The following is a 69,948-nucleotide window of genomic DNA, read 5'->3' as shown; positions in this document are numbered from 1 at the left end:
AACATACAACCTAGAAAAGCCTGGAAAACCAATTAAGACAAGAAATTCACATGAAATCATTTTGTCAAGCAGCAATCTGAACCTCAGGGTTCTGGTCAAGATCTGGTTCAACCGAGGTTCTGGTAAGGATCTAGTTCCACCAAGGTTCTGGCAAGGGTATAGTTCCACCAAGGTTCTGGCAAGGGTATAGTTCCACCAAGGTTCTGGCAAGGATATAGTTCCACCAAGGTTCTGGTAAGGATATAGTTCCACCAAGGTTCTGGTAAGGGTATAGTTCCACCAAGGTTCTGGCAAGGGTATAGTTCCACCAAGGTTCTGGCAAGGATATAGTTCCACCAAGGTTCTGGTAAGGATCTAGTTCCACCAAGGTTCTGGTAAGGATCTAGTTCCACCAAGGTTCTGGTAAGGATCTAGTTCCACCAAGGTTCTGGCAAGGGTATAGTTCCACCAAGGTTCTGGTAAGGATCTAGTTCCACCAAGGTTCTGGTAAGGATCTAGTTCCACCAAGGTTCTGGCAAGGGTATAGTTCCACCAAGGTTCTGGCAAGGGTATAGTTCCACCAAGGTTCTGGCAAGGGTATAGTTCCACCAAGGTTCTGGTAAGGATCTAGTTCCACCAAGGTTCTGGTAAGGATCTAGTTCCACCAAGGTTCTGGTAAGGATATAGTTCCACCAAGGTTCTGGTAAGGATCTAGTTCCACCAAGGTTCTGGTAAGGATCTAGTTCCACCAAGGTTCTGGTAAGGATCTAGTTCCACCAAGGTTCTGGCAAGGGTATAGTTCCACCAAGGTTCTGGCAAGGGTATAGTTCCACCAAGGTTCTGGCAAGGGTATAGTTCCACCAAGGTCCTGGCAAGGGTATAGTTCCACCAAGGTTCTGGCAAGGGTATAGTTCCACCAAGGTTCTGGCAAGGGTATAGTTCCACCAAGGTTCTGGCAAGGGTATAGTTCCATTGAGGTTCTGGTAAAGATCTGGTTCCACCGAGGTTCAGGTAAGAATCTGGTTCTACCAAAGTCCAAAAAATGCTCCCATTTACAGACAAAAACCGAAAAAAAATTGCTCAGAGATGTTGTCCTTATGAGTGTTGCTAGGAAACAGAGAAAGATTTGCATAAACATGACATCCACCCGTCTAAACACCACCCACCTAACAACGTCCACCCGTCTAAACACCACCCACCTAACAACGTCCACCCGTCTAAACACCACCCACCTAACAACGTCCACCCGTCTAAACACCACCCACCGAACAATGTCCACCCGTTTCTCACCAGCAGGGCTCGTCCTCGGGTTTCTATGGGCAACAGGAAGTTTCCTGCAGCACAGACTGCACAGGCCACAGCGAAAGGAGTTAGAGCCATAATGACCGACTGAGACATCAGCACCTGAAGGACACACGCGACATTGAGGGACCGCCGCAGTAAAAACATTCCTGCAAACACAGCAGGTCAGTGAACGCACCTGAGCGATGAAGGGAGCGATCATTCCTCCGATCCGACTGAAAGACGTACAGAAACCCATCCCCAGAGAGCGGGCCACCGTCGGGTACACCTGAGAGACAAACAGCTCATCTGACACCCCATCCAACCGGAACCAGCAGAACCCTAAAACCAGTCAGTCTGGAAACTGGACCTACTTCAGCTGTATAAATGTAAACCACGTTGAAGTTCATGGAGACCAGAGACCGGAGCAAGAACAGCAGGACGGTGAACCCAAACCTGGACACAGAAGACCTGGTGAACCTGGAGAACCTGCAGAACCTGGAGGACCTGGAGGACCTGGAAGACCCGGTTAACCTGGAAGACCTGTTAACCTGGAGAATCTGGTTAACCTGGAGAACCAGGAAGATCTGGAAGATCTGGGAGACCTGGAGGACCTGGAAGACCCGGTTAACCTGGAGGACTGGGAAGATCTGGAAGATCTGGAGGATCTGGTTAGCGTGGTCTCTGCGGTTCTTACATGGTGGTGCAGATGTTGACTAGCATGAAGAAAATGGCCGTCAGCAGCTGGAGGACCGTCAAACTTGTCTTCCGTCCAAACACGTTGAGCAGAGCAATGTTTACTGGGACCACTGGGAAGACAGGACAGAGGAGGTTAGACCAGAAGCAGAGCAATGTTTACTGGGACCACTGGGAAGACAGTGGATCTGGATCGGGTCAGATCTGGACTGGACAAAGACCACTTGGTTGTTGGTTTTTAATCGGTTCTGCTTGGGTTGGGATCGTGTCTGTTCATTTATTTTTTCAGTCCTGGGTCTGGACCGAGTTACGTACAACCCCAGATGGCAGAGGTACCAGAACTGGGTCTGACACTGAACCAGAACCGGGCCTGACTTACGTGCAACCTCCCCCAGACTGCAGAAGAACCAGAACCGGGCCTGACTTACGTGCGACCTCCCCCAGACAGCTGATGAGCAACGTGTGGTAGTCCCCGCTTGCGAAGGGAATGCAGTAACACCGCCCGTCCTGGTGGCGGTGCTGGACCTGGTGATCTCGGTCCGGGTTGGTCACACACAGCAGGTTCTTCTCCAACAGCTCCGAGCTGCTCAGCACCGACCCGTAGTAGGAGAAGGACGCCACAAACCTAAAAACCAAAACCCGGTTCTGAGTGAATCAGAAACCATTGTTTGTGGACAAGAGGACTAAAGAGGAGACACCAGTTTAAACTGGCTCAGACTGGTCCAGACCGGTTTAAACTGATTTAGACTGGTCCAGACTGGTTCAGATTTTTCCAGACCTGTTTAAACTGGTTCAGACTGGTTCAGACCAGTTTAAACTGGTTCAGACTGGTCAAGACTGGTTTAAACTGGTTCAGTGTGTCCAGACTGGTTCAGACTTGTCCAGACTGGTTTAAACTTGTTCAGACTGACCCAGACCAGTTTAAATTGGTTCAGACATGTCAACGTCAGTTTAAACTGGTTCAGACTGGTCTAGATTGGTTTAAACTGGTTCAGACTGGTCCAGATCGGTTTAAACTGGTTCAGACTGGTCCAGACCGGTTTAAACTGGTTTAGACTGGTCCAGATCGGTTTAAACTGGTTCAGACTGGTTCAGACCAGTTTAAACTGGTTCAGACTGGTCAAGACTGGTTTAAACTGGTTCAGTGTGTCCAGACTGGTTCAGACTTGTCCAGACTGGTTTAAACTTGTTCAGACTGACCCAGACCAGTTTAAATTGGTTCAGACATGTCAACTTCAGTTTAAACTGGTTCAGACTGGTCCAGACTGGTTTAAACTGGTTCAGACTGGTCCAGACTGGTTTAAACTGGTTCAGACTGGTCCAGACTGGTTTAAACTGGTTCAGACTGGTCCAGATCGGTTTAAACTGGTTCAGACTGGTCCAGACTGGTTTAAACTGGTTCAGACTGGTCCAGATCGGTTTAAACTGGTTCAGACTGGTCCAGATCGGTTTAAACTGGTTCAGACTGGTCCAGACTGGTTTAAACTGGTTCAGACTGGTCCAGATCGGTTTAAACTGGTTCAGACTGGTCCAGACCAGTTTAAATTGGTTCAGACATGCCAAGTTCAGTTTAAACTGGTTCAGACTGGTCCAGACTGGTTTAAACTGGTTCAGTGTGTCCAGACTGGTTCAGACTTGTCCAGACTGGTTTAAACTTGTTCAGACTGACCCAGACCAGTTTAAATTGGTTCAGACATGTCAACGTCAGTTTAAACTGGTTCAGACTGGTCTAGATTGGTTTAAACTGGTTCAGACTGGTCCAGATCGGTTTAAACTGGTTCAGACTGGTCCAGACTGGTTTAAACTGGTTTAGACTGGTCCAGATCGGTTTAAACTGGTTCAGACTGGTTCAGACCAGTTTAAACTGGTTCAGACTGGTCAAGACTGGTTTAAACTGGTTCAGTGTGTCCAGACTGGTTCAGACTTGTCCAGACTGGTTTAAACTTGTTCAGACTGACCCAGACCAGTTTAAATTGGTTCAGACATGTCAACTTCAGTTTAAACTGGTTCAGACTGGTCCAGACTGGTTTAAACTGGTTCAGACTGGTCCAGACTGGTTTAAACTGGTTCAGACTGGTCCAGACTGGTTTAAACTGGTTCAGACTGGTCCAGATCGGTTTAAACTGGTTCAGACTGGTCCAGACTGGTTTAAACTGGTTCAGACTGGTCCAGATCGGTTTAAACTGGTTCAGACTGGTCCAGATCGGTTTAAACTGGTTCAGACTGGTCCAGACTGGTTTAAACTGGTTCAGACTGGTCCAGATCGGTTTAAACTGGTTCAGACTGGTCCAGACCAGTTTAAATTGGTTCAGACATGCCAAGTTCAGTTTAAACTGGTTCAGACTGGTCCAGACTGGTTTAAACTGGTTCAGACTGGTCCAGATCGGTTTAAACTGGTTCAGACTGGTCCAGACCAGTTTAAATTGGTTCAGACATGCCAAGTTCAGTTTAAACTGGTTCAGACTGGTCCAGACTGGTTTAAACTGGTTCAGACTGGTCCACACCAGTTTATACTGTTTAATATTGGCCCAGAATGGTTAAACTAGTTAAGAACGTCTAGACCGGTTCAGACTGGTCCAGACTACTTTAAACTGGTTCAGACTGGTCCACACCAGTTTAAACTGTTTAAGATTGGCCAGGAATGGTTAAACTAGTTCAGAATGGTCTAGACCAGTTTTAACTGGTTTAGACTGGTCCAGACCGGTTTACACTTGTTCAGACTGGCCTAGACTGGTTTAAACTGGTTCAAACTGGTAGAGACTGATTCAGACTTGTCCAGACCAGTTTAAATTGGTTCAGACTGGTTTAAACTGGTTCAAAATGGTCCAGACCAGTATAAACTGGTTTAGACTGGTCCAGACCGGTTTACACTGGTTTAGACTGGTCCAAAGTGGTTCATATCTACTGTTTAGTAATAAAGCAGTCTTACCAGGAGTACCAGAGCAGTACTGACGTCCTCCTGAAGGAAGAACTGAGAAGAATTCTCCAGCTTCCTCGTTCTCTCTAACATTAAGGAACGTTTACAGAAACATTATTTATCATCGTCACAACTTCTTTATGATGCTTTCCCATTGTTCAGAACCAGAACTTTCCTTCAGTTCACTTAAACGCCAAAACAAAAACATCCTTTCTGCCCCACCTGCTAGTTTAGTTTAACTTATCTCCGTCAGCATCATGATGAAAACACTTTTTATAAAGAGTCAGTGAACACACCACCGGCGGCTCCACCAGCCGTCCTGGAGGAAGTGAAGCGCCATTCATGGTGGCAATCCACTGAAGTGTCTTCACCGCCGCCTCCACCTTTCCTGCTGACACCTGATAACGAGCCGATTCTGGGATAAACTAATCAACACACAGAGCAGAAACCACATCAGGACACATGCCGACCGCCCGGTCCACCTGCAAATATTGCTGCTGTGGGGAAGACCAGCCCAAAACCGGCAGGTAAGGTGGGGCAGGTGAGGTGGAAAGGGGAGGTGAACAGGTATTGACGGGTGGGGATGATGTGCACCTTGAATAGGAAGATGAGGATGACACTGGGGGTGACAGAAAATCGGATCATCCACCTCCATCCCAGACTGGGAACCACCAGCATTCCCAGAATGATGATCAGCATGGAGCCCACCATCCAAAAGATCTGAGGCAGACAGATAGCATGCTGGGAGGTGATGACATCATCGCACAGCGACAGCTGGGAGGCGATGACATCATCGCACAGAAACAGCTGGGAGGCGATGACATCATCGCACAGCGACAGCTGGGAGGCGATGACATCATCGCACAGCGACAGCTGGGAGGCGATGACATCATCGCACAGAGACAGCTGGGAGGCGATGACATCATCGCACAGAGACAGCTGGGAGGCGATGACATCATCGCACAGAGACAGCTGGGAGGCGATGACATCATCGCACAGAGACAGCTGGGAGGCGATGACATCATCGCACAGCGACAGCTGGGAGGCGATGACATCATCGCACAGAGACAGCTGGGAGGCGATGACATCATCGCACAGTGACAGCTGGGAGGCGATGACATCATCGCACAGCGACAGCTGGGAGGCGATGACATCATGCAGGTGACTTACTGTGGCCAGAGGCAGCAGGAAGGCTCGATGCTTCGCCGGGATGAACTCCGTCTTTAACACAAACCTGAACAGACACACACCTGAGTCACCTGAACAGTTATAAGCCAATCAGAATGCAATATTCAGAGTGATGTAACAACTGACCCCTGTGACACGCCTGCAACGCCGCAGCCCACCATGCTGCGCAGGAAGATGAACCAACCGTATGACGGTGCAAAGGACGTCAGCAGAGAGAAGTAAGAGCTCCACACAAAGCCTCCGAACACCACCTGGTAACAGCAACGACAGCCAATCAGGAGGGAGGACACGCAGACAGGATGACAGCCAATCAGGAGGGAGGACACGCAGACAGGATGACAGCCAATCAGGAGGGAGGACACGCAGACAGGATGACAGCCAATCAGGAGGGAGGACACGCAGACATGGTGACAGCCAATCAGGAGGGAGGACACGCAGACAGGATGACAGCCAATCAGGAGGGAGGACACGCAGACATGGTGACAGCCAATCAGGAGGGAGGACACGCAGACAGGATGACAGCCAATCAGGAGGGAGGACACGCAGACAGGACGACAGCCAATCAGGAGGGAGGACACGCAGACATGGTGACAGCCAATCAGGAGGGAGGACACGCAGACAGGACGACAGCCAATCAGGAGGGAGCTAACAGGTGCATCTTACCTTCCAGCGCCCGTATCGATCAGCGATGTATCCGCTCAGAACACCGCAGACCATGAAACCGAGAAACACCATCTGAATGAGACACACCGGTCAGTTCTACTGGACCCAGTTCTGATCTGGTTCGGTCCAAACAAGGTCCTCACCGTGGAGACAAGTGCCACCTGCCAGTCGTCCAGACGCCACTCACATCGAATCTCTGGAGAAACCACCGCCAGCAGCATGATCTCCATGGCCTCCACGATCTACACACAAAAACGACATGGGTCAGCTGATCTGTTGCCATGGCAACAGCATGCAGAAGGGAACGCGACTCACGTTAGTGCTGCCCATGATGAAGAACAGCAGGATGTGGAAGCGACCGAAGCCGATGGTTTCCACGGCGTCCTCCACTGTATACTTCTCCTCTGCTGCTGGAGACAGATCCATCGTCTTCATCATCACTGTCGTCATCATCATCATGATCATCTTCATCATAACTATCATCATCAACATTCCATCCATTTTCTGAGTCACAGCGCAGCTGGAATCTATTCTAGCAGTCATTGGGTGAGAGGCGGGTACACGTGGAAACGTTGCCAGTCCATCACAGGACCATCATCATCATCATTTTCAGAACACAACACCCTGGCAGGACAGAGGAGCAGCTGCAGGGAGAGACTGATCTCTTCCATGCAGGACTGAGAGGTTCAGAAGGTCCTTCATTCCAGCTCCAATTAGACTTTTAAAATTCATCTGGAATTTCATCTTTCTCTTGATGAAAGGAACCTGCAGTAGAACCTGTAGAGGAACCTGCAGTGAGTAGAACCTGAAGAGGAACCTGCAGTAGAACCTGTAGAGGAACCTGCAGTGAGTAGAACCTGTAGAGGAACCTGCAGCAGAACCTGTAGAGGAACCTGCAGTGAGTAGAACCTGAAGAGGAACCTGCAGTGAGTAGAACCTGTAGAGGAACCTGCAGTGACTAGAACCTGTAGAGGAACCTGCAGCAGAACCTGTAGAGGAACCTGCAGTGAGTAGAACCTGTAGAGGAACCTGCAGTAGAACCTGTAGAGGAACCTGCAGTGAGTAGAACCTGTAGAGGAACCTGCAGCAGAACCTGTAGAGGAACCTGCAGTGAGTAGAACCTGAAGAGGAACCTGCAGTGAGTAGAACCTGTAGAGGAACCTGCAGTAGAACCTGTAGAGGAACCTGCAGCAGAACCTGTAGAGGAACCTGCAGTGAGTAGAACCTGTAGAGGAACCTGCAGTGAGTAGAACCTGTAGAGGAACCTGCAGCAGAACCTGTAGAGGAACCTGCAGTGAGTAGAACCTGTAGAGGAACCTGCAGCAGAACCTGTAGAGGAACCTGCAGTGAGTAGAACCTGTAGAGGAACCTGCAGTAGAACCTGTAGAGGAACCTGCAGTGAGTAGAACCTGTAGAGGAACCTGCAGCAGAACCTGTAGAGGAACCTGCAGCAGAACCTGTAGAGGAACCTGCAGTGAGTAGAACCTGAAGAGGAACCTGCAGTGAGTAGAACCTGTAGAGGAACCTGCAGTAGAACCTGTAGAGGAACCTGCAGTGAGTAGAACCTGTAGAGGAACCTGCAGTGAGTAGAACCTGTAGAGGAACCTGCAGTGACTAGAACCTGTAGAGGAACCTGCAGTGACTAGAACCTGTAGAGGAACCTGCAGCAGAACCTGTAGAGGAACCTGCAGTGAGTAGAACCTGAAGAGGAACCTGCAGTGAGTAGAACCTGAAGAGGAACCTGCAGTGAGTAGAACCTGAAGAGGAACCTGCAGTGAGTAGAACCTGAAGAGGAACCTGCAGTAGAACCTGAAGAGGAACCTGCAGTAGAACCTGTAGAGGAACCTGCAGTGAGTAGAACCTGTAGAGGAACCTGCAGTGAGTAGAACCTCAAGAGGAACCTGCAGTGAGTAGAACCTGTAGAGGAACCTGCAGTAGAACCTGTAGAGGAACCTGCAGTGAGTAGAACCTGTAGAGGAACCTGCAGTGAGTAGAACCTGTAGAGGAACCTGCAGTGAGTAGAACCTGTAGAGGAACCTGCAGTAGAACCTGTAGAGGAACCTGCAGTGAGTAGAACCTGTAGAGGAACCTGCAGTAGAACCTGTAGAGGAACCTGCAGTGAGTAGAACCTGTAGAGGAACCTGCAGTGAGTAGAACCTGTAGAGGAACCTGCAGTGAGTAGAACCTGTAGAGGAACCTGCAGTGAGTAGAACCTGAAGAGGAACCTGCAGTGAGTAGAACCTGTAGAGGAACCTGCAGTGAGTAGAACCTGTAGAGGAACCTGCAGTGAGTAGAACCTGTAGAGGAACCTGCAGTGAGTAGAACCTGTAGAGGAACCTGCAGTGAGTAGAACCTGAAGAGGAACCTGCAGTGAGTAGAACCTGTAGAGGAACCTGCAGTGAGTAGAACCTGTAGAGGAACCTGCAGTGAGTAGAACCTGAAGAGGAACCTGCAGTGAGTAGAACCTGTAGAGGAACCTGCAGTGAGTAGAACCTGTAGAGGAACCTGCAGTGAGTAGAACCTGTAGAGGAACCTGCAGTGAGTAGAACCTGAAGAGGAACCTGCAGTGAGTAGAACCTGTAGAGGAACCTGCAGTGAGTAGAACCTGAAGAGGAACCTGCAGTGAGTAGAACCTGTAGAGGAACCTGCAGTGAGTAGAACCTGAAGAGGAACCTGCAGTGAGTAGAACCTGTAGAGGAACCTGCAGTGAGTAGAACCTGTAGAGGAACCTGCAGTAGAACCTGTAGAGGAACCTGCAGTGAGTAGAACCTGTAGAGGAACCTGCAGTGAGTAGAACCTGTAGAGGAACCTGCAGTGAGTAGAACCTGTAGAGGAACCTGCAGTGAGTAGAACCTGTAGAGGAACCTGCAGTAGAACCTGTAGAGGAACCTGCAGTGAGTAGAACCTGTAGAGGAACCTGCAGTGAGTAGAACCTGTAGAGGAACCTGCAGTGAGTAGAACCTGTAGAGGAACCTGCAGTGAGTAGAACCTGTAGAGGAACCTGCAGTGAGTAGAACCTGTAGAGGAACCTGCAGTGAGTAGAACCTGTAGAGGAACCTGCAGTGAGTAGAACCTGTAGAGGAACCTGCAGTGAGTAGAACCTGTAGAGGAACCTGCAGTGAGTAGAACCTGTAGAGGAACCTGCAGTGAGTAGAACCTGTAGAGGAACCTGCAGTGAGTAGAACCTGAAGAGGAACCTGCAGTGAGTAGAACCTGTAGAGGAACCTGCAGTGAGTAGAACCTGTAGAGGAACCTGCAGTAGAACCTGTAGAGGAACCTGCAGTGAGTAGAACCTGTAGAGGAACCTGCAGTGAGTAGAACCTGTAGAGGAACCTGCAGTGAGTAGAACCTGTAGAGGAACCTGCAGTGAGTAGAACCTGTAGAGGAACCTGCAGTGAGTAGAACCTGTAGAGGAACCTGCAGTGAGTAGAACCTGTAGAGGAACCTGCAGTGAGTAGAACCTGTAGAGGAACCTGCAGTGAGTAGAACCTGTAGAGGAACCTGCAGTGAGTAGAACCTAGAGAAAATCAACCGATACTCTGGAGCAGATAAACCATGAGAACCATACCAACATATTTCTTCGGTTCTCAAAGACCAAGCAGGAGAACCTGGAGCTCCGACAGTCTCCAGCTGACTCCACATCATCGACACGGTGATTGATCGCTGATCATTAAACTCACCGTTGTTGTTCTGGCTGCTCTGCTGGTTCTCTGCAGGTTTGTCTTGCAGTTCCACCTCCTGCAGATGGATGGCGCTCACCAGCTGAGTCCTCATGGAGTTTGCCATCCTGAAACCAGACCGGATCCTAAAACCAGGTCCAGTCCTGTGAGTTTAGGAGTCCGAATATCTGCAGGAACCTGAACATCAGGACAGATAGAAGCTTCAGCAGACTGGAGGTGGTGTTGTCATGTGACTTTGGGTCATGTGACCTCGGCGTCTCAACATTTGGTCCAGAAGAAGAAAAGATCAACATTAAACAAAAGCCCCGCTTCAGGTCCTGGTTTAGATCCACTTCAGGTCCTGGTTTAGACCCGCTTCAGGTCCTGGTTTAGATCCACTTCAGGTCCTGGTTTAGACCCGCTTCGCTTCAGGTCCTGGTTTAGATCCACTTCAGGTCCTGGTTTAGACCCGCTTCAGGTCCTGGTTTAGACCCGCTTCAGGTCCTGGTTTAGACCCGCTTCAGGTCCTGGTTTAGACCCGCTTCAGGTCCTGGTTTAGATCCACTTCAGGTCCTGGTTTAGACCCGCTTCAGGTCCTGGTTTAGACCCGCTTCAGGTCCTGGTTTAGACCCGCTTCAGGTCCTGGTTTTTAACCCACTTCGGGTCCTGGTTTAGGCCCACTTCGGGTCCTGGTTTAGGACCGATCCAGGTCCTGGTTTAGGCCCACTTCGGGTCCTGGTTTAGGACCGATCCAGGTCCTGGTTTAGATCCACTTCAGGTCCTGGTTTAGACCCGCTTCAGGTCCTGGTTTAGATCCACTTCAGGTCCTGGTTTAGATCCACTTCAGGTCCTGGTTTAGACCCGCTTCAGGTCCTGGTTTAGACCCGCTTCAGGTCCTGGTTTAGACCCGCTTCAGGTCCTGGTTTTTAACCCACTTCGGGTCCTGGTTTAGGCCCACTTCGGGTCCTGGTTTAGGACCGATCCAGGTCCTGGTTTAGGCCCACTTCGGGTCCTGGTTTAGGACCGATCCAGGTCCTGGTTTAGGCCCACTTCGGGTCCTGGTTTAGGCCCACTTCGGGTCCTGGTTTAGGACCGATCCAGGTGGTGGATCAGGCTCCTTGGCAGGTGAGCAGATCTTATCTCTGAAACACTTTAGGCTGAGGTCCGGACTCTGGACCGAACCGGGACCTGCAGGTTTCTGTAGCCCAGTGGCTTTGCTGTTGTCATGGAAACGGTGTCCCAGCTGTTCCAAACAAACCATCCGAACCTCCTCCAGAAACGGTTCCGGGTTCTGCAGGACTTCAGCTGGAACCAGAAACTGCGGTCCAGAACCCGGAAATGCGGTCCGGACCGAAACCAGAATCCGGCTACGGAAGCAGAACTGGACGAGCCGGTCCGTCTGGATCCGCTTCAGGTCCAACGGTTCCGACTCTGACCCAGACCAGTTCCATCCGGGACTCCGGACTGCGGTTCTGGTTTTAGAACAGCTGGACCGGATCGGATCGAAGTAGAAACTCACCTGGAAGCAGAATCCCGCGCCTCACCTGTACAGGTGTGTCAGGAAGTGGCGGTGGGAGGGTCCAAGCTGGAGCCCGGAGAAGGGGGGCCTCATAAGGCGGCCGCGCGCACCAAACCTTGCCGTAGACCAGTTCTAGTCCACTTCTGGGGTTTCTAAAAGCAGGACTTGGCGGTAAAACGTCCCGACCTCCACGCCAACTCTGACCCCGGCGTACAACAACATCTGGAGAAACGGGAAACGGCGACACCAACGGTAGAAATAAAAAGAAATCTGAGCCATTTGTTCCAACTGAAATGTAAACTTTCCCCCAGAATGTTGGACATTAACAGCATCTGCAGAAGAAGAGAAAAAGTTCCTCCAGCACGTAAAACGTCCAGCAGGAAAATGTTCTGAAACCAAGCAGTTCTACATGTTAGAAAAGCCACATCACACAGTTAATAAGTCGTACAGAAGCTGCCGTACTAATAAAGCTCTACATGAAGACCTGCAGGTAAAAGGAGGTGGTCGCCATGACAACAGCCCATCATCAGGCTGCTCAGGTGTTTCCTCCACCTGCAGATACAGAACATGAAGTGATGGTTGGATATAAAATGCTCCCCAATGTGGCTTATCTGTCCCTGCTGGTGGACATGGAACATGGAGACTCTGGACTCCAGTCCGGCACCTTCCAAAGGGAAGGGACTGACAGGTCGGGTCCGCTCCTTTTCCCAACCCAGAGCAGAGGAACAGAACGATGTTCTCCACAGCCAGACGTGGTGTAGCGGCCATCGGGCAGATGGAGGCAGGTGGAGGCAGATGGGGGCAGGTGGAGGCAGGTGGAGGCAGGCGGAGGCAGGCGGAGGCAGATGGGGGCAGGTGGAGGCAGATGGGGGCAGGTGGAGGCAGATGGAGGCAGATGGGGGCAGGTGGAGGCAGGTGGAGGCAGGCGGAGGCAGGCGGAGGCAGATGGAGGCAGGCGGAGGCAGATGGACGCAGGCGGAGGCAGATGGAGGCAGGTGGAGGCAGATGGGGGCAGGTGGAGGCAGGTGGAGGCAGGCGGAGGCAGATGGAGGCAGATGGGGGCAGGTGGAGGCAGGTGGAGGCAGATGGAGGCAGGTGGAGGCAGATGGGGGCAGGTGGAGGCAGGCGGAGGCAGATGGAGGCAGGCGGAGGCAGATGGACGCAGGCGGAGGCAGATGGGGGCAGGTGGAGGCAGGTGGACGCAGGTGGAGGCAGATGGGGCAGATGGAGGCAGGTGGAGGCAGGTGGAGGCAGATGGAGGCAGGTGGAGGCAGATGGAGGCAGGTGGAGGCAGATGGACGCAGGTGGAGGCAGATGGGGGCAGGTGGAGGCAGGTGGACGCAGATGGGGGCAGGTGGAGGCAGATGGAGGCAGGTGGAGGCAGATGGACGCAGGTGGAGGCAGATGGACGCAGGCGGAGGCAGATGGAGGCAGATGGGGGCAGGTGGAGGCAGGTGGAGGCAGATGGAGGCAGATGGGGGCAGGTGGAGGCAGGTGGACGCAGGTGGAGGCAGGTGGAGGCAGATGGAGGCAGGTGGACGCAGGTGGAGGCAGATGGGGCAGGTGGAGGCAGGTGGAGGCAGATGGGGGCAGGTGGAGGCAGGTGGAGGCAGATGGAGGCAGGTGGACGCAGGTGGAGGCAGATGGTGGCAGGTGGAGGCAGATGGAGGCAGATGGAGGCAGGTGGAGGCAGATGGAGGCAGGTGGAGGCAGATGGTGGCAGATGGAGGCAGGTGGAGGCAGATGGGGGCAGGTGGAGGCAGATGGGGCAGGTGGAGGCAGATGGGGGCAGGTGGAGGCAGGTGGAGGCAGATGGAGGCAGGTGGAGGCAGATGGACGCAGGTGGACGCAGATGGGGGCAGGTGGAGGCAGATGGAGGCAGGTGGAGGCAGATGGTGGCAGGTGGAGGCAGATGGAGGCAGGTGGAGGCAGGTGGAGGCAGATGGTGGCAGGTGGAGGCAGGTGGACGCAGGTGGAGGCAGATGGTGGCAGGTGGAGGCAGATGGGGGCAGGTGGAGGCAGGTGGACGCAGATGGAGGCAGATGGAGGCAGGTGGACGCAGATGGAGGCAGGTGGAGGCAGGTGGAGGCAGATGGAGGCAGGTGGACGCAGGTGGAGGCAGATGGTGGCAGGTGGAGGCAGATGGGGGCAGGTGGAGGCAGATGGAGGCAGGTGGAGGCAGATGGAGGCAGGTGGAGGCAGATGGACGCAGGTGGACGCAGATGGGGGCAGGTGGAGGCAGATGGAGGCAGGTGGAGGCAGATGGTGGCAGGTGGAGGCAGATGGAGGCAGGTGGAGGCAGGTGGAGGCAGATGGTGGCAGGTGGAGGCAGGTGGACGCAGGTGGAGGCAGGTGGACGCAGGTGGAGGCAGATGGAGGCAGGTGGAGGCAGATGGGGGCAGGTGGAGGCAGGTGGAGGCAGATGGAGGCAGATGGGGGCAGGTGGAGGAAGATGGAGGCAGGTGGAGGCAGATGGTGGCAGGTGGAGGCAGATGGAGGCAGGTGGAGGCAGGTGGAGGCAGATGGGGGCAGGTGGAGGCAGATGGTGGCAGGTGGACGCAGATGGAGGCAGGTGGAGGCAGATGGAGGCAGGTGGACGCAGATGGAGGCAGGTGGAGGCAGGTGGAGGCAGATGGAGGCAGGTGGACGCAGATGGAGGCAGGTGGAGGCAGGTGGACGCAGATGGAGGCAGGTGGAGGCAGGTGGACGCAGATGGAGGCAGATGGAGGCAGGTGAAGGCAGATGGAGGCAGATGGAGGCAGGTGGACGCAGATGGAGGCAGATGGAGGCAGGTGGAGGCAGATGGTGGCAGGTGGACGCAGATGGAGGCAGATGGAGGCAGGTGGAGGCAGATGGAGGCAGGTGGAGGCAGGTGAAGGCAGATGGAGGCAGGTGGAGGCAGGTGAAGGCAGATGGAGGCAGATGGAGGCAGGTGGACGCAGATGGAGGCAGATGGAGGCAGGTGGACGCAGATGGAGGCAGATGGAGGCAGATGGAGGCAGGTGGAGGCAGGTGGACGCAGATGGAGGCAGATGGAGGCAGGTGGACGCAGATGGAGGCAGGTGGAGGCAGGTGAAGGCAGATGGAGGCAGATGGAGGCAGGTGGACGCAGATGGAGGCAGATGGAGGCAGGTGGAGGCAGATGGGGTCAGGTGGAGGCAGATGGAGGCAGGTGGACGCAGATGGAGGCAGGTGGAGGCAGATGGGGGCAGGTGGAGGCAGATGGTGGCAGGTGGAGGCAGATGGAGGCAGGTGGAGGCAGATGGAGGCAGATGGTGGCAGGTGGAGGCAGGTGGAGGCAGATGGGGGCAGGTGGAGGCAGATGGAGGCAGGTGGAGGCAGATGGAGGGACCGAGGTAAAGTTAGTCTGATGTTTGATATTCAACAGATTTTCGGACAGCCAGTCTCTCCCGACTCAAAGCCACTTCGTCGTCGACCCTTCGGCTCTATGACGCTACGACTCTACGACTCTACAACTCTACGACCCTACGACTCTACGACCCTATGACCATACGACTAAACGACCATACGACCCCACGACTCTACGACACTACGACCCTGGGACCCTACGACTCTACGACCGTACAACTCTACGACCCTACTACTCTCCTACGCTACGACTGTACAACTCTACGACTGTACAACTCTACGACTGTACGGCCCTACGACCGTATGACTGTACGACTGTACAACTCTACAACTCAACGACCCTAGATCGCAATGACCGTACGACTCTACAATTCTACAACTCTACGACCCTACGACTTTCCTACGCTACGACTGTACAACTCTACGACTCTACAACTCCACGACCCTACGACTGTACAACTCTACGACCCTACGACTCTACAACCCCACGACTGTACGACTCTACAACTCTACAACCCTACGACTCTACGAACCTACGACAGTACGACCCTACGACTCTACGACCCTACGACCGTACGACTCTACGACCCTACGACTCGACAACTCTACGACACTAGGACCGTACGACTCTACAACTCTACAACCCTATGACCCTACGACCCTATGACCGTACGACTCTACAACTCTACGACCCTACGACTCTTCAACTCTACGACTCTACAACTCTATGACCGTACAACTCTACAACTCTAAGACCCTTTCGACTCTACGACTCTACGACTCTACAACTCTACGACCCTACGACTCTACGACCCTATGACCGTACGACTACGACCCTACGACTCTACGACCCTATGACCGTACGACTACGACCCTACGACCCTAGGACCCTACGACTCTACTACGCTACGACTGTACAACTCTACGACTCTTCAACTCTACGACACTACAACTCTATGACCGTACGACTCTACAACTCTAAGACCCTTTCGACTCTACGACCCTACGACTCTACGACTCTACAACTCTACGACCCTACGACTCTACGACCCTATGACCGTACGACTACGACCATACGACCCTACGACTCTACGACCCTATGACCGTACGACTACGACCCTAGGACCCTACGACTCTACTACGCTACGACTGTACGACTCTACAACCCTACGACTCTACGACCCTACGACTTTCCTACGCTACGACTGTACAACTCTACGACTCTTCAACTCTACGACTCTACAACTCTATGACCGTACGACTCTACAACTCTAAGACCCTTTCGACTCTACGACCCTACGACTCTACAACTCTATGACCGTACGACTCTACAACTCTACGACCCTACGACTCTACGACCCTATGACCGTACGACTACGACCATACGACCCTACGACTCTACGACCCTATGACCGTACGACTACGACCCTACGACCCTAGGACCCTACGACTCTACTACGCTACGACTGTACGACTCTACAACCCTACGACTTTCCTACGCTACGACTGTACAACCCTACGACGGTACGACTCTACAACCCTACGACTGTACGACTCTACAACTCTACGACCCTACGACTCTACGACCGTACGACTCTACAACTCTACGACCCTACCACTCTACAACTCTACAACTCTATGACCATACGACTCTACAACTCTAAGACCCTTTCGACTCTACGACCCTACGACTCTACGACCCTATGACCGTACGACTCTACGACCATACGACCCTACGACTCTACGACCGTACGACTCTACGACCCTACGACTCTACTACGCTACGACTCTACGTCTCTACGACCCTACGACTCTCCTACGCTACGACTGTACAACTCTACGACTGTACGACCCTACGACTGTACGACTCTACAACTCTACGACTCTATGACCCTACGACCCTACGACCCTATGACCGTACGACCCTATGACCGTACGACTACGACCATACGACCCTACGGCTCTACTACGCTACGACTGTACGACTCTACAACCCTACGACTCTACAACTCTACGACCCTTCGGCTCTATGACCCTACGACTCTACGACTCTACAACTCTACGACCCTAAGACTCTACGACCCTATGACCGTACGACTACGACCATACGACCCTACGACTCTACGACCCTATGACCGTACGACTACGACCATACGACCCTAGGACCTTACGACTCTACTACGCTACGACTGTACGACACTACAACCCTACGACTCTACGACCCTACGACTTTCTACGCTACGACTGTACAACTCTACGACCCTACGACTCTACAACCCCACGACTGTACGAACCTACGACAGTACGACCCTACGACTCTACGACCCTACGACTCTACGACCCTACGACTCGACAACTCTACGACACTACGACCGTACGACTCTACAACTCTACAACCCTATGACCCTACAACGCTATGACCGTACGACTCTACAACTCTACGACCCTACGACTCTTCAACTCTACGACTCTACAACTCTATGACCGTACGACTCTACAACTCTAAGACCCTTTCGACTCTACGACCCTACGACTCTCCTACGCTACGACTGTACAACTCTACGACTGTACGGCCCTACGACCGTATGACTGTACGACTGTACAACTCTACAACTCAACGACCCTAGATCGCAATGACCGTACGACTCTACAATTCTACAACTCTACGACCCTACGACTTTCCTACGCTACGACTGTACAACTCTACGACTCTACAACTCTACGACCCCACGACTGTACGACTCTACAACTCTACAACCCTACGACTCTACGAACCTACGACAGTACGACCCTACGACTCTACGACCCTACGACCATACGACTCTACGACCCTACGACTCGACAACTCTACGACACTACGACCGTACGACTCTACAACTCTACAACCCTATGACCCTACGACCCTATGACCGTACGACCCTTCGGCTCTATGACCCTACGACTCTACGACTCTACAACTCTACGACCCTACGACTCTACGACCCTATGACCGTACGACTACGACCATACGACCCAACGACTCTACGACCCTATGACCGTACGACTACGACCATACGACCCTAGGACCTTACGACTCTACTACGCTACGACTGTACGACTCTACAATCCTACGACTCTACGACCCTACGACTTTCCTACGCTACGACTGTACAACTCTACGACTCTACGACTCTACAACCCCACGACTCTACGACTCTACAACTCTACGACCCTACGACTCTACGACCCTATGACCGTACGACTACGACCATACGACCCTACGACTCTACGACCCTATGACCGTACGACTACGACCATACGACCCTAGGACCCTACGACTCTACTACGCTACGACTGTACGACTCTACAACCCTACGACTCTACGACCCTACGACTTTCCTACGCTACGACTGTACAACTCTACGACCCTACAACCCTACGACTGTACGACTCTACAACTCTACGACCCTACGAGTCTACGACCCTAAGACCGTACGACCCTACGACCGTACGACTCTACGACCCTACGACTCGACAACTCTACGACACTACGACCGTACGACTCTACAACTCTACAACCCTATGACCCTACGACCCTATGACCGTACGACTCTACAACTCTATGACCGTACGACTCTACAACTCTAAGACCCTTTCGACTCTACGACCCTACGACTCTACGACTCTATGACCGTACGACTACGACCATACGACCCTACGACTCTACGACCCTATGACCGTACGACTACGACCCTACGACTCTACTACGCTACGACTGTACGACTCTACAACCCTACGACTCTACGACCCTACGACTTTCCTACGCTACGACTGTACAACTCTACGACCCTACGACTCTACAACCCTACGACTGTACGACTCTACAACTCTACGACCCTACGACTCTACGACCGTACGACTCTACAACTCTACGACCCTTTCGACTCTACGACCCTGCGACTCTACGACCCTATGACCGTACGACTCTACGACCATACCACCCTACGACTCTACGACACTACGACCCTAGGACCCTACGACTCTACGACCCTACGACTCTACGACCCTACGACTCTCCTACGCTACGACTGTACAACTCTACGACTGTATGACCCTACGACCGTATGACTGTACAACTCTACAACTCAACGACCCTAGATCGCAATGACCGTACGACTCTACAATTGTACAACTCTACGACCCTACGACTCTACAACTCTACAACCCTATGACCCTACGACCCTATGACCGTACGACTCTACAACTCTACGACCCTACGACTCTACAACTCTACGACCCTTCGGCTCTATGACCCTACGACTCTACGACTCTACAACTCTACGACCCCACGACTCTACGACCCTATGACCGTACGACTACGACCATACGACCCTACGACTCTACGACCCTATGACCGTACGACTACGACCATACGACCCTAGGACCCTACGACTCTCCTACGCTACGACTGTACAACTCTACGACCCTACGACTCTACAACCCTACGACTGTACGACTCTACAACTCTACGACCCTACGACCGTACGACCCTACGACTCGACAACTCTACGACACTACGACCGTACGACTCTACAACCCTATGACCCTACGACCCTATGACCGTACGACTCTACAACTCTACGACCCTACGACTCTACAACTCTACGACTCTACAACTCTATGACCGTACGACTCTACGACCCTATGACCGTACGACTACGACCATACGACCCTACGACTCTACGACCCTATGACCGTACGACTACGACCCTAGGACCCTACGATTCTACTACGCTACGACTGTACGACTCTACAACCCTACGACTCTACGACCCTACGACTTTCCTACGCTACGACTGTACAACTACGACCCTACGACTGTACGACTCTACAACTCTACGACCCTACGACTCTACGACCGTACGACTCTACAACTCTACGACCCTACGACTCTACAACTCTACGACTCTACAACTCTATGACCGTACGACTCTACAACTCTAAGACCCCTTCAACTCTACGACCCTACGACTCTACGACCCTATGACCGTACGACTCTACGACCATACGACCCTACGACTCTACGACACTACGACCCTAGGACCCTACGAGTCTATGACCGTACGACTCTACGACCCTACGACTCTACTACGCTACGACTCTACGACCCTACGACTCTACGACCCTACGACTCTCCTACGCTACGACTGTACAACTCTATGACTCTACAACCCTACGACCCTACTACCCGACGACCGTACCACTCTACAACTCTACGACCGTACGACTACAACTCTACGACTCTACGACCCTATGACCGTACGACAAAACTCTGCGAATCTACGACCCTACGACCATACGACTCTACGGCCCTACATCTCTACGACTCTACAACCCTACGATCCTACAACTCTACGACCCTACGACTGTACGACCCTATGACCGTACGACTACAACTCTACGACCCTACGATCCTACAACTCTACGACTCTATGACCCTATAACTCTACGACCCTACGACCCTATGAGCGTACGAATACAACTCTACAACGCTACGACCCTACGACTCTATGACCCTACGACCGTACGACTCTACGACCCTACGACTCTATGACCCTACAACTCTACGACCCTATGACCGTACGACTCTACAACTCTGCGAACCTACAACTCTACGACCCTACGACCGTACAACTCTACGACCGTACGACTCTACAACTCTAAGACCCTTTCGACTCTACGACCCTACGACTCTACAACTCTATGACCCTACGACTCTACGACCCTATGACCGTACGACTACGACCATACGACCCTAGGACTCTACGACTCTACGACCCTACGACTCTACAACCCTACGACTGTACGACTCTACAACTCTACGACCCTATGACTCTACGACCCTACGACCGTACGACTCTACAACTCTACGACCCTACGACTCTACGACCGTACAACTCTACGACCCTATGACTCGACAACTCTACGACCCTACGACCGTACGACTCTACAACTCTACAACTCTACAACCCTACGACTCTACGACCCTACGACTGTACGACTCTACAACTCTACGACCCTACGACTCTACGACCCTACGACCGTACGACTCTACGACCCTACGGCTCGACAACTCTACGACCCTACGACTCTACAACTCTACGATCCTACGACTCTAGGACCCTACGACTCTACAACTCTACAACCCTACAACTCGACGACCCTACGACCGTACGACCCTACGACCCGACAACTCTACTACGCTACGACTCTACGACCCTACAACTCTCCTACGCTACGACTGTACAACTCTACGACTGTATGACCCTACGACCGTATGACTGTACGACTGTACAACTCTACAACTCAACGACCCTAGATCGCAATGACCGTACGACTCTACAATTCTACAACTCTACGACCCTACGACTCTACAATTCTACAACTCTACGACCCTACGACTGTACGACCGTACAACTCTACAACTCTACGACCGTACGACTACAACTCTACGACTCTACGACCCTATGACCGTACGACAAAACTCTGCGAATCTACGACCCTACGACCATACGACTCTACGGCCCTACAATTCTACAACTCTACAACCCTACGATCCTACAACTCTACGACCCTACAACTCTACGACTCTATGACCCTACAACTCTACGACCCTATGACCCTACGACCCTATGACCGTACGACTACAACTCTACAACTCTACGACCCTACGACCGTACGATCCTACAACTCTACGACTCTATGACCCTACAACTCTATGACCCTACGACCCTATGGCCGTATGACTACGACCATACGACCCTACGACTCTACGACCCTATGACCGTACGACTACGACCATACGACCCTAGGACCCTACGACTCTACGACCCTACGACTCTACTACGCTACGACTGTACGACTCTACGACCCTACGACTTTCCTACGCTACGACTGTAGAACTCTACGACTGTACGACTCTACAACTCTACGACCCTACGACTGTACGACTCTACAACTCTACGACCCTATGACTCCACAACCCTACGACTGTACGACTCTACAACTCTACGACCCTACGAGTGTACGACCCTACGACTGTACGACTCTACAACTCTACGACCCTACGACTGTACGACCCTACGACTCTACAACTCTACGACCCTACGACTAGACAACTTTACGACCCTACGACTCTACAACTCTACAACCCTACGACTCTACGACCCTACGACTGTACGACCCTACGACTGTACGACTGTACAACTCTACGACCCTACAACTCTACGACCCTACGACTCTTTGACCCTAGGACCGTACGACTCTACAACTCTACGACCCTACGACTCTATGACCCTACGACCGTACGACTCTACGACCCTACGACTCTACAACCCTACGACTGTACGACTCTACAACTCTACGACCCTATGACTCTACGACCCTACGACCGTACGACTCTACAACTCTACGACCCTACGACTCTACGACCGTACAACTCTACGACCCTATGACTCGACAACTCTACGACCCTACGACCGTACGACTCTACAACTCTACGACCCTATGACTCTACGACCCTACGACCGTACGACTCTACAACTCTACGACCCTACGACTCTACGACCGTACAACTCTACGACCCTATGACTCGACAACTCTACGACCCTACGACCGTACGACTCTACAACTCTACAACCGTACGACTCTACGACCCTACGACTGTACGACTCTACAACTCTACGACCCTACGAGTGTACGACCCTACGACTGTACGACTCTACAACTCTACGACCCTACGACTGTACGACCCTACGACTGTACGACTCTACAACTCTACGACCCTACGACTCTACGACCCTAGGACCGTACGACTCTACAACTCTACGACCCTACGACTCTATGACCCTACGACTCTACAACCCTACGACTGTACGACTCTACAACTCTACGACCCTATGACTCTACGACCCTACGACTCTACAACTCTACAACTCTACGACCCTACGACTCTACGACCGTACAACTCTACGACCCTATGACTCGACAACTCTACGACCCTACGACCCTACGACTCTACAACTCTACGATCCTACGACTCTACAACTCTACGATCCTACGACTCTAGGACCCTACGACTCTACAACTCTACAACCCTACAACTCGACGACCCTACGACCGTACGACCCGACAACTCTACTACGCTACGACTCTACGACCCTACGACTCTACGACCCTACAACTCTCCTACGCTACGACTGTACAACTCTACGACTGTATGACCCTACGACCGTATGACTGTACGACTGTACAACTCTACGACCGTATGACTGTACGACTGTACAACTCTACAACTCAACGACCCTAGATCGCAATGACCGTACGACTCTACAATTCTACAACTCTACGACCCTACGACTCTACAATTCTACAACTCTACGACCCTACGACTCTACAATTCTACAACTCTACGACCCTACGACTGTACGACCGTACAACTCTATGACTCTACAACCCTACGACCCTACTACCCGACGACCGTACCACTCTACAACTCTACGACCGTACGACTACAACTCTACGACTCTACGACCCTATGACCGTATGACAAAACTCTGCGAATCTACGACCCTACGACCATACGACTCTACGGCCCTACAACTCTACAACCCTACGATCCTACAACTCTACGACCCTACGACTGTACGACACTACGACTCTACAACTCTACGACTCTATGACCCTACAACTCTACGACCCTATGACCCTACGACCCTATGACCGTACGACTACAACTCTACGACCCTACGACCGTACTATCCTACAACTCTACGACTCTATGACCCTACGACCCTATGACCGTACGACTACGACCATACGACCCTACGACTCTACGACCCTATGACCGTACGACTACGACCATACGACCCTAGGACCCTACGACTCTACGACCCTACGACTCTACTACGCTACGACTGTACGACTCTACGACCCTACGACTTTCCTACGCTACGACTGTACAACTCTACGACTCTACGACTGTACGACTCTACAACTCTACGACCCTACGACTGTACGACTCTACAACTCTACGACCCTACGACTCTACAACCCTACGAGTGTACGACCCTACGACTGTACGACTCTACAACTCTACGACCCTACGACTCTACGACCCTACGACTCTACAACTCTACGACCCTACGACTCTACAACTCTACGACCCTACGACTCTACAACTCTACAACCCTACGACTCTACGACCCTACGACTGTACGACTCTACAACTCTACGACCCTACGACTGTACGACCCTACGACTGTACAACTGTACAACTCTACGACCCTACGACTCTACGACCCTAGGACCGTACGACTCTACAACTCTACGACCCTACGACTCTATGACCCTACGACCGTACGACTCTACGACCCTACGGCTCGACAACTCTACAACCCTACGACCATACGACTCTACAACCCTACAACTTGACGACCCTACGACCGTACGACCCTACGACTCGACAACTCTACAAATCTACAACCCTACAACTTGACAACTCTACGACCCGACGACCGTATGACCCTACAACTCTGCGACCCCACGACTCTACAACTCTACACCTTACGACTCCTCACACCTCATATCACTGGCTAATTGCTCATCCAGTCCTGCCACATGTTGCACATCCTTTGTAATCTCGATTTTCATCTTGTTGTATTTTATGCGAATTTTAAAATATTATTATTTAATATTTCAAAATTCAATCGGCCCTGTCATTGACTGGCGAGCTGTCCAGGATGTACTATTCCTTTCGCCCAAAGCCAGCTGGGATAGGCTCCAACTTCCCTGCGACCCTGAATTGGATTAAGCAGTTCGGAAAATGAATGAATGAATGAGCTTTTTAGTCATGTGACTTAAAGACACTTCTAAATACTGCCAAGTGGTGCAGCTAGTCCTGCCACATGTTTTACATTCCGTATGAGTGTAAGGTTTCCCTCGCCTGGATGCAGGTCCTTCTGGAGCCAGGCCTGAAGTTGGAGCATCAAGGCAAGTGCCTGGTGGCCAAGCCTTTGCTCATGGGGCCCGGTTGGGCTCAGCCTGATGAGCAGCATGTCCTTCTAACCCTGCTTTGGCACCACAATGCACTGGCAGGGCCGTTGGGTGTGATGAGAGCTTGTTGGCAGCGGAAGGTGGGGACCCTGGTGGTCTGATTCTCGGCCGCAGAAACTAGCTTTAGGGACCTGCAACATCACCTCTGTGGTGGGGAAGGAAAGTGAGTAGGTCGGTAGGTGCTAACACGTCCAGGACTGCAGCTGCTCCCCCGCTTTATGCGCTCATCTTCACATGATGACACAGCAGCTCGGTTCCTCGTTCAGAGTTTCAGCAACCTGGTTTCTCTCTCATTGCTGCCACATCCTGTTGCTCCACAGAACAGTGAAGAAATAACGGAGCAACGACTGCTCCCCTGCAGGTTCTGCTTTCTGAGGCACCTGATGGGCTGGAGGCCGCTTGACCGCGTGGGACCGGGTCTGCTTGACCATGTAGGACCGGGGCCGCTTGACCGCGTGGGAGTAGAATGGATCGTCATGTGCTGATATTTCTCCACATGTTCATGCTGCCGCTGCTTTAAACCAGTTAGCATCCTAGTCATCCTGAACCCGGGCTACGTAGCGCTGGTTAGTTAACATCTTAGTCATCCTGAACCCAGGCTACGTAGCGCTGGTTAGTTAGCATCCTAGTCATCCTGAACCCAGGCTACGTAGCGCTGGTTAGTTAGCATCCTAGTCATCCTGAACCCAGGCTACGTAGCGCTGGTTAGTTAGCATCCTGGTCATCCTGAACCTGGGCAACATAGCGCTGGTTAGTTAACATCCTAGTCATCCTGAACCCAGGCTACGTAGCGCTGGTTAGTTAGCATCCTGGTCATCCTGAACCCGGGCAACGTAGCGCTGGTTAGTTAGCATCCTGGTCATCCTGAACCCGGGCAACGTAGCGCTGGTTAGTTAGCATCCTAGTCATCCTGAACCCTGGCTACGTAGCGCTGGTTAGTTAGCATCCTAGTCATCCTGAACCCTGGCTACGTAGCGCTGGTTAGTTAGCATCCTAGTCATCCTGAACCCAGGCTACGTAGCGCTGGTTAGTTAGCATCCTAGTCATCCTGAACCCAGGCTACGTAGCGCTGGTTAGTTAGCATCCTGGTCATCCTGAACCTGGGCAACATAGCGCTGGTTAGTTAACATCCTAGTCATCCTGAACCCTGGCTACGTAGCGCTGGTTAGTTAGCATCCTGGTCATCCTGAACCCAGGCTACGTAGCGCTGGTTAGTTAGCATCCTAGTCATCCTGAACCCTGGCTACGTAGCGCTGGTTAGTTAGCATCCTAGTCATCCTGAACCCTGGCTACGTAGCGCTGGTTAGTTAGCATCCTAGTCATCCTGAACCCTGGCTACGTAGCGCTGGTTAGTTAGCATCCTAGTCATCCTGAACCCTGGCTACGTAGCGCTGGTTAGTTAGCATCCTAGTCATCCTGAACCCTGGCTACGTAGCGCTGGTTAGTTAGCATCCTAGTCATCCTGAACCCAGGCTACGTAGCGCTGGTTAGTTAGCATCCTAGTCATCCTGAACCCTGGCTACGTAGCGCTGGTTAGTTAGCATCCTAGTCATCCTGAACCCAGGCTACGTAGCGCTGGTTAGTTAGCATCCTAGTCATCCTGAACCTGTCATGGTTTGGACTTTTCGTTTCTTAGTTTTCCTGTTTTATTTTGTATTTTTCCCTTGTTAGCTTCCTTGTCTTGTTTAGCTTTTGTTCCTGTTGATTTAGTTCACCTGAGTTCATTTAGTTCATCTGTATGCCTACTGTCCTGTGGCTCCAGAATAAGGACCCCCTCGGGTCCTGCCTCTGGTCCGTTCTCCTGAGCTAGGCCTTCAGGACTTTTCCCCTGGCCCAGTTTCCCTGGATTTTGTGTTTTCCCCTTCAGGGAGGCGCCGCAGAACGAGCTCACCCAGCTACAACTGGGATCACCAGACCACAGACTGGGATACTACCAGTAGTTTTGGGGGGCGGGGGCAGTGTGGGGGTTCAGACCAGGCTGACGGAGCAACAGAACCTTCTGACACGATTCCATGAAGACATGCTGAATGAAAAGAGGTTCTGGGCTGGTTAGATGTGTAAACAACCAGACTGGTTGGGAACCAGTTTATTACTTACTGGGTTCACTGGGATTTCCTGGGTTTCAGGGTTCAGGACGACTCATTCGGACCGGACCAGAACCTTCTCCTGGACCAGAAGTTCTTTCACCAGATTAAACATCAAGTGTTCTTCCGAAACCTGAAGGCATCACTCATCAAAGCCTCTCTGATTGGTTGCTTCTAGTCATGTGGTTACCCTAACTCCGCCCACCCAGCACTGGGTCACCAACCTGGTTCTGCTCCAGAAAGAAGACACGACTCCAGTTTCACGTCTAAATCTTTTAATAAAAAGCAGGTTTCTGTCAGAGAACCGGAGGGTTACTCTGGACCTGGACCCAGAGTCCAGATCTGCTTCCCCAGACCAGGACCTGGTCTCACTGGGCGGCGCCGACATCCACCTTCAGCTCCTTGGCGACGAGTCCTGAAGTGACGGGATGCATGGCAGCGCGATGAGTCAGAAAAACCCGGACAGCTTCAGCAGCAAACTTCTGGAAGTGGAAGACTTCCCTGATGAAGGAAGTTTGGAAGTTTTAGTCGTTTAATCAGGAAAAACTGTTGGAGGGCGGGCGAGGCTCTAACCGCGAGCTAACGGAGCGTCTACTAGCCGGTCCCACTGATGGGGGGGCGGGGAGGTACAGGGCAGGTGGACTGACTGAGTCCAGCCGGGATGCGACAGAACGGGTGGGCGGTTTGGCGTTCCGGCGAGATATTCAGGTCCGACAATGATTAGCTCCATTTGGTGGAAGGAACGCCGTCTCCGTCCAGAGTTGGACGTCATCAAAGTCCAGGTCCGGGACGGGTCCCTGAACCAGAACAGGAGGTAAGATGGACGAGCGTTTAATCTCCGCCCACCGGTCATGGCGAGAAAGGAGGGTGTTATGACCCACGGCGCCGACGTCCGACACAACCATATGTGTGAGCGCCTTGTGGACGCCGTCTCCGTTCTGGGTCCTGGAACCAGACTGGAGCGGGTCCAGTGTGTCCAGGACGCGGTTGGGACTAAACCACTGAGAGACGCGGCGACGATTATTTACGCATCACGGTGGTGTTTCACGCAGCAGTCGGACAACGGCGTGCGGTCCAGGACGCCGCCCTGATGTGGGAAAACGGTGCGATGTGGTCCAGGAAGTCCGGCGGCACAGAGAGGAAACGGATCAGATGACGCCGAGGACCGAACCGCTGGCAGCCGTTTGGGGGTGGAGCAACGACCAGGAGCTTCCACGGTCCGTTGCGGATCTTCCAGACATGATGGGAGCTGAACGCCGAGCTACACCCCCCCCCCCCCCCCCCCCCCCCACGGCAGCGGATGCAGCATGTTCAGAAGATCCCCGTTCACCTGGATCAGCATTCCCCCCGACTAACACCGAGGCTCCGCCTCCAGGAGAGGAGGACCTCCCTGATGAAGAGGAGGAGGTGAAGAAGGCTACCTGAACAGGGGTCGTGTGAACTTCATTCTCCCCTGCTCCGTCGCCATCTTCAGCGCCATGGGAACCGCATCCTCCCACCTGGACCGGACACACAGCCGCAGCCACCTGGATGACAGCAGCCAATCAGAAAGGCAGTTTCTGAGTAAGGGGCGGAGCTTCAGCAGGTTCAGGTAAACTCACCTGAAGCGAACCTCAGAGTTGGTGAAGGCGTTCAGGTTGTAGACGTCCTGCATCTTCTTCACGTGGGTCAGAGGGAGCGGATCCTGGAGGAGAGGATGGACTGGAGTGGTTCCGGGTCGTCTGGGGTGGTCCTTAGCGGCCAGTAGAAGTCACCTGCGCAGACCGCCGCAGACTGCAGCAGACTGCCGCAGACAGCAGACCGCCGCAGACTGCAGCAGACCGCAGCAGACTGCAGCAGACCGCAGCAGACTGCAGACCGCCGCAGACCGCCGCAGACTGCAGACCGCAGCAGACTGCAGACCGCAGCAGACTGCCGCAGACTGCAGCAGACTGCAGACCGCAGCAGACTGCAGACCGCAGCAGACTGCAGACCGCAGCAGACTGCCGCAGACTGCAGCAGACCGCAGACCGCAGCAGACTGCAGACCGCAGCAGACTGCCGCAGACTGCAGCAGACTGCAGACCGCAGCAGACTGCAGACCGCAGCAGACTGCAGACCGCAGCAGACTGCCGCAGACTGCAGCAGACCGCAGACCGCAGCAGACCGCAGCAGACTGCAGCAGACCGCAGCAGACTGCAGCAGACCGCAGCAGACCGCAGCAGACCGCAGCAGACTGCAGCAGACCGCAGCAGACCGCAGCAGACTGCAGACCGCAGCAGACCGCAGCAGACCGCAGCAGACTGCAGCAGACCGCAGCAGACTGCAGCAGACTGCAGACCGCAGCAGACCGCAGCAGACCGCAGCAGACTGCAGCAGACCGCAGCAGACTGCAGCAGACCGCAGCAGACTGCAGACCGCAGCAGACCGCAGCAGACCGCAGCAGACCGCAGCAGACTGCAGACCGCAGCAGACTGCAGACCGCAGCAGACTGCAGCAGACCGCAGCAGACTGCAGCAGACAGCAGACCGCAGCAGACCGCAGCAGACCGCAGCAGACTGCAGACTGCAGCAGACTGCAGACCGCAGCAGACCGCAGCAGACCGCAGCAGACCGCAGCAGACCGCAGCAGACTGCAGCAGACCGCAGCAGACTGCAGACCGCAGCAGACCGCAGCAGACCGCAGACCGCAGCAGACCGCAGCAGACCGCAGCAGACTGCAGACCGCAGCAGACCGCAGCAGACCGCAGCAGACCGCAGCAGACAGCAGACCGCAGCAGACTGCAGACCGCAGCAGACCGCAGCAGACTGCAGCAGACCGCAGCAGACCGGTTTTGGGGTTCCTACCTCCTGAAGCAACAGGGACAGGAACTCGATGACTTGGTGGGAGGACAAGGTCGTCACATCAGACTCTCTGAAACTGTCCAGGTCCTGGTCTTTAGCCTGAAGGGGGATGAAGGTTTTAGTGACAGAAGTGACCAGATCTGGTCCCCATCAGGTCCAGGTCTTACCTTAATCCACCTCTGTGCGAGCGCGATGCAGGCGTCCGCCAGCGTGGTGTCGTACCTGCAAAAGAACCAGGACTGTGAACAGATCAGTTTTTACCAGGACCCGGTCTGGGGGGTCCACTTACTGAGGATCAGTCTTTACCAGGACCCGGTCTGGGGGGTCCACTTACTGAGGATCAGTCTTTACCAGGACCCGGTCTGGGGGGTCCACTTACTGAGGATCAGTCTTTACCAGGACCCGGTCTGGGGGGTCCACTTACTGAGGATCAGTCTTTACCAGGACCCGGTCTGGCGGGTCCACTTACTGAGGATCAGTCTTTACCAGGACCCGGTCTGGGGGGTCCACTTACTGAGGATCAGTCTTTACCAGGACCCGGTCTGGGGGGTCCACTTACTGAGGATCAGTCTTTACCAGGACCCGGTCTGGCGGGTCCACTTACTGAGGATCAGTCTTTACCAGGACCCGGTCTGGGGGGTCCACTTACTGAGGATCAGTCTTTACCAGGACCCGGTCTGGGGGGTCCACTTACTGAGGATCAGTCTTTACCAGGACCCGGTCTGGGGGGTCCACTTACTGAGGATCAGTCTTTACCAGGACCCGGTCTGGCGGGTCCACTTACTGAGGATCAGTCTTTACCAGGACCCGGTCTGGGGGGTCCACTTACTGAGGATCAGTCTTTACCAGGACCCGGTCTGGGGGGTCCACTTACTGAGGATCAGTCTTTACCAGGACCCGGTCTGGCGGGTCCACTTACTGAGGATCAGTCTTTACCAGGACCCGGTCTGGCGGGTCCACTTACTGAGGATCAGTCTTTACCAGGACCCGGTCTGGCGGGTCCACTTACTGAGGATCAGTCTTTACCAGGACCCGGTCTGGGGGGTCCACTTACTGAGGATCAGTCTTTACCAGGACCCGGTCTGGCGGGTCCACTTACTGAGGATCAGTCTTTACCAGGACCCGGTCTGGGGGGTCCACTTACTGAGGATCAGTCTTTACCAGGACCCGGTCTGGGGGGTCCACTTACTGAGGATCAGTCTTTACCAGGACCCGGTCTGGCGGGTCCACTTACTGAGGATCAGTCTTTACCAGGACCCGGTCTGGCGGGTCCACTTACTGAGGATCAGTCTTTACCAGGACCCGGTCTGGCGGGTCCACTTACTGAGGATCAGTCTTTACCAGGACCCGGTCTGGGGGGTCCACTTACTGAGGATCAGTCTTTACCAGGACCCGGTCTGGCGGGTCCACTTACTGAGGATCAGTCTTTACCAGGACCCGGTCTGGCGGGTCCACTTACTGAGGATCAGTCTTTACCAGGACCCGGTCTGGCGGGTCCACTTACTGAGGATCAGTCTTTACCAGGACCCGGTCTGGGGGGTCCACTTACTGAGGATCAGTCTTTACCAGGACCCGGTCTGGGGGGTCCACTTACTGAGGATCAGTCTTTACCAGGACCCGGTCTGGCGGGTCCACTTACTGAGGATCAGTCTTTACCAGGACCCGGTCTGGGGGGTCCACTTACTGAGGATCAGTCTTTACCAGGACCCGGTCTGGCGGGTCCACTTACTGAGGATCAGTCTTTACCAGGACCTGGTCTGGCGGGTCCACTTACTGAGGATCAGTCTTTACCAGGACCCGGTCTGGCGGGTCCACTTACTGAGGATCAGTCTTTACCAGGACCCGGTCTGGCGGGTCCACTTACTGAGGATCAGTCTTTACCAGGACCCGGTCTGGCGGGTCCACTTACTGAGGATCAGTCTTTACCAGGACCCGGTCTGGCGGGTCCACTTACTGAGGATCAGTCTTTACCAGGACCCGGTCTGGGGGGTCCACTTACTGAGGATCAGTCTTTACCAGGACCCGGTCTGGGGGGTCCACTTACTGAGGATCAGTCTTTACCAGGACCCGGTCTGGGGGGTCCACTTACTGAGGATCAGTCTTTACCAGGACCCGGTCTGGCGGGTCCACTTACTGAGGATCAGTCTTTACCAGGACCCGGTCTGGCGGGTCCACTTACTGAGGATCAGTCTTTACCAGGACCCGGTCTGGGGGGTCCACTTACTGAGGATCAGTCTTTACCAGGACCCGGTCTGGCGGGTCCACTTACTGAGGATCAGTTTTTACCAGGACCCGGTCTGGCGGGTCCACTTGGTACCGGGTCCGGCGGGTTCACTTACTGAGGCTTGACGGGAGGCATCCCGGGACAGGACATCCAGGTGTTCCAGTCCACCGAGCTCAAGACGTCCACCTGAGAGACAACACCTGGTTTTAGTAGATCTAAGCTCCACCCACCTGGAGAAAAAAACAATCAGGGAACCGGTTCTGATCCGTCTCAGGTGGTCTTCACCTGGTCTTTGAAGTAGGAGAACAGGTAGTCCTTCCACTGGTCCGTGGTCACGCTGTTGTAGGCGAACCTCTGGATGTAGGACTTCACAAACCCCATGAACACCTCTGAGGGACACAAACACGTGAGTCAGAACAGGACTATTATCGGCCCAAATGGAACCGCATGGTCCTTGGTGCGGGGGCAGGTGTCGAACCAGGTGCTACCTGGACCCCCCACCAGCTCCTCCAGGTGGTACAGCAACGCGAAGCCCTTCTCGTACGGTACGGAGGAGAAGGCGTCGTCGGGGTCCACGTCCTCCAGACGGGGGACCAGGTTGGTCAGAGGGTTGTTGGCGCCGAAGGTGTTCACCTGGAGGGTGGAGGACAGGTGAGAGACGGCAGGACACCTGGTTCCACCCAGAGCAGCTGAAGACGGTGAAGGTTCTCACAGAGTCCTGCAGGTCTTTCCAGCCCCCCATGGCCTTAAACTGTCGGAACGGTTCCCCCTCCAGACACCGGCCAATCATCCTCTCCAGGTAGACCGTGTGACCCTCGTTCAACCTGAGGACACGTCCAACACCTGAGACACGACTGGCGGACTGCAGCTCACCTGCTGGTGTGTTTCTTTACCAGAAGTGTTCCCAGGTCTTGTTGGTCACAAGGTTCCCGGTCCAGCTGTGGGCGATCTCGTGGGCGATCACCTGCGTAGCGAGAACACAGCTGTTAGTCCGGTGACGGGCGGCGCGGCAGGTAATCTGCAGGCAGTCGGCAGGTAATCTGCAGGCAGTCGGCAGGTACTCTGCAGGCAGTCGGCAGGTACTCTGCAGGCAGTCGGCAGGTAATCTGCAGGCAGTCGGCAGGTAATCTGCAGGCAGTCGGCAGGTAATCTGCAGGCAGTCGGCAGGTACTCTGCAGGCAGTCGGCAGGTAATCTGCAGGCAGTCGGCAGGTAGTCTGCAGGCAGTCGGCAGGTAGTCTGCAGGCAGTCGGCAGGTAATCTGCAGGTAATCTGCAGGCAGTCGGCAGGTAATCTGCAGGCAGTCGGCAGGTAATCGGCAGGTAATCGGCAGGCAGTCGGCAGGTAATCGGCAGGCGGCAGGTAATCGGCAGGCAGTCGGCAGGTAGTCGGCAGGTAATCGGCAGGCAATCGGCAGGCAATCGGCAGGCAGTCGGCAGGCAGTCGGCAGGTAATCGGCAGGTAATCGGCAGGCAGTCGGCAGGTAATCTGCAGGCAGTCGGCAGGTAATCTGCAGGCAGTCGGCAGGTACTCTGCAGGCAGTCGGCAGGTACTCTGCAGGCAGTCGGCAGGTACTCTGCAGGCAGTCGGCAGGTAATCTGCAGGCAGTCGGCAGGTAATCTGCAGGCAGTCGGCAGGTAGTCTGCAGGCAGTCGGCAGGTAGTCTGCAGGCAGTCGGCAGGTAATCTGCAGGCAGTCGGCAGGTAATCTGCAGGCAGTCGGCAGGTACTCTGCAGGCAGTCGGCAGGTACTCTGCAGGCAGTCGGCAGGTACTCTGCAGGCAGTCGGCAGGTACTCTGCAGGCAGTCGGCAGGTACTCTGCAGGCAGTCGGCAGGTACTCTGCAGGCAGTCGGCAGGTACTCTGCAGGCAGTCGGCAGGTACTCTGCAGGCAGTCGGCAGGTACTCTGCAGGCAGTCGGCAGGTACTCTGCAGGCAGTCGGCAGGTAATCTGCAGGCAGTCGGCAGGTAATCTGCAGGCAGTCGGCAGGTAATCTGCAGGCAGTCGGCAGGTACTCTGCAGGCAGTCGGCAGGCAGTCGGCAGGTAATCGGCAGGCAGTCGGCAGGTAATCGGCAGGCAGTCGGCAGGTAATCGGCAGGCAGTCGGCAGGTAGTCGGCAGGCAGTCGGCAGGCAATCGGCAGGCAGTCGGCAGGTAATCGGCAGGCAGTCGGCAGGTAGTCGGCAGGCAGTCGGCAGGTAATCGGCAGGCAGTCGGCAGGTAGTCGGCAGGCAGTCGGCAGGCAATCGGCAGGCAGTCGGCAGGTAATCTGCAGGCAGTCGGCAGGTAGTCGGCAGGCAGTCGGCAGGCAATCGGCAGGCAGTCGGCAGGCAATCGGCAGGCAGTCGGCAGGTAATCGGCAGGCAGTCGGCAGGTAATCGGCAGGCAGTCGGCAGGTAGTCGGCAGGCAGTCGGCAGGCAATCGGCAGGCAGTCGGCAGGTAATCGGCAGGCAATCGGCAGGCAATCGGCAGGCAGTCGGCAGGCAGTCGGCAGGTAATCGGCAGGCAATCGGCAGGCAGTCGGCAGGTAATCGGCAGGCAGTCGGCAGGTAATCGGCAGGTAATCGGCAGGCAGTCGGCAGGTAATCGGCAGGCAGTCGGCAGGTAATCGGCAGGCAGTCGGCAGGTAATCTGCAGGCAGTCGGCAGGTGTGGTACTCACGTTGGACAGCGATTTGTCTCCAGCCTGGAGACAGACACAGCTGGTCAGGACGCTCAGAGACGCAACCACCAATCAGATGACTTCGTTCTTACCAGCAAGGTGGGCGTGGCAAAGGTGAGGCAGGGGTTCTCCATGCCGCCGTACGGGAAGGACGGGGGCAGGACCAGGATGTCATACTGTCCCCACACGTAGGGACCCGCTAAGTCCTCCGCCGTTGCCAGCATGGTCTCCGTCTGAGGGACAGGTGGTTTACAGACAGGTGGACACCGGCTCGGTTGCTATTGAGACTTACCTCAGAGAACTCCGAGGCCGCTTTTTCCACAAACTCCTTCTCAGACCAGACCCTGGAGCGAGGACCGATCTGCCTGTCGGCCAATCAGAGCACACAGTTACCTGCAGCCAGACCACACGGCGTGACGGAGGACGGACACCATACCTGCTCTCCAAGTCTCCCACCACGATGGCTATCAGGTAGGATGGCATGGGGACCTGAGGACAGGTGTCAACCACAGAAAGACAAGATTCACACCTGAGCTCAGGTGAGTCTGATGTAAGCAGAGACGGAGGACCCCTACCGGCTGCCTGAACCGGTAGATGAGACGACTGCCGTCTTCAGGATCAGTCTCTTGTCCGTCCCTCACAGCACTCATAACTGCCACCAGATCCCTGGGGACAGACACCTGAGAGACCAGGACACACCTGAGAGACAGCGAAGACACACACCTAGCGGACAGTGTGTGTGTGTGTGTTACCTGAGCGTAGTAGGTGTGTTTGACAGCAGGACTGTCCTGACAGGGGACCATACTCCTGCAGTGATGAGCCTGTCAGACAAGACACGGGGCAAAGAGAAGGTTTGTTCTGGTCCAGGGACTGGTACCAGTCCTGGTTCCAGTCCAGGGACTAGTACCAGTACTGCTCCAGGTTCCAGTCCAGGGACTAGTACCAGTCCTGGTCCAGGTTCCAGTCCAGGGACTAGTACCAGTCCTGGTCCAGGTTCCAGTCCAGGGACTAGTACCAGTCCTGGTCCAGGTTCCAGTCCAGGGACTAGTACCAGTACTGCTCCAGGTTCCAGTCCAGGGACTAGTACCAGTCCTGGTCCAGGTTCCAGTCCAGGGACTAGTACCAGTCCTGGTCAAGGTTCCAGTCCAGGGACTAGTACCAGTCCTGGTCCAGGTTCCGGTCCAGGGACTAGTACCAGTCCTGGTCCAGGTTCCGGTCCAGGGACTAGTACCAGTCCATGTTCCAGTCCAGAGACTAGTACCAGTCCTGGTCCAGATTCCGGTCCAGGGACTAGTACCAGTCCAGGTTCCAGTCCAGAGACTAGTACCAGTCCTGGTCCAGTTTCCGGTCCAGGGACTAGTACCAGTCCAGGTTCCAGTCCAGAGACTAGTACCAGTCCTGGTCCAGGTTCCAGTCCAGGGACTAATACCAGTCCTGGTCCAGGTTCCAGTCCAGGGACTAGTACCAGTCCTGGTCCAGGTTCCAGTCCAGAGACTAGTACCAGTCCTGGTCCAGGTTCCAGTCCAGAGACTAGTACCAGTCCTGGTCCAGGTTCCAGTCCAGGGACTAGTACCAGTCCTGGTCCAGGTTCCAGTCCAGGGACTAGTACCAGTCCTGGTTCCGGTCCAGGGACAAGTACCAGTCCTGGTTCCGGTCCAGGGACAAGTACCAGTCCTGGTTCCGGTCCAGAGACTAGTACCAGTCCTGGTTCCGGTCCAGGGACTAGTACCAGTCCAGGTTCCGGTCCAGGGACTGGTACCAGTCCTGGTTCCGGTCCAGGGACTAGTACCAGTCCAGATTCCAGTCCAGAGACTAGTACCAGTCCTGGTCCAGGTTTCAGTCCAGGGACTTGTACCAGTCCTGGTCCAGGTTCCAGTCAGAGACTAGTACCAGTCCTGGTCCAGGTTCCAGTCCAGAGACTAGTACCAGTCCTGGTCCAGGTTCCAGTCCAGAGACTAGTACCAGTCCTGGTCCAGGTTCCAGTCCAGAGACTAGTACCAGACCTGGTCCAGGTTCCAGTCCAGAGACTAGTACCAGTCCTGGTCCAGGTTCCAGTCCAGAGACTAGTACCAGTCCTGGTCCAGGTTCCAGTCCAGAGACTAGCACCAGTCCTGGTTCCGGTCCAGAGACTAGTACCAGTCCTGGTCCAGGTTCCAGTCCAGAGACTAGTACCAGTCCTGGTCCAGGTTTCAGTCCAGAGACTAGTACCAGTCCTGGTTCAGGTTTCAGTCCAGAGACTAGTACCAGTCCTGGTTCCGGTCCAGAGACTAGTACCAGTCCAGGTTCCGGTCCAGGGACTAGTACCAGTCCTTGTTCCGGTCCAGGGACTAGTACCAGTCCAGGTTCCAGTCCAGAGACTAGTACCAGTCCTGGTCCAGGTTCCAGTCCAGAGACTAGTACCAGTCCTGGTTCCGGTCCAGGGACTAGTACCAGTCCAGGTTCCAGTCCAGAGACTAGTACCAGTCCTGGTCAAGGTTCCAGTCCAGGGACTAGTACCAGTCCTGGTCCAGGTTTCAGTCCAGAGACTAGTACCAGTCCTGGTCCAGGTTCCAGTCCAGAGACTAGTACCAGTCCTGGTCCAGGTTCCAGTCCAGGGAGTAGTACCAGTCCTGGTCCAGGTTCCAGTCCAGAGACTAGTACCAGTCCTGGTCCAGGTTCCAGTCCAGAGACTAGTACCAGTCCTGGTCCAGGTTCCAGTCCAGGGACCAGTACCAGTCCTGGTTCCGGTCCAGAGACTAGTACCAGTCCTGGTCCAGGTTCCAGTCCAGAGACTACTACCAGTCCTGGTTCCGGTCCAGAGACTAGCACCAGTCCTGGTCCAGGTTCCAGTCCAGAGACTAGTACCAGTCCTGGTCCAGGTTCCAGTCCAGAGACTAGTACCAGTCCTGGTCCAGGTTCCAGTCCAGAGACTACTACCAGTCCTGGTTCCGGTCCAGAGACTAGCACCAGTCCTGGTCCAGGTTCCAGTCCAGAGACTAGTACCAGTCCTGGTCCAGGTTCCAGTCCAGAGACTAGTACCAGTCTTGGTCCAGGTTCTAGTCCAGAGACTAGTACCAGTCCTGGTCCAGGTTCCAGTCCAGGGACAAGTACCAGTCCAGGTTCCAGTCCAGAGACTAGCACCAGTCCTGGTTCTGGTCCAGGGACTAGTACCAGTCCAGGTTCCGGTCCAGGGACTGGTACCAGTCCATGTTCCGGTCCAGGGACTAGTACCAGTCCTGGTCCAGGTTCCAGTCCAGAGACTAGTACCAGTCCTGGTCCAGGTTCCAGTCCAGAGACTAGCACCAGTCCTGGTCCAGGTTCCAGTCCAGGGACTAGTACCAGTCCTGGTCCAGGTTCCAGTCCAGGGACTAGTACCAGTCCTGGTCCAGGTTCCAGTCCAGAGACTAGTACCAGTCCTGGTCCAGGTTCCAGTCCAGGGACTAGTACCAGTCCTGGTCCAGGTTCCAGTCCAGGGACTAGTACCAGTCCTGGTCCAGGTTCCAGTCCAGGGACTAGTACCAGTCCTGGTCGAGGTTCCAGTCCAGAAACTAGTACCAGTCCTGGTCCAGGTTCCAGTCCAGGGACTAGTACCAGTCCTGGTTCTGGTCCAGAGACCAGTCCCAGTCCTGGTCCAGGTTTCAGTCCAGAGACTAATACCAGTCCTGGTTCCGGTCCAGGGACTAGTACCAGTCCTGGTCCAGGTTTCAGTCCAGGGACTAGTACCAGTCCTGGTCCAGGTTCCAGTCCAGGGACTAGTACCAGTCCTGGTCCAGGTTTCAGTCCAGAGACTAGTACCAGTCCTGGTTCCGGTCCAGAAACCAGTACCAGTCCAGGTCCAGGTTTCAGTCCAGAGACTAGTACCAGTCCAGGTCCAGGTTTCAGTCCAGGGACTAGTACCAGTCCAGGTCCAGGTTCCAGTCCAGGGACTAGTACCAGTCCTGGTCCAGGTTCCAGTCCAGGGACTAGTACCAGTCCTGGTCCAGGTTCCAGTCCAGGGACTAGTACCAGTCCTGGTTCCGGTCCAGGGACTAGTACCAGTCCTGGTCCAGGTTCCAGTCCAGAGACTAGTACCAGTCCTGGTCCAGGTTTCAGTCCAGAGACTAGTAGCAGTCCTGGTCCAGGTTTCAGTCCAGAGACTAGTACCAGTCCTGGTCCAGGTTCCAGTCCAGAGACTAGTACCAGTCCTGGTCCAGGTTCCAGACCCAGGGACAAGTACCAGTCCAGGGACTAGTACCAGTCCTGGTCCAGGTTTCAGTCCAGAGACTAGTACCAGTCCTGGTCCAGGTTCCAGTCCAGGGACTAGTACCAGTCCTGGTCCAGGTTCCAGTCCAGGGACTAGTACCAGTCCTGGTCGAGGTTCCAGTCCAGAAACTAGTACCAGTCCTGGTCCAGGTTCCAGTCCAGGGACTAGTACCAGTCCTGGTTCTGGTCCAGAGACCAGTCCCAGTCCTGGTCCAGGTTTCAGTCCAGAGACTAATACCAGTCCTGGTTCCGGTCCAGGGACTAGTACCAGTCCAGGTCCAGGTTTCAGTCCAGGGACTAGTACCAGTCCTGGTCCAGGTTCCAGTCCAGGGACTAGTACCAGTCCTGGTCCAGGTTTCAGTCCAGAGACTAGTACCAGTGCTGGTTCCGGTCCAGAGACCAGTACCAGTCCAGGTCCAGGTTTCAGTCCAGAGACTAGTACCAGTCCAGGTCCAGGTTTCAGTCCAGGGACTAGTACCAGTCCAGGTCCAGGTTCCAGTCCAGGGACTAGTACCAGTCCTGGTCCAGGTTCCAGTCCAGGGACTAGTACCAGTCCTGGTCCAGGTTCCAGTCCAGGGACTAGTACCAGTCCTGGTCCAGGTTCCAGTCCAGGGACTAGTACCAGTCCTGGTTCCGGTTCCAGTCCAGGGACTAGTACCAGTCCTGGTTCCGGTCCAGGGACTAGTACCAGTCCTGGTTCCGGTCCAGGGACTAGTACCAGTCCTGGTCCAGGTTCCAGTCCAGAGACTAGTACCAGTCCTGGTCCAGGTTTCAGTCCAGAGACTAGTAGCAGTCCTGGTCCAGGTTTCAGTCCAGAGACTAGTACCAGTCCTGGTCCAGGTTCCAGTCCAGAGACTAGTACCAGTCCTGGTCCAGGTTCCAGACCCAGGGACAAGTACCAGTCCAGAGACTAGTACCAGTCCTGGTCCAGGTTTCAGTCCAGAGACTAGTACCAGTCCTGGTCCAGGTTCCAGTCCAGGGACTAGTACCAGTCCTGGTCCAGGTTCCAGTCCAGGGACTAGTACCAGTCCAGGTTCCGGTCCAGGGACAAGTACCAGTCCAGGTTCCAGTCCAGAGACTAGTACCAGTCCTGGTTCCGGTCCAGGGACTAGTACCAGTCCAGGGACTGGTACCAGTCCTGGTTCCGGTCCAGGGACTAGTACCAGTCCAGATTCCAGTCCAGAGACTAGTACCAGACCTGGTCCAGGTTTCAGTCCAGGGACTAGTACCAGTCCTGCTCCAGGTTCCAGTCCAGAGACTAGTACCAGTCCTGGTCCAGGTTCCAGTCCAGAGACTAGTACCAGCCCTGGTCCAGGTTCCAGTCCAGAGACTAGTACCAGTCCTGGTCCAGGTTCCAGTCCAGAGACTAGTACCAGTCCTGGTCCAGGTTCCAGTCCAGAGACTAGCACCAGTCCTGGTTCCGGTCCAGAGACTAGTACCAGTCCTGGTCCAGGTTCCAGTCCAGAGACTAGTACCAGTCCTGGTCCAGGTTCCAGTCCAGAGACTAGTACCAGTCCTGGTCCAGGTTCCAGTCCAGAGACTAGTACCAGTCCTGGTTCAGGTTTCAGTCCAGAGACTAGTACCAGTCCTCGTTCCGGTCCAGAGACTAGTACCAGTCCAGGTTCCGGTCCAGGGACTAGTACCAGTCCTTGTTCCGGTCCAGGGACTAGTACCAGTCCAGGTTCCAGTCCAGAGACTAGTACCAGTCCTGGTCCAGGTTTCAGTCCAGAGACTAGTACCAGTCCTGGTCCAGGTTTCAGTCCAGAGACTACTACCAGTCCTGGTTCCGGTCCAGGGACTGGTACCAGTCCTGGTTCCGGTCCAGGGACTAGTACCAGTCCTGCTCCAGGTTTCAGTCCAGAGACTAATACCAGTCCTGGTCCAGGTTTCAGTCCAGAGACTAGTACCAGTTCTGGTCCAGGATTCAGTCCAGAGACTAATACTAGTCCTGGTCCAGGTTTCAGTCCAGACACTAGTACCAGTCCAGGTTCCAGTCCAGAGACTAGTACCAGTCCTGGTCCAGGTTCCAGTCCAGAGACTAATACCAGTCCAGGTCCAGGTTCCAGTCCAGAGACTAGTACCAGTCCTGGTCCAGGTCCCAGTCCAGAGACTAGTACCAGTCCAGGTTCCAGTCCAGAGACTAGTACCAGTCCTGGTCCAGGTTCCAGTCCAGAGACTAGTACCAGTCCTGGTTCCGGTCCAGGGACTAGTACCAGTCCAGGTTCCAGTCCAGAGACTAGTACCAGTCCTGGTCCAGGTTCCAGTCCAGGGACTAGTACCAGTCCTGGTGCAGGTTCCAGTCCAGAGACTAGTACCAGTCCTGGTCCAGGTTCCAGTCCAGAGACTAGTTCCAGTCCTGGTTCCGGTCCAGGGACTAGTACCAGTCCAGGTTCCAGTCCAGAGACTAGTACCAGTCCTGGTCCAGGTTTCAGTCCAGAGACTAATACCAGTCCTGGTCCAGATTCCAGTCCAGGGACAAGTACCAGTCCAGGTTCCAGTCCAGAGACTAGTACCAGTCCTGGTCCAGGTTCCAGTCCAGAGACTAGTACCAGTCCTGGTTCCGGTCCAGGGACTAGTACCAGTCCTGGTTCCGGTCCAGGGACTAGTACCAGTCCTGGTTCCGGTCCAGGGACTAATACCAGTCCTGGTCCAGGTTCCAGTCCAGGGACTAATACCAGTCCTGGTCCAGGTTCCAGTCCAGAGACTAGTACCAGTCCTGGTCCAGGTTTTAGTCCAGAGACTAGTACCAGTCCTGGTCCAGGTTTCAGTCCAGAGACTAGTACCAGTCCTGGTCCAGGTTCCAGTCCAGGGACTAGAACCAGTCCTGGTTCCGGTCCAGGGACAAGTACCAGACCAGGTTCCAGTCCAGAGACTAGTACCAGTCCTGGTTCCGGTCCAGGGACTAGTACCAGTCCAGGTTCCGGTCCAGGGACTGGTACCAGTCCTGGTTCCGGTCCAGGGACTGGTACCAGTCCTGGTTCCGGTCCAGGGACTAGTACCAGTCCAGATTCCAGTCCAGAGACTAGTACCAGTCCTGGTCCAGGTTTCAGTCCAGGGACTAGTACCAGTCCTGGTCCAGGTTCCAGTCCAGAGACTAGTACCAGTCCTGGTCCAGGTTTCAGTCCAGAGACTAGTACCAGTCCTGGTCCAGGTTCCAGTCCAGGGACTAGTACCAGTCCTGGTCCAGGTTCCAGTCCAGGGACTAGTACCAGTCCAGGTTCCGGTCCAGGGACAAGTACCAGTCCAGGTTCCAGTCCAGAGACTAGTACCAGTCCTGGTTCCGGTCCAGGGACTAGTACCAGTCCAGGGACTGGTACCAGTCCTGGTTCCGGTCCAGGGACTAGTACCAGTCCAGATTCCAGTCCAGAGACTAGTACCAGACCTGGTCCAGGTTTCAGTCCAGGGACTAGTACCAGTCCTGCTCCAGGTTCCAGTCCAGAGACTAGTACCAGTCCTGGTCCAGGTTCCAGTCCAGAGACTAGTACCAGCCCTGGTCCAGGTTCCAGTCCAGAGACTAGTACCAGTCCTGGTCCAGGTTCCAGTCCAGAGACTAGTACCAGTCCTGGTCCAGGTTCCAGTCCAGAGACTAGCACCAGTCCTGGTTCCGGTCCAGAGACTAGTACCAGTCCTGGTCCAGGTTCCAGTCCAGAGACTAGTACCAGTCCTGGTCCAGGTTCCAGTCCAGAGACTAGTACCAGTCCTGGTCCAGGTTCCAGTCCAGAGACTAGTACCAGTCCTGGTTCAGGTTTCAGTCCAGAGACTAGTACCAGTCCTCGTTCCGGTCCAGAGACTAGTACCAGTCCAGGTTCCGGTCCAGGGACTAGTACCAGTCCTTGTTCCGGTCCAGGGACTAGTACCAGTCCAGGTTCCAGTCCAGAGACTAGTACCAGTCCTGGTCCAGGTTTCAGTCCAGAGACTAGTACCAGTCCTGGTCCAGGTTTCAGTCCAGAGACTACTACCAGTCCTGGTTCCGGTCCAGGGACTGGTACCAGTCCTGGTTCCGGTCCAGGGACTAGTACCAGTCCTGCTCCAGGTTTCAGTCCAGAGACTAATACCAGTCCTGGTCCAGGTTTCAGTCCAGAGACTAGTACCAGTTCTGGTCCAGGATTCAGTCCAGAGACTAATACTAGTCCTGGTCCAGGTTTCAGTCCAGACACTAGTACCAGTCCAGGTTCCAGTCCAGAGACTAGTACCAGTCCTGGTCCAGGTTCCAGTCCAGAGACTAATACCAGTCCAGGTCCAGGTTCCAGTCCAGAGACTAGTACCAGTCCTGGTCCAGGTCCCAGTCCAGAGACTAGTACCAGTCCAGGTTCCAGTCCAGAGACTAGTACCAGTCCTGGTCCAGGTTCCAGTCCAGAGACTAGTACCAGTCCTGGTTCCGGTCCAGGGACTAGTACCAGTCCAGGTTCCAGTCCAGAGACTAGTACCAGTCCTGGTCCAGGTTCCAGTCCAGGGACTAGTACCAGTCCTGGTGCAGGTTCCAGTCCAGAGACTAGTACCAGTCCTGGTCCAGGTTCCAGTCCAGAGACTAGTTCCAGTCCTGGTTCCGGTCCAGGGACTAGTACCAGTCCAGGTTCCAGTCCAGAGACTAGTACCAGTCCTGGTCCAGGTTTCAGTCCAGAGACTAATACCAGTCCTGGTCCAGATTCCAGTCCAGGGACAAGTACCAGTCCAGGTTCCAGTCCAGAGACTAGTACCAGTCCTGGTCCAGGTTCCAGTCCAGAGACTAGTACCAGTCCTGGTTCCGGTCCAGGGACTAGTACCAGTCCTGGTTCCGGTCCAGGGACTAGTACCAGTCCTGGTTCCGGTCCAGGGACTAATACCAGTCCTGGTCCAGGTTCCAGTCCAGGGACTAATACCAGTCCTGGTCCAGGTTCCAGTCCAGAGACTAGTACCAGTCCTGGTCCAGGTTTTAGTCCAGAGACTAGTACCAGTCCTGGTCCAGGTTTCAGTCCAGAGACTAGTACCAGTCCTGGTCCAGGTTCCAGTCCAGGGACTAGAACCAGTCCTGGTTCCGGTCCAGGGACAAGTACCAGACCAGGTTCCAGTCCAGAGACTAGTACCAGTCCTGGTTCCGGTCCAGGGACTAGTACCAGTCCAGGTTCCGGTCCAGGGACTGGTACCAGTCCTGGTTCCGGTCCAGGGACTGGTACCAGTCCTGGTTCCGGTCCAGGGACTAGTACCAGTCCAGATTCCAGTCCAGAGACTAGTACCAGTCCTGGTCCAGGTTTCAGTCCAGGGACTAGTACCAGTCCTGGTCCAGGTTCCAGTCCAGAGACTAGTACCAGTCCTGGTCCAGGTTCCAGTCCAGAGACTAGTACCAGTCCTGGTCCAGGTTCCAGTCCAGAGACTAGTACCAGTCCTGGTCCAGGTTCCAGTCCAGGGACCAGTACCAGTCCTGGTTCCGGTCCAGAGACTAGTACCAGTCCTGGTCCAGGTTCCAGTCCAGAGACTACTACCAGTCCTGGTTCCGGTCCAGAGACTAGCACCAGTCCTGGTCCAGGTTCCAGTCCAGAGACTAGTACCAGTCCTGGTCCAGGTTCCAGTCCAGAGACTAGTACCAGTCCTGGTCCAGGTTCCAGTCCAGAGACTACTACCAGTCCTGGTTCCGGTCCAGAGACTAGCACCAGTCCTGGTCCAGGTTCCAGTCCAGAGACTAGTACCAGTCCTGGTCCAGGTTCCAGTCCAGAGACTAGTACCAGTCTTGGTCCAGGTTCTAGTCCAGAGACTAGTACCAGTCCTGGTCCAGGTTCCAGTCCAGGGACAAGTACCAGTCCAGGTTCCAGTCCAGAGACTAGCACCAGTCCTGGTTCTGGTCCAGGGACTAGTACCAGTCCAGGTTCCGGTCCAGGGACTGGTACCAGTCCATGTTCCGGTCCAGGGACTAGTACCAGTCCTGGTCCAGGTTCCAGTCCAGAGACTAGTACCAGTCCTGGTCCAGGTTCCAGTCCAGAGACTAGCACCAGTCCTGGTCCAGGTTCCAGTCCAGGGACTAGTACCAGTCCTGGTCCAGGTTCCAGTCCAGGGACTAGTACCAGTCCTGGTCCAGGTTCCAGTCCAGGGACTAGTACCAGTCCTGGTCCAGGTTCCAGTCCAGGGACTAGTACCAGTCCTGGTCCAGGTTCCAGTCCAGGGACTAGTACCAGTCCTGGTCGAGGTTCCAGTCCAGAAACTAGTACCAGTCCTGGTCCAGGTTCCAGTCCAGAGACTAGTACCAGTCCTGGTCCAGGTTTCAGTCCAGAGACTAGTACCAGTCCTGGTCCAGGTTCCAGTCCAGGGACTAGTACCAGTCCTGGTTCCGGTCCAGGGACAAGTACCAGTCCAGGTTCCAGTCCAGAGACTAGTACCAGTCCTGGTTCCGGTCCAGGGACTAGTACCAGTCCAGGTTCCGGTCCAGGGACTGGTACCAGTCCTGGTTCCGGTCCAGGGACTAGTACCAGTCCAGATTCCAGTCCAGAGACTAGTACCAGTCCTGGTCCAGGTTTCAGTCCAGGGACTAGTACCAGTCCTGGTCCAGGTTCCAGTCCAGAGACTAGTACCAGTCCTGGTCCAGGTTCCAGTACAGAGACTAGTACCAGTCCTGGTCCAGGTTCCAGTCCAGAGACTAGTACCAGTCCTGGTCCAGGTTCCAGTCCAGGGACCAGTACCAGTCCTGGTTCCGGTCCAGAGACTAGTACCAGTCCTGGTCCAGGTTCCAGTCCAGAGACTACTACCAGTCCTGGTTCCGGTCCAGAGACTAGCACCAGTCCTGGTCCAGGTTCCAGTCCAGAGACTAGTACCAGTCCTGGTCCAGGTTCCAGTCCAGAGACTAGTACCAGTCCTGGTCCAGGTTCCAGTCCAGAGACTACTACCAGTCCTGGTTCCGGTCCAGAGACTAGCACCAGTCCTGGTCCAGGTTCCAGTCCAGAGACTAGTACCAGTCCTGGTCCAGGTTCCAGTCCAGAGACTAGTACCAGTCTTGGTCCAGGTTCTAGTCCAGAGACTAGTACCAGTCCTGGTCCAGGTTCCAGTCCAGGGACAAGTACCAGTCCAGGTTCCAGTCCAGAGACTAGCACCAGTCCTGGTTCTGGTCCAGGGACTAGTACCAGTCCAGGTTCCGGTCCAGGGACTGGTACCAGTCCATGTTCCGGTCCAGGGACTAGTACCAGTCCTGGTCCAGGTTCCAGTCCAGAGACTAGTACCAGTCCTGGTCCAGGTTCCAGTCCAGAGACTAGTACCAGTCCTGGTCCAGGTTCCAGTCCAGGGACTAGTACCAGTCCTGGTCCAGGTTCCAGTCCAGGGACTAGTACCAGTCCTGGTCCAGGTTCCAGTCCAGGGACTAGTACCAGTCCTGGTCCAGGTTCCAGTCCAGGGACTAGTACCAGTCCTGGTCGAGGTTCCAGTCCAGAAACTAGTACCAGTCCTGGTCCAGGTTCCAGTCCAGGGACTAGTACCAGTCCTGGTTCTGGTCCAGAGACCAGTCCCAGTCCTGGTCCAGGTTTCAGTCCAGAGACTAATACCAGTCCTGGTTCCGGTCCAGGGACTAGTACCAGTCCAGGTCCAGGTTTCAGTCCAGGGACTAGTACCAGTCCTGGTCCAGGTTCCAGTCCAGGGACTAGTACCAGTCCTGGTCCAGGTTTCAGTCCAGAGACTAGTACCAGTCCTGGTTCCGGTCCAGAAACCAGTACCAGTCCAGGTCCAGGTTCCAGTCCAGAGACTAGTACCAGTCCAGGTCCAGGTTTCAGTCCAGGGACTAGTACCAGTCCAGGTCCAGGTTCCAGTCCAGGGACTAGTACCAGTCCTGGTCCAGGTTCCAGTCCAGGGACTAGTACCAGTCCTGGTCCAGGTTCCAGTCCAGGGACTAGTACCAGTCCTGGTCCAGGTTCCAGTCCAGGGACTAGTACCAGTCCTGGTTCCGGTCCAGGGACTAGTACCAGTCCTGGTTCCGGTCCAGGGACTAGTACCAGTCCTGGTCCAGGTTCCAGTCCAGAGACTAGTACCAGTCCTGGTCCAGGTTTCAGTCCAGAGACTAGTAGCAGTCCTGGTCCAGGTTTCAGTCCAGAGACTAGTACCAGTCCTGGTCCAGGTTCCAGTCCAGAGACTAGTACCAGTCCTGGTCCAGGTTCCAGACCCAGGGACAAGTACCAGTCCAGAGACTAGTACCAGTCCTGGTCCAGGTTTCAGTCCAGAGACTAGTACCAGTCCTGGTCCAGGTTCCAGTCCAGGGACTAGTACCAGTCCTGGTCCAGGTTCCAGTCCAGGGACTAGTACCAGTCCTGTTCCGGTCCAGGGACAAGTACCAGTCCAGGTTCCAGTCCAGAGACTAGTACCAGTCCTGGTTCCGGTCCAGGGACTAGTACCAGTCCAGGGACTGGTACCAGTCCTGGTTCCGGTCCAGGGACTAGTACCAGTCCAGATTCCAGTCCAGAGACTAGTACCAGACCTGGTCCAGGTTTCAGTCCAGGGACTAGTACCAGTCCTGCTCCAGGTTCCAGTCCAGAGACTAGTACCAGTCCTGCTCCAGGTTCCAGTCCAGAGACTAGTACCAGTCCTGGTCCAGGTTCCAGTCCAGAGACTAGTACCAGTCCTGGTCCAGGTTCCAGTCCAGAGACTAGTACCAGTCCTGGTCCAGGTTCCAGTCCAGAGACTAGTACCAGTCCTGGTCCAGGTTCCAGTCCAGAGACTAGCACCAGTCCTGGTTCCGGTCCAGAGACTAGTACCAGTCCTGGTCCAGGTTCCAGTCCAGAGACTAGTACCAGTCCTGGTCCAGGTTCCAGTCCAGAGACTAGTACCAGTCCTGGTCCAGGTTCCAGTCCAGAGACTAGTACCAGTCCTGGTTCAGGTTTCAGTCCAGAGACTAGTACCAGTCCTGGTTCCGGTCCAGAGACTAGTACCAGTCCAGGTTCCGGTCCAGGGACTAGTACCAGTCCTTGTTCCGGTCCAGGGACTAGTACCAGTCCAGGTTCCAGTCCAGAGACTAGTACCAGTCCTGGTCCAGGTTCCAGTCCAGAGACTAGTACCAGTCCTGGTTCCGGTCCAGGGACTAGTACCAGTCCAGGTTCCAGTCCAGAGACTAGTACCAGTCCTGGTCCAGGTTCCAGTCCAGGGACTAGTACCAGTCCTGGTCCAGGTTCCAGTCCAGAGACTAGTACCAGTCCTGGTCCAGGTTCCAGTCCAGAGACTAGTACCAGTCCTGGTTCCAGTCCAGAGACTAGTACCAGTCCTGGTTCCAGTCCAGAGACTAGTACCAGTCCTGGTCCAGGTTTCAGTCCAGAGACTAATACCAGTCCTGGTCCAGATTCCAGTCCAGGGACAAGTACCAGTCCAGGTTCCAGTCCAGAGACTAGTACCAGTCCTTTTCCAGGTTCCAGTCCAGAGACTAGTACCAGTCCTGGTTCCGGTCCAGGGACTAGTACCAGTCCAGGTTCCAGTCCAGAGACTAGTACCAGTCCTGGTCCAGGTTCCAGTCCAGGGACTAATACCAGTCCTGGTCCAGGTTCCAGTCCAGAGACTAGTACCAGTCCTGGTCCAGGTTTCAGTCCAGAGACTAGTACCAGTCCTGGTCCAGGTTCCAGTCCAGGGACTAGTACCAGTCCTGGTCCAGGTTCAAGTCCAGGGACTAGTACCAGTCCTGGTTCCGGTCCAGGGACAAGTACCAGTCCAGGTTCCGGTCCAGAGACTAGTACCAGTCCTGGTTCCGGTCCAGTGACTAGTGCCAGTCCAGGTTCCGGTCCAGGGACTGGTACGAGTCCAGGTTCCGGTCCAGGGACTAGTACCAGTCCAGATTCCAGTCCAGAGACTAGTACCAGTCCTGGTCCAGGTTTCAGTCCAGGGACTAGTACCAGTCCTGGTCCAGGTTCCAGTCCAGAGACTAGTACCAGTCCTGGTCCAGGTTCCAGTCCAGAGACTAGTACCAGTCCTGGTCCAGGTTCCAGAGACTAGTACCAGTCCTGGTCCAGGTTCCAGTCCAGAGACTAGTACCAGTCCTGGTCCAGGTTCCAGTCCAGAGACTAGTACCAGTCCTGGTCCAGGTTCCAGTCCAGAGACTAGTACCAGTCCTGGTTCAGGTTTCAGTCCAGAGACTAGTACCAGTCCTGGTTCCGGTCCAGAGACTAGTACCAGTCCAGGTTCCGGTCCAGGAACTAGTACCAGTCCTTGTTCCGGTCCAGGGACTAGTACCAGTCCATGTTCCAGTCCAGAGACTAGTACCAGTCCTGGTCCAGGTTCCAGTCCAGAGACTAGCACCAGTCCTGGTTCCGGTCCAGGGACTAGTACCAGTCCAGGTTCCAGTCCAGAGACTAGTACCAGTCCTGGTCCAGGTTCCAGTCCAGGGACTAGTACCAGTCCTGGTCCAGGTTCCAGTCCAGAGACTAGTACCAGTCCTGGTCCAGGTTCCAGTCCAGAGACTAGTACCAGTCCTGGTTCCAGTCCAGAGACTAGTACCAGTCCTGGTCCAGGTTTCAGTCCAGAGACTAATACCAGTCCTGGTCCAGATTCCAGTCCAGGGACAAGTACCAGTCCAGGTTCCAGTCCAGAGACTAGTACCAGTCCTTTTCCAGGTTCCAGTCCAGAGACTAGTACCAGTCCTGGTTCCGGTCCAGGGACTAGTACCAGTCCAGGTTCCAGTCCAGAGACTAGTACCAGTCCTGGTCCAGGTTCCAGTCCAGGGACTAATACCAGTCCTGGTCCAGGTTCCAGTCCAGAGACTAGTACCAGTCCTGGTCCAGGTTTCAGTCCAGAGACTAGTACCAGTCCTGGTCCAGGTTCCAGTCCAGGGACTAGTACCAGTCCTGGTCCAGGTTCAAGTCCAGGGACTAGTACCAGTCCTGGTTCCGGTCCAGGGACAAGTACCAGTCCAGGTTCCGGTCCAGAGACTAGTACCAGTCCTGGTTCCGGTCCAGTGACTAGTACCAGTCCAGGTTCCGGTCCAGGGACTGGTACGAGTCCAGGTTCCGGTCCAGGGACTAGTACCAGTCCAGATTCCAGTCCAGAGACTAGTACCAGTCGTGGTCCAGGTTTCAGTCCAGGGACTAGTACCAGTCCTGGTCCAGGTTCCAGTCCAGAGACTAGTACCAGTCCTGGTCCAGGTTCCAGTCCAGAGACTAGTACCAGTCCTGGTCCAGGTTCCAGTCCAGAGACTAGTACCAGTCCTGGTCCAGGTTCCAGTCCAGAGACTAGTACCAGTCCTGGTCCAGGTTTCAGTCCAGAGACTAGTACCAGTCCTGGTCCAGGTTCCAGTCCAGGGACTAGTACCAGTCCTGGTCCAGGTTCAAGTCCAGGGACTAGTACCAGTCCTGGTTCCGGTCCAGGGACAAGTACCAGTCCAGGTTCCGGTCCAGAGACTAGTACCAGTCCTGGTTCCGGTCCAGTGACTAGTGCCAGTCCAGGTTCCGGTCCAGGGACTGGTACGAGTCCAGGTTCCGGTCCAGGGACTAGTACCAGTCCAGATTCCAGTCCAGAGACTAGTACCAGTCCTGGTCCAGGTTTCAGTCCAGGGACTAGTACCAGTCCTGGTCCAGGTTCCAGTCCAGAGACTAGTACCAGTCCTGGTCCAGGTTCCAGTCCAGAGACTAGTACCAGTCCTGGTCCAGGTTCCAGAGACTAGTACCAGTCCTGGTCCAGGTTCCAGTCCAGAGACTAGTACCAGTCCTGGTCCAGGTTCCAGTCCAGAGACTAGTACCAGTCCTGGTCCAGGTTCCAGTCCAGAGACTAGTACCAGTCCTGGTTCAGGTTTCAGTCCAGAGACTAGTACCAGTCCTGGTTCCGGTCCAGAGACTAGTACCAGTCCAGGTTCCGGTCCAGGAACTAGTACCAGTCCTTGTTCCGGTCCAGGGACTAGTACCAGTCCATGTTCCAGTCCAGAGACTAGTACCAGTCCTGGTCCAGGTTCCAGTCCAGAGACTAGCACCAGTCCTGGTTCCGGTCCAGGGACTAGTACCAGTCCAGGTTCCAGTCCAGAGACTAGTACCAGTCCTGGTCCAGGTTCCAGTCCAGGGACTAGTACCAGTCCTGGTCCAGGTTCCAGTCCAGAGACTAGTACCAGTCCTGGTCCAGGTTCCAGTCCAGAGACTAGTACCAGTCCTGGTTCCAGTCCAGAGACTAGTACCAGTCCTGGTCCAGGTTTCAGTCCAGAGACTAATACCAGTCCTGGTCCAGATTCCAGTCCAGGGACAAGTACCAGTCCAGGTTCCAGTCCAGAGACTAGTACCAGTCCTTTTCCAGGTTCCAGTCCAGAGACTAGTACCAGTCCTGGTTCCGGTCCAGGGACTAGTACCAGTCCAGGTTCCAGTCCAGAGACTAGTACCAGTCCTGGTCCAGGTTCCAGTCCAGGGACTAATACCAGTCCTGGTCCAGGTTCCAGTCCAGAGACTAGTACCAGTCCTGGTCCAGGTTTCAGTCCAGAGACTAGTACCAGTCCTGGTCCAGGTTCCAGTCCAGGGACTAGTACCAGTCCTGGTCCAGGTTCAAGTCCAGGGACTAGTACCAGTCCTGGTTCCGGTCCAGGGACAAGTACCAGTCCAGGTTCCGGTCCAGAGACTAGTACCAGTCCTGGTTCCGGTCCAGTGACTAGTACCAGTCCAGGTTCCGGTCCAGGGACTGGTACGAGTCCAGGTTCCGGTCCAGGGACTAGTACCAGTCCAGATTCCAGTCCAGAGACTAGTACCAGTCGTGGTCCAGGTTTCAGTCCAGGGACTAGTACCAGTCCTGGTCCAGGTTCCAGTCCAGAGACTAGTACCAGTCCTGGTCCAGGTTCCAGTCCAGAGACTAGTACCAGTCCTGGTCCAGGTTCCAGTCCAGAGACTAGTACCAGTCCTGGTCCAGGTTCCAGTCCAGAGACTAGTACCAGTCCTGGTTCCGGTCCAGAGACTAGTACCAGTCCTGGTCCAGGTTCCAGTCCAGAGACTAGTACCAGTCCTGGTCCAGGTTTCAGTCCAGAGACTAGTACCAGTCCTGGTTCAGGTTTCAGTCCAGAGACTAGTACCAGTCCTGGTTCCGGTCCAGAGACTAGTACCAGTCCAGGTTCCGGTCCAGGGACTAGTACCAGTCCTTGTTCCGGTCCAGGGACTAGTACCAGTCCAGGTTCCAGTCCAGAAACTAGTACCAGTCCTGGTCCAGGTTTCAGTCCAGAGACTAGTACCAGTCCTGGTCCAGGTTTCAGTCCAGAGACTGGTACCAGTCCTGGTTCCGGTCCAGGGACTGGTACCAGTCCTGGTTCCGGTCCAGGGACTAGTACCAGTCCTGCTCCAGGTTTCAGTCCAGAGACTAATACCAGTCCTGGTCCAGGTTTCAGTCCAGAGACTAGTACCAGTTCTGGTCCAGGATTCAGTCCAGAGACTAATACTAGTCCTGGTCCAGGTTTCAGTCCAGAGACTAGTACCAGTCCTGGTCCAGGATTCAGTCCAGAGACTAATACTAGTCCTGGTCCAGGTTTCAGTCCAGAGACTAGTACCAGTCCTGGTCCAGGTTCCAGTCCAGAGACTAGTACCAGTCCTGGTCCAGGTTCCAGTCCAGAGACTAGTACCAGTCCTGGTCCAGGTCCCAGTCCAGAGACTAGTACCAGTCCAGGTTCCAGTCCAGAGACTAGTACCAGTCCTGGTCCAGGTTCCAGTCCAGAGACTAGTACCAGTCCTGGTTCCGGTCCAGGGACTAGTACCAGTCCAGGTTCCAGTCCAGAGACTAGTACCAGTCCTGGTCCAGGTTCCAGTCCAGGGACTAATACCAGTCCTGGTCCAGGTTCCAGTCCAGAGACTAGTACCAGTCCTGGTCCAGGTTTCAGTCCAGAGACTAGTACCAGTCCTGGTCCAGGTTCCAGTCCAGGGACTAGTACCAGTCCTGGTCCAGGTTCCAGTCCAGGTACTAGTACCAGTCCTGGTTCCGGTCCAGGGACAAGTACCAGTCCAGGTTCCAGTCCAGAGACTAGTACCAGTCCTGGTTCCGGTCCAGGGACTAGTACCAGTCCAGGTTCCGGTCCAGGGACTGGTACCAGTCCAGGTTCCGGTCCAGGGACTAGTACCAGTCCAGATTCCAGTCCAGAGACTAGTACCAGTCCTGGTCCAGGTTTCAGTCCAGGGACTAGTACCAGTCCTGGTCCAGGTTCCAGTCCAGAGACTAGTACCAGTCCTGGTCCAGGTTCCAGTCCAGAGACTAGTACCAGTCCTGGTCCAGGTTCCAGTCCAGAGACTAGTACCAGTCCTGGTCCAGGTTCCAGTCCAGAGACTAGTACCAGTCCTGGTTCCGGTCCAGAGACTAGTACCAGTCCTGGTCCAGGTTCCAGTCCAGAGACTAGTACCAGTCCTGGTCCAGGTTTCAGTCCAGAGACTAGTACCAGTCCTGGTTCAGGTTTCAGTCCAGAGACTAGTACCAGTCCTGGTTCCGGTCCAGAGACTAGTACCAGTCCAGGTTCCGGTCCAGGGACTAGTACCAGTCCTTGTTCCGGTCCAGGGACTAGTACCAGTCCAGGTTCCAGTCCAGAGACTAGTACCAGTCCTGGTTCCAGTCCAGAGACTAGTACCAGTCCTGGTCCAGGTTTCAGTCCAGAGACTAGTACCAGTCCTGGTCCTGGTTCCGGTCCAGAGACTACTACCAGTCCTGGTCCTGGTTCCGGTCCAGGGACTGGTACCAGTCCTGGTTCCGGTCCAGGGACTGGTACCAGTCCTGGTTCCGGTCCAGGGACTGGTACCAGTCCTGCTCCAGGTTTCAGTCCAGAGACTAATACCAGTCCTGGTCCAGGATTCAGTCCAGAGACTAGTACCAGTTCTGGTCCAGGATTCAGTCCAGAGACTAATACTAGTCCTGGTCCAGGTTTCAGTCCAGAGACTAGTACCAGTCCTGGTCCAGGTTCCAGTCCAGAGACTAGTACCAGTCCTGGTCCAGGTCCCAGTCCAGAGACTAGTACCAGTCCAGGTTCCAGTCCAGAGACTAGTACCAGTCCTGGTTCAGGTTTCAGTCCAGAGACTAGTACCAGTCCTGGTTCCGGTCCAGAGACTAGTACCAGTCCAGGTTCCGGTCCAGGGACTAGTACCAGTCCTTGTTCCGGTCCAGGGACTAGTACCAGTCCAGGTTCCAGTCCAGAAACTAGTACCAGTCCTGGTCCAGGTTTCAGTCCAGAGACTAGTACCAGTCCTGGTCCAGGTTTCAGTCCAGAGACTGGTACCAGTCCTGGTTCCGGTCCAGGGACTGGTACCAGTCCTGGTTCCGGTCCAGGGACTAGTACCAGTCCTGCTCCAGGTTTCAGTCCAGAGACTAATACCAGTCCTGGTCCAGGTTTCAGTCCAGAGACTAGTACCAGTTCTGGTCCAGGATTCAGTCCAGAGACTAATACTAGTCCTGGTCCAGGTTTCAGTCCAGAGACTAGTACCAGTCCTGGTCCAGGTTCCAGTCCAGAGACTAGTACCAGTCCTGGTCCAGGTTCCAGTCCAGAGACTAGTACCAGTCCTGGTCCAGGTCCCAGTCCAGAGACTAGTACCAGTCCAGGTTCCAGTCCAGAGACTAGTACCAGTCCTGGTCCAGGTTCCAGTCCAGAGACTAGTACCAGTCCTGGTTCCGGTCCAGGGACTAGTACCAGTCCAGGTTCCAGTCCAGAGACTAGTACCAGTCCTGGTCCAGGTTCCAGTCCAGGGACTAATACCAGTCCTGGTCCAGGTTCCAGTCCAGAGACTAGTACCAGTCCTGGTCCAGGTTTCAGTCCAGAGACTAGTACCAGTCCTGGTCCAGGTTCCAGTCCAGGGACTAGTACCAGTCCTGGTCCAGGTTCCAGTCCAGGTACTAGTACCAGTCCTGGTTCCGGTCCAGGGACAAGTACCAGTCCAGGTTCCAGTCCAGAGACTAGTACCAGTCCTGGTTCCGGTCCAGGGACTAGTACCAGTCCAGGTTCCGGTCCAGGGACTGGTACCAGTCCAGGTTCCGGTCCAGGGACTAGTACCAGTCCAGATTCCAGTCCAGAGACTAGTACCAGTCCTGGTCCAGGTTTCAGTCCAGGGACTAGTACCAGTCCTGGTCCAGGTTCCAGTCCAGAGACTAGTACCAGTCCTGGTCCAGGTTCCAGTCCAGAGACTAGTACCAGTCCTGGTCCAGGTTCCAGTCCAGAGACTAGTACCAGTCCTGGTCCAGGTTCCAGTCCAGAGACTAGTACCAGTCCTGGTTCCGGTCCAGAGACTAGTACCAGTCCTGGTCCAGGTTCCAGTCCAGAGACTAGTACCAGTCCTGGTCCAGGTTTCAGTCCAGAGACTAGTACCAGTCCTGGTTCAGGTTTCAGTCCAGAGACTAGTACCAGTCCTGGTTCCGGTCCAGAGACTAGTACCAGTCCAGGTTCCGGTCCAGGGACTAGTACCAGTCCTTGTTCCGGTCCAGGGACTAGTACCAGTCCAGGTTCCAGTCCAGAGACTAGTACCAGTCCTGGTTCCAGTCCAGAGACTAGTACCAGTCCTGGTCCAGGTTTCAGTCCAGAGACTAGTACCAGTCCTGGTCCTGGTTCCGGTCCAGAGACTACTACCAGTCCTGGTCCTGGTTCCGGTCCAGGGACTGGTACCAGTCCTGGTTCCGGTCCAGGGACTGGTACCAGTCCTGGTTCCGGTCCAGGGACTGGTACCAGTCCTGCTCCAGGTTTCAGTCCAGAGACTAATACCAGTCCTGGTCCAGGATTCAGTCCAGAGACTAGTACCAGTTCTGGTCCAGGATTCAGTCCAGAGACTAATACTAGTCCTGGTCCAGGTTTCAGTCCAGAGACTAGTACCAGTCCTGGTCCAGGTTCCAGTCCAGAGACTAGTACCAGTCCTGGTCCAGGTCCCAGTCCAGAGACTAGTACCAGTCCAGGTTCCAGTCCAGAGACTAGTACCAGTCCTGGTCCAGGTTCCAGTCCAGAGACTAGTACCAGTCCTGGTTCCGGTCCAGGGACTAGTACCAGTCCAGGTTCCAGTCCAGAGACTAGTACCAGTCCTGGTCCAGGTTTCAGTCCAGAGACTAATACCAGTCCTGGTCCAGATTCCAGTCCAGGGACAAGTACCAGTCCAGGTTCCAGTCCAGAGACTAGTACCAGTCCTGGTCCAGGTTCCAGTCCAGAGACTAGTACCAGTCCTGGTTCCGGTCCAGGGACTAGTACCAGTCCTGGTCCAGGTTCCAGTCCAGGGACTAATACCAGTCCTGGTCCAGGTTCCAGTCCAGAGACTAGTACCAGTCCTGGTCCAGGTTTTAGTCCAGAGACTAGTACCAGTCCAGGTTCCAGTCCAGGGACTAGTACCAGTCCTGGTCCAGGTTTCAGTCCAGAGACTAGTACCAGTCCTGGTTCCGGTCCAGGGACAAGTACCAGTCCAGGTTCCAGTCCAGAGACTAGTACCAGTCCTGGTTCCGGTCCAGGGACTAGTACCAGTCCAGGTTCCGGTCCAGGGACTGGTACCAGTCCTGGTTCTGGTCCAGGGACTAGTACCAGTCCTGCTCCAGGTTTCAGTCCAGAGACTAATACCAGTCCTGGTCCAGGTTTCAGTCCAGAGACTAGTACCAGTTCTGGTCCAGGATTCAGTCCAGAGACTAATACTAGTCCTGGTCCAGGTTTCAGTCCAGAGACTAGTACCAGTCCTGGTCCAGGTTCCAGTCCAGAGACTAGTACCAGTCCTGGTCCAGGTTCCAGTCCAGAGACTAGTACCAGTCCTGGTCCAGGTTCCAGTCCAGAGACAAGTACCAGTCCTGGTCCAGGTTCCAGTCCAGAGACTAGTACCAGTCCTGGTTCCGGTCCAGGGACTAGTACCAGTCCTGGTCCAGGTTCCAGTCCAGAGACTAGTACCAGTCCTGGTCCAGGTTTCAGTCCAGAGACTAATACCAGTCCTGGTCCAGATTCCAGTCCAGGGACAAGTACCAGTCCAGGTTCCAGTCCAGAGACTAGTACCAGTCCTGGTCCAGGTTCCAGTCCAGAGACTAGTACCAGTCCTGGTTCCGGTCCAGGGACTAGTACCAGTCCTGGTCCAGGTTCCAGTCCAGGGACTAATACCAGTCCTGGTCCAGGTTCCAGTCCAGAGACTAGTACCAGTCCTGGTCCAGGTTTTAGTCCAGAGACTAGTACCAGTCCAGGTTCCAGTCCAGGGACTAGTACCAGTCCTGGTCCAGGTTTCAGTCCAGAGACTAGTACCAGTCCTGGTTCCGGTCCAGGGACAAGTACCAGTCCAGGTTCCAGTCCAGAGACTAGTACCAGTCCTGGTTCCGGTCCAGGGACTAGTACCAGTCCAGGTTCCGGTCCAGGGACTGGTACCAGTCCTGGTTCTGGTCCAGGGACTAGTACCAGTCCTGCTCCAGGTTTCAGTCCAGAGACTAATACCAGTCCTGGTCCAGGTTTCAGTCCAGAGACTAGTACCAGTTCTGGTCCAGGATTCAGTCCAGAGACTAATACTAGTCCTGGTCCAGGTTTCAGTCCAGAGACTAGTACCAGTCCTGGTCCAGGTTCCAGTCCAGAGACTAGTACCAGTCCTGGTCCAGGTTCCAGTCCAGAGACTAGTACCAGTCCTGGTCCAGGTTCCAGTCCAGAGACTAGTACCAGTCCTGGTCCAGGTTCCAGTCCAGAGACTAGTACCAGTCCTGGTTCCGGTCCAGGGACTAGTACCAGTCCAGGTTCCGGTCCAGAGACTAGTACCAGTCCTGGTCCAGGTTCCAGTCCAGAGACTAGTACCAGTCCTGGTTCCGGTCCAGGGACTAGTACCAGTCCTGGTCCAGGTTCCAGTCCAGAGACTAGTACCAGTCCTGGTCCAGGTTCCAGTCCAGAGACTAGTACCAGTCCTGGTCCAGGTTTCAGTCCAGAGACTAATACCAGTCCTGGTCCAGATTCCAGTCCAGGGACAAGTACCAGTCCAGGTTCCAGTCCAGAGACTAGTACCAGTCCTGGTCCAGGTTCCAGTCCAGAGACTAGTACCAGTCCTGGTTCCGGTCCAGGGACTAGTACCAGTCCTGGTCCAGGTTCCAGTCCAGGGACTAATACCAGTCCTGGTCCAGGTTCCAGTCCAGAGACTAGTACCAGTCCTGGTCCAGGTTCCAGTCCAGAGACTAGTAAAAGTCCTGGTCCAGGTTTCAGTCCAGAGACTAGTACCAGTCCTGGTTCAGGTTTCAGTCCAGAGACTAGTACCAGTCCTGGTTCCGGTCCAGAGACTAGTACCAGTCCAGGTTCCGGTCCAGGGACTAGTACCAGTCCTTGTTCCGGTCCAGGGACTAGTACCAGTCCAGGTTCCAGTCCAGAGACTAGTACCAGTCCTGGTCCAGGTTTCAGTCCAGAGACTAGTACCAGTCCTGGTCCAGGTTTCAGTCCAGAGACTACTACCAGTCCTGGTCCTGGTTCCGGTCCAGGGACTGGTACCAGTCCTGGTTCCGGTCCAGGGAGTGGTACCAGTCCTGGTTCCGGTCCAGGGACTAGTACCAGTCCTGCTCCAGGTTTCAGTCCAGAGACTAATACCAGTCCTGGTCCAGGTTTCAGTCCAGAGACTAGTACCAGTTCTGGTCCACGATTCAGTCCAGAGACTAATACTAGTCCTGGTCCAGGTTTCAGTCCAGAGACTAGTACCAGTCCTGGTCCAGGTTCCAGTCCAGAGACTAGTACCAGTCCTGGTCCAGGTTCCAGTCCAGAGACTAGTACCAGTCCTGGTCCAGGTCCCAGTCCAGAGACTAGTACCAGTCCAGGTTCCAGTCCAGAGACTAGTACCAGTCCTGGTCCAGGTTCCAGTCCAGAGACTAGTACCAGTCCTGGTTCCGGTCCAGGGACTAGTACCAGTCCAGGTTCCAGTCCAGAGACTAGTACCAGTCCTGGTCCAGGTTCCAGTCCAGAGACTAGTACCAGTCCTGGTTCCGGTCCAGGGACTAGTACCAGTCCTGGTCCAGGTTCCAGTCCAGAGACTAGTACCAGTCCTGGTCCAGGTTTCAGTCCAGAGACTAATACCAGTCCTGGTCCAGATTCCAGTCCAGGGACAAGTACCAGTCCAGGTTCCAGTCCAGAGACTAGTACCAGTCCTGGTCCAGGTTCCAGTCCAGAGACTAGTACCAGTCCTGGTTCCGGTCCAGGGACTAGTACCAGTCCTGGTCCAGGTTCCAGTCCAGGGACTAATACCAGTCATGGTCCAGGTTCCAGTCCAGAGACTAGTACCAGTCCTGGTCCAGGTTTTAGTCCAGAGACTAGTACCAGTCCAGGTTCCAGTCCAGGGACTAGTACCAGTCCTGGTCCAGGTTTCAGTCCAGAGACTAGTACCAGTCCTGGTTCCGGTCCAGGGACAAGTACCAGTCCAGGTTCCAGTCCAGAGACTAGTACCAGTCCTGGTTCCGGTCCAGGGACTAGTACCAGTCCAGGTTCCGGTCCAGGGACTGGTACCAGTCCTGGTTCCGGTCCAGGGACTAGTACCAGTCCTGCTCCAGGTTTCAGTCCAGAGACTAATACCAGTCCTGGTCCAGGTTTCAGTCCAGAGACTAATACTAGTCCTGGTCCAGGTTTCAGTCCAGAGACTAGTACCAGTCCTGGTCCAGGTTCCAGTCCAGAGACTAGTACCAGTCCTGGTCCAGGTTCCAGTCCAGAGACTAGTACCAGTCCTGGTCCAGGTCCCAGTCCAGAGACTAGTACCAGTCCAGGTTCCAGTCCAGAGACTAGTACCAGTCCTGGTCCAGGTTCCAGTCCAGAGACTAGTACCAGTCCTGGTTCCGGTCCAGGGACTAGTACCAGTCCAGGTTCCAGTCCAGAGACTAGTACCAGTCCTGGTCCAGGTTCCAGTCCAGAGACTAGTACCAGTCCTGGTTCCGGTCCAGGGACTAGTACCAGTCCTGGTCCAGGTTCCAGTCCAGAGACTAGTACCAGTCCTGGTCCAGGTTTCAGTCCAGAGACTAATACCAGTCCTGGTCCAGATTCCAGTCCAGGGACAAGTACCAGTCCAGGTTCCAGTCCAGAGACTAGTACCAGTCCTGGTCCAGGTTCCAGTCCAGAGACTAGTACCAGTCCTGGTTCCGGTCCAGGGACTAGTACCAGTCCTGGTCCAGGTTCCAGTCCAGGGACTAATACCAGTCCTGGTCCAGGTTCCAGTCCAGAGACTAGTACCAGTCCTGGTCCAGGTTCCAGTCCAGAGACTAGTACCAGTCCTGGTCCAGGTTTCAGTCCAGAGACTAGTACCAGTCCTGGTTCAGGTTTCAGTCCAGAGACTAGTACCAGTCCTGGTTCCGGTCCAGAGACTAGTACCAGTCCAGGTTCCGGTCCAGGGACTAGTACCAGTCCTTGTTCCGGTCCAGGGACTAGTACCAGTCCAGGTTCCAGTCCAGAGACTAGTACCAGTCCTGGTCCAGGTTTCAGTCCAGAGACTAGTACCAGTCCTGGTCCAGGTTTCAGTCCAGAGACTACTACCAGTCCTGGTCCTGGTTCCGGTCCAGGGACTGGTACCAGTCCTGGTTCCGGTCCAGGGAGTGGTACCAGTCCTGGTTCCGGTCCAGGGACTAGTACCAGTCCTGGTTCCGGTCCAGGGACTAGTACCAGTCCTGGTCCAGGTTTCAGTCCAGAGACTAGTACCAGTCCTGGTCCAGGTTCCAGTCCAGAGACTAGTACCAGTCCTGGTCCAGGTTTCAGTCCAGAGACTAATACCAGTCCTGGTCCAGATTCAAGTCCAGGGACAAGTACCAGTCCAGGTTCCAGTCCAGAGACTAGTACCAGTCCTGGTCCAGGTTCCAGTCCAGAGACTAGTACCAGTCCTGGTTCCGGTCCAGGGACTAGTACCAGTCCTGGTCCAGGTTCCAGTCCAGGGACTAATACCAGTCCTGGTCCAGGTTCCAGTCCAGAGACTAGTACCAGTCCTGGTCCAGGTTTTAGTCCAGAGACTAGTACCAGTCCAGGTTCCAGTCCAGGGACTAGTACCAGTCCTGGTCCAGGTTTCAGTCCAGAGACTAGTACCAGTCCTGGTTCCGGTCCAGGGACAAGTACCAGTCCAGGTTCCAGTCCAGAGACTAGTACCAGTCCTGGTTCCGGTCCAGGGACTAGTACCAGTCCAGGTTCCGGTCCAGGGACTGGTACCAGTCCTGGTTCCGGTCCAGGGACTAGTACCAGTCCTGCTCCAGGTTTCAGTCCAGAGACTAATACCAGTCCTGGTCCAGGTTTCAGTCCAGAGACTAATACTAGTCCTGGTCCAGGTTTCAGTCCAGAGACTAGTACCAGTCCTGGTCCAGGTTCCAGTCCAGAGACTAGTACCAGTCCTGGTCCAGGTTCCAGTCCAGAGACTAGTACCAGTCCTGGTCCAGGTCCCAGTCCAGAGACTAGTACCAGTCCAGGTTCCAGTCCAGAGACTAGTACCAGTCCTGGTCCAGGTTCCAGTCCAGAGACTAGTACCAGTCCTGGTTCCGGTCCAGGGACTAGTACCAGTCCAGGTTCCAGTCCAGAGACTAGTACCAGTCCTGGTCCAGGTTCCAGTCCAGAGACTAGTACCAGTCCTGGTTCCGGTCCAGGGACTAGTACCAGTCCTGGTCCAGGTTCCAGTCCAGAGACTAGTACCAGTCCTGGTCCAGGTTTCAGTCCAGAGACTAATACCAGTCCTGGTCCAGGTTCCAGTCCAGAGACTAGTACCAGTCCTGGTTCCGGTCCAGGGACTAGTACCAGTCCTGGTCCAGGTTCCAGTCCAGGGACTAATACCAGTCCTGGTCCAGGTTCCAGTCCAGAGACTAGTACCAGTCCTGGTCCAGGTTTTAGTCCAGAGACTAGTACCAGTCCAGGGACTAGTACCAGTCCTGGTCCAGGTTTCAGTCCAGAGACTAGTACCAGTCCTGGTTCCGGTCCAGGGACAAGTACCAGTCCTGGTTCCGGTCCAGGGACAAGTACCAGTCCAGGTTCCAGTCCAGAGACTAGTACCAGTCCTGGTTCCGGTCCAGGGACTAGTACCAGTCCAGGTTCCAGTCCAGGGACTGGTACCAGTCCTGGTTCCGGTCCAGGGACTAGTACCAGTCCAGATTCCAGTCCAGAGACTAGTACCAGTCCTGGTCCAGGTTTCAGTCCAGGGACTAGTACCAGTCCTGGTCCAGGTTCCAGTCCTGGTTCCGGTCCAGAGACTAGTACCAGTCCTGGTCCAGGTTCCAGTCCAGAGACTAGTACCAGTCCTGGTTCCGGTCCAGAGACTAGTACCAGTCCTGGTCCAGGTTCCAGTCCAGAGACTAGTACCAGTCCTGGTCCAGGTTTCAGTCCAGAGACTAGTACCAGTCCTGGTTCCGGTCCAGAGACTAGTACCAGTCCAGGTTCCAGTCCAGGGACTAGTACCAGTCCTGGTCCAGGTTTCAGTCCAGAGACTAGTACCAGTCCTGGTTCCAGGTCCAGGGACTAGTACCAGTCCAGGTTCCAGTCCAGAGACTAGTACCAGTCCTGGTCCAGGTTTCAGTCCAGAGACTAGTACCAGTCCTGGTTCCGGTCCAGAGACTAGTACCAGTCCAGGTTCCGGTCCAGGGACTAGTACCAGTCCTGGTTCCGGTCCAGGGACTAGTACCAGTCCAGGTTCCAGTCCAGGGACTAGTACCAGTCCTGGTCCAGGTTTCAGTCCAGAGACTAGTACCAGTCCTGGTCCAGGTTCCAGTCCAGAGACTAGTACCAGTCCTTGTTCCGGTCCAGGGACTAGTACCAGTCCTGGTTCCTGTCCAGGGACTAGTACCAGTCCAGGTTCCAGTCCAGAGACTAGTACCAGTCCTGGTCCAGGTTCCAGTCCAGAGACTAGTACCAGTCCTGGTTCAGGTCCAGGGACTAGTACCAGTCCAGGTTCCGGTCCAGGGACTAGTACCAGTCCTGGTTCCGGTCCAGGGACTAGTACCAGTTCTGGTCCAGGTTTCAGTCCAGAGACTAATACCAGTCCTGGTCCAGGTTCCAGTCCAGAGACTAGTACCAGTCCTGGTTCCGGTCCAGAGACTAGTACCAGTCCTGGTCCAGGTTCCAGTCCAGAGACTAGTACCAGTCCTGGTCCAGGTTCCGGTCCAGAGACTAGTACCAGTCCTGGTCCAGGTTCCAGTCCAGAGACTAGTACCAGTCTTGGTCCAGGTTCCAGTCCAGAGACTAGTACCAGTCCTGGTCCAGGTTTCAGTCCAGAGACTAGTACCAGTCTTGGTCCAGGTTCCAGTCCAGAGACTAGTACCAGTCCTGGTCCAGGTTCCAGTCCAGAGACTAGTACCAGTCCTGGTCCAGGTTCCGGTCCAGAGACTAGTACCAGTCCTGGTCCAGGTTCCAGTCCAGAGACTAGTACCAGTCCTGGTCCAGGTTCCAGTCCAGGGACTAGTACCAGTCTTGGTTCTAGTCCAGGGACTGATTCCAGTCCAGTTTCCCGTCCAGGTTCCAGTCGCAGTCCTGGTCCAGAAGCAACTGGACCAAACTGGTTGAAACTGGTAAAAAGGTGAAATTTGGGGTTCTTGGTCAATGTGTAGTTTCTCAAAGTTTCATGTCGCCATCAGAAACCACAGAAGAAGAAAAGGAAGTGACAGACGTGTCACAGTGAAGACGGTTTCCAACATCCTCTTTCCGTTACCATGGCAACGGCTGGACAGGCGATACTCACCTGGCACTGGCTGAACAGGTACGGCTGCTTCTTCCCAGCGGTCTGCTCAGGTGTGAGCCACTGCAGAGCGGTCGCCAACGGAGACGTCTTATAGGTCACCTCCACGATGACATGCTGGCCCCTGATTGGTCCACACAGACACGTGGGTTACACCTGTTCTCCAAAGGTGGAGGGCATTAAAAGGTCAGCGGGGTTACCTGGACAGGTGGGAGGGGAGCGTGATGTCCAACGGTGTCCCCTTGAAGCTGTGTCTGGGTCCCAGACTGAAGTGGACCGGCTGCTGGTTGACCGTCACGGCGTGGATGTCCAGGTCTCTGGTATCCAACGTCTGCAGCGAGCAGAACACCTGCTGAGTCAGCTGACCTACCTGAGACTATCACACCTTTCCTACCGGGACAAAGTCTGCCGCCAGCACGCCTGCAGGTCTACCTGCATGTCAAAGTCCAGAGACGTGCTGGCAGCAAAACCGTCCTCGCTTTGACGCCTGAACCTGTCCTGTAGCCCACCTGTCCAGGTACCCCCCCCCCCCCCCCCAAAACCTGTCCAGACCCACCAGGACCCACCAGGACGGACAGACGGTCCTCCAGCGCCTCCACGGTGAGCTGCACCTTCCCGCGGATGACGTGTGAGGAGAAGTCCAGGTGCAGCAGCAGGTGGAGGTGTCTGGTGAGACACCTGGAGGAGGAGGAGAAGGAGCATGGGTCCGCCATGATCCGTTCCGCTGGCAGACTGGCGGGGGGAGGGGAACCCGGAACGCGCTTTTAATACCGCCGGAAACCGCTGCCTCAACTTCCGCTCTGGCTTTTCACAGTAAAGCTGAAACATTAAGAAAACTTTTTTTTTTAAAATAAAACCTGAATTATTAACAATAAATAAAGATAATTTATTTAAATGTTGATATAAACTTGATGTTTAAATCCAAGAAGACACAGTTCTGGATCCAACTGGACCTCCGGAACCACCAGAAGAACCTGGTCTGGTCCACCTTCCTGAGACTGACTTTTCTCAGCAGGAGGAAGAGGAGGAAGAAGGATGATGATGATGATGATGATGGTGAGGAAGAGTAGAAAGAAGGAGGTCAGAACGACTGTAACCCTACAAATCAAAGCCAGAACATGTGAGGACGTCTGCAGGTTCTAATGAAACCAGTAAACCCAGTAGAACCAGTAGAACCAAGCAGAACCAGTAAACCTAGTAGAACCAGTAGAACCAAGCAGAACCAGTAAACCCAGTAGAACCAGGAGAACCAAGCAGAACCAGTAAACCTAGTAGAACCAGGAGAACCAAGCAGAACCAGTGAACCAAGCAGAACCAGTAAACCCAGTAGAACCAGGAGAACCAAGCAGAACCAGTAGAACCAGTTAACCCAGTAGAACCAGTAAACCCAGTAGAACCAGGAGAACCAAGCAGAACCAGTTAACCCAGTAGAACCAGTAGAACCAGTAAACCCAGCAGAACCAGTAGACCCAGTAAACCCAGTAGAACCAGTAAACCCAGTAGAACCAGCAGAACCAGTTAACCCAGTGGAACCAGTAGAACCAGTAAACCCAGCAGAACCAGTAGAACCAGTAAACCCAGTAGAACCAGTAGAACCAAGCAGAACCAGTAAACCCAGCAGAACCAGTAGACCCAGTAAACCCAGTAGAACCAGTAGAACCAGTAGAACCAATAGAACCAGAAGAACCAGTAAACCCAGTAGAACCAGCAGAACCAGTTAACCCAGTAGAACCAGCAGAACCAGTAAACCCAGTAGAACCAGCAGAACCAGTTAACCCAGTAGAACCAGCAGAACCTGATGATGCTGCCTGCAGTTCTTCGCCCGTCCTCCAGGGGGAGCCTCCTGCTGTCTGCACCTGCTGCTGATGAAGAACCGGAGACTGGACCGGTGCTGCATTCCTCAGCTATGAACCCACTGGACGGTTCCGCTTCTATTCGGGACGAGGGCGCGGCGGACGGCGGGGACAGCCAGGGCGCATGGGCACGCTTCTCCTCGTGGCTGGAATGCGTGTGTGTGGTTACCTTCGACCTGGAGTTGGGACAAGCCATGGAGGTAGCTTAGCATCCTTAGCTTCATGATGGAACTCCATCCTCCAGCGGAGGGTGGAGGTGCGTGTTGGTAGGATGGAGGTGCGTGTTGGTAGGGTGGAGGTGCATGTTGGTAGGATGGGGTGGCTGTTGGTTGGTGGAGGTGCATGTTGGTAGGATGGGGTGGCTGTTGGTTGGTGGAGGTGCTGTTCGTTGGTGGATGTGTGTGATGGTAGGGTGGAGGTGCGTGTTGGTAGGATGGGGTGGCTGTTGGTTGGTGGAGGTGCTGTTCGTTGGTGGATGTGTGTGATGGTAGGGTGGAGGTGCGTGTTGGTAGGATGGAGGTGCATGTTGGCAGGGTGGAGGTGCGTGTTGGTAGGATGGAGGTGCGTGTTGGTAGGGTGGAGGTGCATGTTGGTAGGATGGGGTGGCTGTTGGTTGGTGGAGGTGCATGTTGGTAGGATGGGGTGGCTGTTGGTCGGTGGAGGTGCTGTTCGTTGGTGGATGTGTGTGATGGTAGGGTGGAGGTGCGTGTTGGTAGGATGGAGGTGCATGTTGGTAGGATGGAGGTGCATGTTGGCAGGGTGGAGGTGCGTGTTGGTAGGATGGAGGTGCGTGTTGGTAGGGTGGAGGTGCATGTTGGTAGGATGGGGTGGCTGTTGGTTGGTGGAGGTGCATGTTGGTAGGATGGGGTGGCTGTTGGTTGGTGGAGGTGCTGTTCGTTGGTGGATGTGTGTGATGGTAGGGTGGAGGTGCGTGTTGGTAGGATGGGGTGGCTGTTGGTTGGTGGAGGTGCTGTTCGTTGGTGGATGTGTGTGATGGTAGGGTGGAGGTGCGTGTTGGTAGGATGGAGGTGCATGTTGGCAGGGTGGAGGTGCGTGTTGGTAGGATGGAGGTGCGTGTTGGTAGGGTGGAGGTGCATGTTGGTAGGATGGGGTGGCTGTTGGTTGGTGGAGGTGCATGTTGGTAGGATGGGGTGGCTGTTGGTCGGTGGAGGTGCTGTTCGTTGGTGGATGTGTGTGATGGTAGGGTGGAGGTGCGTGTTGGTAGGATGGAGGTGCATGTTGGCAGGGTGGAGGTGCGTGTTGGTAGGATGGAGGTGCGTGTTGGTAGGATAGGGTGGCTGTTGGTTGGTGTAGGTGCTGTTGGTTTGTTGAGGTGCGTGTTGGTAGGATGGAGGCGTGTGATGGTAGGATGGAGGTGCGTGTTGGTAGGATGGAGGCGTGTGATGGTAGGATGGAGGTGCGTGTTGGTAGGATGGAGGTGCTGTTCGTTGGTGGATGTGTGTGATGGTAGGGTGGAGGTGCGTGTTGGTAGGATGGAGGTGCATGTTGGCAGGGTGGAGGTGCGTGTTGGTAGGATGGAGGTGCGTGTTGGTAGGGTGGAGGTGCATGTTGGTAGGATGGGGTGGCTGTTGGTTGGTGGAGGTGCATGTTGGTAGGATGGGGTGGCTGTTGGTCGGTGGAGGTGCTGTTCGTTGGTGGATGTGTGTGATGGTAGGGTGGAGGTGCGTGTTGGTAGGATGGAGGTGCATGTTGGCAGGGTGGAGGTGCGTGTTGGTAGGATGGAGGTGCGTGTTGGTAGGATAGGGTGGCTGTTGGTTGGTGTAGGTGCTGTTGGTTTGTTGAGGTGCGTGTTGGTAGGATGGAGGCGTGTGATGGTAGGATGGAGGTGCGTGTTGGTAGGATGGAGGCGTGTGATGGTAGGATGGAGGTGCGTGTTGGTAGGATGGAGGTGCTGTTCGTTGGTGGATGTGTGTGATGGTAGGGTGGAGGTGCGTGTTGGTAGGATGGAGGTGCATGTTGGCAGGGTGGAGGTGCGTGTTGGTAGGATGGAGGTGCGTGTTGGTAGGATAGGGTGGCTGTTGGTTGGTGTAGGTGCTGTTGGTTTGTTGAGGTGCGTGTTGGTAGGATGGAGGCGTGTGATGGTAGGATGGAGGTGCGTGTTGGTAGGATGGAGGCGTGTGATGGTAGGATGGAGGTGCGTGTTGGTAGGGTGGAGGTGCATGTTGGTAGGATGGGGTGGCTGTTGGTTGGTGGAGGTGCATGTTGGTAGGATGGGGTGGCTGTTGGTTGGTGGAGGTGCTGTTCGTTGGTGGATGTGTGTGATGGTAGGGTGGAGGTGCGTGTTGGTAGGATGGAGGTGCATGTTGGCAGGGTGGAGGTGCGTGTTGGTAGGATAGGGTGGCTGTTGGTTGGTGTAGGTGCTGTTGGTTTGTTGAGGTGCGTGTTGGTAGGATGGAGGCGTGTGATGGTAGGATGGAGGTGCGTGTTGGTAGGATGGAGGCGTGTGATGGTAGGATGGAGGTGCGTGTTGGTAGGATGGAGGTGCGTGTTGGTAGGATGGAGGTGCATGTTGGTAGGGTGGAGGTGCGTGTTGGTAGGATGGAGGTGCGTGTTGGTAGGATGGGGTGGCTGTTGGTAGGGTGTAGGTGCTGTTGGTTTGTTGAGGTGCGTGTTGGTAGGATGGACATGCTGTTGGTAGGGTGGAGGTGCTGTTCGTTGGTGGATGTGTGTGATGGTAGGATGGAGGTGTGTGTTGGTAGGGTGGAGGTGCGTGTTGGTAGGATGGAGGTGCATGTTGGTAGGGTGGAGGTGCGTGTTGGTAGGATGGAGACGTGTGCAGGTAGGGTGGAGGTGCTGTTCGTTGGTGGATGTGTGTGATGGTAGGATGGAGGTGTGTGTTGGTAGGGTGGAGGTGTGTGTTGGTAGGATGGAGGTGTGTGTTGGTAGGATGGAAGTGTGTGTTGGTTGGTGGAGGTGTCTGTTGGTAGGGTGGAGGTGCGTGTTGGTAGGATGGAGGTGTGTGTTGGTAGGATGGAGGTGTGTGTTGGTAGGATGGAGGTGTGTGTTGGTAGGATGGAGGTGCATGTTGGCAGGGTGGAGGTGCGTGTTGGTAGGATGGAGGTGCGTGTTGGTTGGTGGAGGTGCGTGTTGGTGGGATGGAGGCGTGTGTTGGTAGGATGGAGGCGTGTGTTGGTTGGTGGAGGTGCGTGTTGGTAGGATGGAGGTGTGTGTTGGTAGGATGGAGGCGTGTGTTAGTTGGTGGAGGTGCATGTTGGTGGGATGGAGGCGTGTGTTGGTAGGATGGAGGCGTGTGTTGGTTGGTGGAGGTGCGTGTTGGTAGGATGGAGGTGTGTGTTGGTTGGTGGAGGTGCGTGTTGGTAGGATGGAGGTGTGTGTTGGTTGGTGGAGGTGCGTGTTGGTAGGATGGTGGTGTGTGTTGGTAGGATGGAGGTGTGTGTTGGTTGGTAGAGGTGCGTGTTGGTAGGATGGAGGTGTGTGCAGGTAGGGTGTAGGTGCGTGTTGGTAGGATGTAGGTGTGTGTTGGTAGGGTGGAGGTGTGTGTTGGTAGGATGGAGGTGTGTGTTGGTAGGATGGAAGTGTGTGTTGGTTGGTGGAGGTGTCTGTTGGTAGGGTGGAGGTGCGTGTTGGTAGGATGGAGGTGTGTGTTGGTAGGATGGAGGTGTGTGTTGGTAGGATGGAGGTGTGTGTTGGTAGGATGGAGGTGCATGTTGGTAGGGTGGAGGTGCGTGTTGGTAGGATGGAGGTGCGTGTTGGTAGGATGGGGTGGCTGTTGGTAGGGTGTAGGTACGTGTTGGTAGGATGGAGGTGCGTGTTGGTAGGATGGGGTGTGTGTTGGTAGGGTGTAGGTGCGTGTTGGTAGGATGGAGGTGCGTGTTGGTAGGATGGAGGTGTGTGTTGGTAGGATGGAGGTGCATGTTGGTAGGGTGGAGGTGCGTGTTGGTAGGATGGAGGTGCGTGTTGGTAGGATGGAGGTGCGTGTTGGTAGGATGGACATGCTGTTGGTAGGGTGGAGGTGCTGTTCGTTGGTGGATGTGTGTGTTGGTAGGATGGAGGTGTGTGTTGGTAGGGTGGAGGTGCGTGTTGGTAGGATGGAGGTGCATGTTGGTAGGGTGGAGGTGCGTGTTGGTAGGATGGAGGTGCGTGTTGGTAGGATGGACATGCTGTTGGTAGGGTGGAGGTGTGTGATGGTAGGGTGGAGGTGTGTGTTGGTAGGATGGAGGTGTGTGTTGGTAGGATGGAAGTGTGTGTTGG

At 54.8% G+C, this 69,948-nt stretch overlaps 3 protein-coding genes across 3 annotated transcripts in view; 1 reads left to right on the top strand and 2 right to left on the bottom strand.

The window, feature by feature from the left end:
• Window positions 1-10,510, bottom strand: part of svopl (SVOP-like) — a gene marked incomplete at both ends in the record, with an annotated part of 31,447 nt that extends 20,937 nt beyond the window's left edge. Inside the window, 14 exons of the mRNA XM_079263439.1 lie at window positions 1,245-1,383; window positions 1,460-1,549; window positions 1,635-1,716; window positions 1,958-2,069; window positions 2,385-2,581; window positions 4,886-4,959; window positions 5,170-5,298; window positions 5,468-5,593; window positions 6,044-6,107; window positions 6,188-6,312; window positions 6,725-6,796; window positions 6,868-6,966; window positions 7,040-7,134; window positions 10,405-10,510. Of these exons, the coding sequence (XP_079119565.1) occupies window positions 1,245-1,383; window positions 1,460-1,549; window positions 1,635-1,716; window positions 1,958-2,069; window positions 2,385-2,581; window positions 4,886-4,959; window positions 5,170-5,298; window positions 5,468-5,593; window positions 6,044-6,107; window positions 6,188-6,312; window positions 6,725-6,796; window positions 6,868-6,966; window positions 7,040-7,134; window positions 10,405-10,510 (1,510 nt within the window). The remainder of the gene's footprint in view (window positions 1-1,244; window positions 1,384-1,459; window positions 1,550-1,634; window positions 1,717-1,957; window positions 2,070-2,384; window positions 2,582-4,885; window positions 4,960-5,169; window positions 5,299-5,467; window positions 5,594-6,043; window positions 6,108-6,187; window positions 6,313-6,724; window positions 6,797-6,867; window positions 6,967-7,039; window positions 7,135-10,404) is intronic.
• A 17,201-nt stretch (window positions 10,511-27,711) lies between these two features.
• Window positions 27,712-64,585, bottom strand: lta4h (leukotriene A4 hydrolase). The gene is made up of 19 exons (XM_079263470.1): window positions 64,429-64,585; window positions 64,063-64,193; window positions 63,866-63,986; window positions 35,906-35,974; window positions 35,729-35,833; window positions 35,590-35,642; window positions 35,446-35,518; window positions 35,246-35,386; window positions 35,154-35,177; window positions 33,386-33,456; window positions 33,205-33,316; window positions 32,981-33,125; window positions 32,778-32,881; window positions 32,608-32,678; window positions 30,436-30,490; window positions 30,272-30,367; window positions 29,049-29,131; window positions 28,869-28,973; window positions 27,712-27,948 (listed from the first exon to the last, which is right to left on the bottom strand). The coding sequence occupies exons 1-19, from the start codon at window positions 64,573-64,575 to the stop codon at window positions 27,816-27,818; spliced, it is 1,839 nt and encodes a 612-aa protein (XP_079119596.1). The 5' UTR covers window positions 64,576-64,585; the 3' UTR covers window positions 27,712-27,815.
• Window positions 64,586-65,663: 1,078 nt separating this feature from the next.
• Window positions 65,664-69,948, top strand: part of dennd6b (DENN/MADD domain containing 6B) — a gene marked incomplete at its 5' end in the record, with an annotated part of 177,270 nt that continues 172,985 nt past the window's right edge. The window contains one exon of the mRNA XM_079263437.1: window positions 65,664-65,915. Coding sequence (XP_079119563.1) covers window positions 65,664-65,915 — 252 coding nt within the window. The remainder of the gene's footprint in view (window positions 65,916-69,948) is intronic.

This window comes from Telmatherina bonti (genome assembly GCF_933228915.1).
Source record: "Telmatherina bonti genome assembly, chromosome: 23".
Classification (NCBI taxonomy): domain Eukaryota; kingdom Metazoa; phylum Chordata; class Actinopteri; order Atheriniformes; family Telmatherinidae; genus Telmatherina; species Telmatherina bonti.
Note: the sequence above shows the minus strand (reverse complement) of the source record. Positions and strands in the feature narration are given on the sequence as shown.

Excerpts from the sequence above, each read along its gene's own strand:
- lta4h (XM_079263470.1), bottom strand. The coding sequence starts at position 64,575 with ATGGCGGACCCATGCTCCTTCTCCTCCTCCTCCAGGTGTCTCACCAGA. Across the intron at positions 29,132-30,271 it reads TGTCCCTGTTGCTTCAGGAG|GATCCGCTCCCTCTGACCCA; the intron begins GTAGGAACCCCA and ends CCTCTCCTCCAG. Across the intron at positions 28,974-29,048 it reads AACTCTGAGGTTCGCTTCAG|GTGGCTGCGGCTGTGTGTCC; the intron begins GTGAGTTTACCT and ends GCTGTCATCCAG.